The following is a 59441-nucleotide window of genomic DNA, read 5'->3' on the forward strand; positions in this document are numbered from 1 at the left end:
TCTTTAAATAGCAATCTAAAAAGAAAGATTTCTAGAAATCCATCAAGTTGTAGTCGATCTTACACATAATGTAATTAAGTATTTCTTCTAACACGATCAAACCATCAAACGCATGAAACCATGCAGTACCAGACACGAGATAGATCTTCCAAAGAACAAGGCTCTTTTCGAATAAGCCAATTCATTTGAGATCCTCTGAATCCATTATTTTTCTTATTCAAAGATCAGCCTGTGTTTTCACATAAAAAATTCTTTGCAGATGAAAAGATGTCAAGAGAACTTCTTACTTCCCAAACGGATATCCCTAAATCTATGTATAAACGCTAAGAGAATCAAACAATCAAACGCATGATTACTTAACAATCATGTTACCATCAGACTAACAGTTAAACCGAACACAATGGCTAATTAACTACCGGATACCGTTCTCCAACTTTTTTCGTTTTGTTTAGATTCTTTGTTGGCTTGTTTTGGCATGAGAGTGTATAATCCCATATCAGTCGGTTTCTGGGATCCCGTTAAGTACTAATTAAGTGCATAAACAACAAGTTGTTAATTGGAAACGTTAAAGTTAATTTGAAAAGGACAATCACAACCTTGGAGAGGTTAGGTCATCTCAATATATAATATATACACACACACACACTAGTTCAATTGCAGTAGAATAAAAAAATAAAAAAAAGCCTTAAAACAATACTGGGCCGTTTACAAAAAATAAAAAAAAAATAAAAAAAATAAAAAAATTGAGGAATAAAGAAATTTGCAATAAAAGAAACCAAATTTATGGGATGTGCTTTTAAAATGATTGAAAGCGTTTTTAGAGAAAATGTTTTTGGATTCCAAAAGCACTTTAAGTACTTTCTACGAGAAGCACCAGTTATGTGCTTCTTCTAGAAACACTTTAAGTGATTTTCCAGAAATATTTTCACCAAAAACGATTTCAATCATTTTCAAAGCACATCCAAACAAGCTCTTATATTTTCTTCTCACTTTCATCTTCTATTTCCAAAAATATTATCTTATTTTTTCTTTTGTTGAAGATGAGCAATGCTATCGAATTTGTCAATAGCTCAAATGAGTTAGAGTTAGGCATCTAAAACAAACTAAGCTAACTCGCTCAAATGAGTTAAAGTTGCGTGCTTATTCTTTTGAACTCAAATTTGATTGGAACTTTTTGATATAAATGCCTGAGTTTTCAACTCTATAGACTAAACATTTTTCCTACAAATTTGGAGTTTCATCTATCATAACTATCCTTTATTTGTACCAAAATTACAGATCTTACCATTGCCTAAATTCTTCACCTCAGGAAAAAAGTGGAGAGATATTGAAACAAATTTCCTACAATCTAGCTCCTTTGATTTCCTCTAAAGATAATTATACCAAAAAAAAAAATGATTATCTACACTTTATAAAGGAATAAAATACACTGCCGTTTGTTTGTTTGTTTTTTTTTCTTTTTCTTTTTTCCCTTTCAATGAAGAAATAAAATACCATTTAAGATATTTGTAGTAATCCATATATAATTTTTTTAGTAATTCATATAAGAAATAACATCAAGAATAATACAAATGTACCAATAAAAATATGTATGAAAACAAACCTACTAAAACTGGAAATAAACGTACTAGTAAACAACGTTGAAGAACAAAAGTAAATGTACCAATCTACGATATGTATAATATTAATTGTACCCATATGATACCAAATGGTACAATCCATGATGTATACAAAAACAATCGTAACAAAATCATGAAAAAAACCTATCAATCAACGAGAACAAAACTAAATGTACTGGAAGCTAAAACTAAACATACCGAAAGCTAAAACTAAAACTAAACGTACCAATCAACGATATGTACACCTAAAAATTAAAAATAAACGTACTAATCAATACAAAGGCAATATATGATAACCAACAATAAACGTACCATTATCACTAATCAACAATATATATAAATTCAAATGTACACAAAAAAATTATCTAACAAAAAGTATACTAAATAATAAATAAACAAAAAAACTCTAAGCGTCCATCATTTCAATTTTAGGATAAAAAAATGTTTTTAACGAAAACAAAAATTAAAAGAGATAATTGGATAAATATGTTGAGCGAAAAAAATCACATCCCAGCTCGGGCTCTCACCACATCCCGGGCTCGCTTCACCACTGTAGCACGATATTGTCCGCTTTGGACCCCAACTACGCCCTCATGGTTTTGTTTCTGGAAACTCACACAAGAACTTTCTAATGGGTCACCCATCCTGGGATTGCTCTCACGTGAACTCGCTTAACTTCGGAGTTCCGAAGAACTCCGAAGCTAGTGAGCTCCCAAAAATCACCAAAGTTTACATGAATGAAGATCTCAATGAGTAGAGTAAACTTTGGTAATTTTTGAAAATAGTTGGATTTTCCGGGTCAGGGTGTGTCAAAAAAACCAAAATTATCTCCTAAAAAAAGAGTCCACAACTCCTAAAATACATGAATGAAAAAAATGGCCGGGTAAAAAAAAAAAAAAAATCTCTCAACTAATTAAAAGGACAAATTTAGAAATCAATATGTAAAATTTTAATTTAAAAAATACAATTATTATTTTTAATTTAAAAAATAAGAAATACTGATGTGGACTAATATACCAAAACGCCTTGATCTAAATTCTAAAAGGCATGGATATTTAATAAAAAAAAATTTAAATTTGAGCGTTTAAATCTAATTAACTCAATTTGATTATCCCTTCCTATAGTTGTGTGCTTATTCTTTTGAACTCAAATTTGATTATCCCTTCCTATAACTTAATTTAAGTTGAATTATAATATTGTGCGAATCAAAATTGCTAAGCCTTATGGTGAGATTTTTCGAGTTTTCGTTTTCCATTTGATGGATTCATGCTCCCAAGTCAACATAAAAATGTTATTATCAGAAAGAAAAAGTTATACATAAAAGGAATCGTGCAAGCCTAAGAGCAATTTCAACCCTTAGGGAAATAATTGCCCAGGTGATTGGGCAATAGGCAATTATTGTTTTAGTGAATGGTAATGGCCCAAGCATATTTTAACACCGTAAATAAATTGTTCAGGCAATAAAACCCTCTTTTTCTCTCCTCTCCCTCTTTTTTCGCTGTCCCCTGTCCCTCTATCTGCGCCTCCAATCTTCGGGAGCAGCTCGCCCAGCACCGTCGGAAACCCATCTTCGCCCCCGCCGCCTCCCTCAACCACCGTCTCCTGCTACTGCACCCTCGCAAACTCATTTTTTAACACCTGCAAAAAAATTTGGGCATGGCCGACTTTAGCATATGACGTTAAATCACTCAGGTGCTGGGTTGGGTACAAATTACCTGACTGCTTCGTCTGGTAGGCTTGTGCCCACGGTTTTTCCGACTTTTTCAATGGTCTAGAGCTTTTTTTTTTTTTTTTTTTTTTGTAGGAAAACTAACGAAAAGTTAAAAAAAAAATTTAGTTTTAATGAAAAATGACAAATAAAGATGTGTCTGTGTGTGTGAGATGGATCAAACAAATATGTGACGTTCCATCTTCTGCTTATAAAAACACGAAATTTAAACAAAGGTGTGCAGGACGTTCAACTTTCGAATATATAAAGAAACACGAAAGTGAAAGCTACATATATAAAAATGAATCCCTCTTTCTCAAAAGATTTATTTTGCAAAAATAAATAATATGTTACTTGAGACAACGAAACCATATAGTTGGACTGCATTATTAAACTGGACATGTGGCACGCTTTCTTAAGACTCAGATCTCCACATTTGTTATATGACTGATAACATGGTATTCATAATATGTGTAATTATGTGTAAAGATACACTATAATATTGGTGTATTAATATACATATATATATGATTGTAGTGAAATATATTAATTAATAAATAAAGAAAACAATATAATTAATTAATTAATTATTAATGATATGAATAGTTGTATTTCAACGTGAAAAGTTGTAACTTTCCTAAAAAATACAACTCTTCCAAAAAAATTATTTTCATCTCTATATATTTATCAAATCTTTTTTTGTCAAATTCATTCAATACCATTCTTCCCCTCTGATTCATATCCTTCACAAGGGATATCGGTTTGATCTTGTGAACTACCCTATTTCCATCATGTTTCTTCAGAGGCAGCAGATCATATCTCCAGTTTATTTTATATGGAACCCTAGCTGTTGTTCTTATGCTTGACCGACACCCTTGGCCAATAGTGCTTCAAAGTTAACGTTTGATATGAATACTCTCAACTTAACTACAAACATATTTGGTCTTATTAATACAATAAGTATTTGTTAAGAACACTCAGAACAAATTATACCACACGAGTTTGAATAAAAGGTCCTTATTTATTGCAAACAAACTGTAGGCATATATAGCCTTTTACAAAGAGATAAAATCAAAATAACAGCCCACGTTTACAACATCCTAAAACGTGGTAACAGACTAAGAGGGAATCGTCAAAGCACTAACCACTAATCCCTGAAGAATAGGACTTATTAACAAACTGAAATAGCTAAAAGATCGGATCTATCAGTATTAACGTAAGAACATTGCTTAACTCCTTATAGTTATGTTGTTAGTCATCTTTATCTTTAAATGACAATCTAACACGTATTTTGAAATGATTTTTTTTTTTTTTAAACACAAAAAGAGAGATTTCTATAGACCCGTCAAGTGGTAGTCGATCTTACACATAATGCAATTACATATTTCTCCTAACTGAATCAAACAATCAAAGGCATGGAACCATGCAGACTGGACACGAAATAGGTCTTCTAAAGAACAAAGGCTTTTCTTGAATAAGCCAATTCATTTGAGACCTTCATGGATCCACTATTTTTCTTATTCAAAGATCAGTTTGCGTTTCCATATCGAGAATTCTTTATAGATGAAGAGATGTCAAACGGATTTCTTACTTCCCAAACGGATATCCCTACATTTATGTATAAACGCTAAGAGAATCAAACAATCAAACACATGATTACATAACAATTATGTTACCATCAGACTAACAGTTAAACCGAACATGACCCCCATATGAACAGTAGGTTTCTAGGATCCCATAAAGTACTAATTAAGTACATAAACAACAACATGTTAAGCTTGGCAACGTTAAAGTTAATTTGAAAAGGACAATCACAACCCTTGGAGAGGTTAGGTCATCTCAATATATATAATACACCTACTAGTTCAATTATATGCATAGAAATAGAAATAACATCTATATATAAGGTGGATCTGTAGCACCACTTTTTTACATACGTTTTTGTGGACTCGTTCTGTAGTGTATTTCAAAGATTAGAACTGTTTATCTTTTAGAACATCATTCATAGATCATTAATTACAAGAAACTAGAAAATCCAAAACCATCAAGATATTCATTTATAGTGAAGAAAATGGACAAATATGGTTCTACAAAGAAACCCTAAACCCTTAATCTAACGGTTATGTAGTTTTGGATTTTGGTATTTTTTGTAGAAAGATCTTTAAAGAAAAACCTAAAAATAGACATTTTAGATCATGGAAACACATTACACAATAAGCCCCACGAAAACATGTGTTCAAAATTATTTTAAAAAAAATAATCCCACGAATTCGACCCCATAGATGATAGTGGCATAGTGGGGTGCCCTAAGCAGCAGGGTAGTTTGTGACTTGTAGTGTAGAATGAGGTTAACAACTTAAGATATAGTGGGAGCAGACCTAAAAAAGAACCTTAATAAACGATAAATGAGATTCGCATCCACTCCACTGCATAGGCACACCCGATAATATTCCTTCCTAAAGTAACTTTCCCCCTTGTCTTTGGGCTTTCATTTCTTTATCTAGCTTTTCAACCATATTCCTCGCCAAATGCATGTTAACAAAATCAAATAACAAAAACAAAACCACCCATAGAAAAAGCCAATCCATATACATATACATATACATATATGTATCATTGTGTGTTTCTACTGACTTTTTCATTCAAGCCTTGTGGATCATATGACCGTGAAGCAGGGTGTTTTAAAAGGCCTTGTTTAGATGCTAGACGGCTGACTATTGTCACGATTAATTCTAAGCGTTTAAAAAAAAAAATGCTTAGACCTGACTAGGCTCATGCTTAGGTTGCAACTCTCACTTAGGTGTAAAATAAATTACTTTAATTTTTTTAATAAATTATAAGAGATTTGTTAGATGCTTGGATGAACACTCATTATATGCTTGTTCTCCATGTTTTTAATATGTTCTATTACTTTATATGTCATTCTATTTTACAATTTATATATCCAAATACAATTATGTATTTTCTTGAAGTATACGTAGATATTTATTTATATGTGATATAATAAATTTAACTAAAATTTAAAAAACCATATAGGCTCCCGCCTAGACGCCTAGGCTAGACACTGCGCCCGACTAGCACCTAGCGCATTTTAGAATCTTACTGTGACGTGATAGGCAAATGCATACAGAACAAGTGGTGCTCCAGCATGCAGAGAAAAAAAGCCCGAAAATATGCAAGAATGAGGATTGGAAGTTTCCAACCTAAAATTTCTTAAACTAAAGTTTATAAAACCATGCATGTTTGATAATTTCTCTATCCTAAAATCTTAAACTGATAAAAAAAAAGGAGCCAATAATGTATACCAAGTTAACACCTATCAGATGATTGTTAACCATGCATGTTTGATAATTTCTCTATCCTAAAATCTTAAACTGATAAAAAAATAGGAGCCAATAATGTATACCAAGTTAACACTTATCAGATGATTGTTAATTGGAAATACTAATCAATCATCACCAATCTATTAATGATATTTATACAGTTGGTTAAATTTGATGGCACAAATGGAGTTGGACATGTGAGAACAAATCTTTCAATAAATTTAAAGACATTTAAAGGGTATGAGAAGAACAACATGAACACGTGTTCGTGCCTGCATACATTAACTTTAGGTATGAAGGAGTCCAATTGAGGGGACCATTGTGTCTTTTTACCTTTTTTTTTCTTTTATAAATTCTTTGTTCTTTTCCTTTTTGGTGGCCAAGAATTGTAAAAGAACAAACGTCAACAACAAAATATTTGCTTTTAAATAATACTTAGCTACTCAAAGAATAATTATGAGTTCATACTTAAAATTGTTCATTGCTGATTAATAAAATATCGTGTTTATAATCAAAATTGTTCATATTATAAATAACTTTATAAAGATCGGTGATGCAAAAAATCAATTAAAACTAAAGTCGTTTCGTCATGGAACTATATAAAAATAGATGAACGTAATTAGTAGAAAGCATTAAGAATTGTCTATGTAACAATAAATTGACCAAACGGTGTTAGTTTTAATTCATTTTTTGCAGATGATCTTTACAGAATGATTCGTAATATGAAACATTTCTGATCATAAGTAAAAAGCTTTTTCATTCGAACACGAAAAATTTGTAAGAATTTATACTCATCTATAAGTAGTTAATCATTGTTCTTAGCTTTTTGTTTGAGACGTAAAACTTGACTAATCTATATAATATAAAAATATAATTCAAGAATTCTCCAACTCGTGAATCCCTTAGTCCAACACAAATTAAAATTTCGGTAATAATACTAAATGCCCGGTCTAACTGAATTTTTTACTAATCCAACACAAAATACTAAATTTGACATAATATAAGGTTGAAATGGCCTGTCTGGCTAATTTTTTGACAAATTTTATATCTGCGATCCATTTTTTGTAAGTTCTTGTATTTCACCATATAAACCACGTATCAAATATTTGTTCAATTTTGTTTGTTATTTTCTGTTTTTATTGGGTTTGATTGCTAAAAATAAAAATATATGAGTTTGAAAAGAAAAAGAATGTGTAATATCATGTTTTTTCAAGCTTATTTTTAGCTATGTCCTCTAAACTTGATTTTAATCTCACCTTACCCCTTTTAACTTAAAAGTTTTCATTTTATTTTTCGAAACTCAACATTCGTTTCACTTTTGCAGCTTGGAACTCAATTTTGATGCCAGCTTGCCCCCTTAAATTTGAAAGTCATCTCTATAAAACTCAAAATTCACTCCACATTGCCTTAGATCTGTTAGTTTCTTATGTGGGTTTAAATTGGGGAGCTAGGCTAATCAATTTCTTTTTTATCTCATCAATTTCTTTTAAACTTATTATTATCTGATTGTTTAATGTTCATGCATAATGAAAATTTATAATCAAACTATTGCACATGATCTTATTAAATATTGGGTCTCATATATGTATTAGGAGGCAACCTATCAGTTTTAAGGAGAAAAAAAAAGTCCACAAATTAAAGTGGAACGAATTTTGATTTTCAGAAAGTAAAATAATGACTTTTAAATTATAGGAGACAAAATAAAATTAAAATAGAATTCCAAATGGCGTAGCTAAAAATAAGCCTTTTTCACCATATCTCTTTTTATGTTTTTAATTTTTTTTTTCCTGAGTTTTATAGATGTCTTTGTCAATTTGGATAAAATGCATTCTCATCCACATATCAAATATCTATATTTCCCTACACATACCATGAGTTCGATGGCTGTCACTGCAGGATCTAAACGATTGCAGTATCATATGTAATTGTTACTAGACGGAAAAAAAAAAACATTATATATGTAACCAATTTTGTTCAATCCATAACAACGTTGATTAGGCATTCTTTTCCCATTTTTGTTTTTACCAACAATCACCATAACAACGTTGTTTTAAGGTTCGCAATTGTATTCAAAATTGTTTTAATCGCAAAACTAGTTTACCTTATTAGCATTTTAGAAATAATATAAATAGAAATATTATAGGTGTTCTCCATTTGAAACATAGACAAATAATCAACTATTTATATGTTGTACCATCTTTTTATATGTTGTACCATCTTCAAAGGAGATGTCAAAAATGCCACATAGACACATAACGGTAACAAATGATGTACCATTTACTCCAACCGAGATGTCAAAGATGACATGGAAAAGAAGGCTAAGCTAACATGGACAAAGAGATGTCAAATTTGAAGCTGTCTTCAAATTTGATTTTTGTTATTTTCAAAGACATTCCACTTGCCTTACCTTAAATGTTAGCATATTTAAGTATTATTTTATTATTTTTAAACCAACAACAACTCAAATTTTATTATTTTTGTTTAAAAAAATATAAATGAAGCAATAAATTTTGGCATACCAGATGGAAGGAGGATATGGACAATATGCCAAATTGGCAAGTCAGCCATCAAAATTAAGTTTGATGTTTTGAATTTGACGTCTCCATTCTCCAAAGGTGAAGTCAAATCCTAGGTGGAGATATAAATATGCATATTTGGCATATAAAATCCTTCCAATCGAATTGTTATTTGCTGATTAGATTTGAAGCCTTTGTATTTAGGAGTAAATTTGACATTAATGTCAAATTTATTTTTTATTAGTTCAATGGTTGGGTCCCTTATTCCACTAACATTTCAACTAATAAAATTTTGTTTCTACAATTTTTTTTTAATAAACACAACTATTTAAAGGTCTAAATTAATAGAAAAAAATATTTGATAACTCGGTTGGAGAAACATAAATTTGACATAAGATTTCAGATTGCCACATCAACCATCACTTGTAATTTGACTCTAATAATTTGACATTTACATTCAATATGGTCTTAGAATATAAATGTACAAAAATATTTACCTACACCATATTGGATATAGGTGTGATATTGTAAAGAAAAGATGTATATGATTATTTTGAATATAGCACATTTATGTACCTACTATTATATTATAGTAAATTACGAACAAAATATGAGAGTATTATTTGTATATATTGTTGGTAAATATTGAAATATTATTTGTATAGGTAAATTAATGTGCACGTTTTACAAATATATGTTGTGCAAGATAATTACCTTAACAAATAATGTCAATATAATACATGACAATGCGTTAGATTGTTGGAAAAATAAAAAACAATACTAAAAAAAACGTTATCACTTAGTACTATGGTCTGATAGTATTCATTTTCACTTGTGAGTGAGAAGTTTTTTGTTCGAATCTCGTAAATGGCTAATTCAATACCAAATTAGGTTGCCAATTGTGTGGCTGAGCTGAGCTCTCCCTCATTTTATTGTAAAATATATTATTATACTTTAAAAAAACGTTATAAGGGTTAATCAAACTTTATTGCCTTTGATAGAAGCTAAAATTCAATTGTGGTGAGAAATGATGAAAATGTGAAGAGGCATAAGTTGTAAATAATTTATAATTAATCGATTATTTATATTTTTACGTGGCATTTTATTTGCAGATTTTGAGTTTTTGATAGACGTTTAAATTAACTTAAAATTCGATTTGGATAAATTGGATTGGCGAAAATATAGGTTGAATGAAGTCCCATCAGAAGCTGATGTGGTGCAGCACATTGCCACATCATATCCTTTTGTCCTCTTTTGTTCATGATAGAAATATAATTGGACGCCGTGACGTGCTACGGTATAGTACGGACCGTACCCTTCTTTTTGAGAAGGAGACAGCCGTCGCGTGGGTCCCCATTTATTGCGTTTTGCTGTTTAGATTTTTGGCCAAACGAGCACGTGTCTTGTCGGCGCGGGCCTCACCTCTGTCAGCCACGCATTCGACCCAAAAACAAAACCTATTCACAAAAAAAAAAAAAAAAAGAAACAAACAAACCCTAATAATATTTGTATAGTTTTGTTTTGTTTTTTTTTTTTTTTAAATTTAAAAAAAATATATGGTAAAAGTAGCATTTTTATTGAAGAAGTGATTGGAAGGAAAGAGAGAATTATTTGGGATGACTAGGCACTCTTGCTATAAGGATTCCTTTTTTTAGGGGATGAGGGTGGACCAAGCCTCACAATAGGCTAACAATAATTTAATTCAAATTTGCCTTTAGCGAGAATTGAACCTAAGACTTTTCACTTACAAATGAAAAAGGATACTACTAGACCGTAATATTAAGTTGCTTGTCTAGGAAAGACTTAAGCACACATTTCAAATGTGACAATAGTCTCTCGAACTGATATATATCACAAAGTCGTGTTTTTGAACTTTTTCATATGACACTACACAATTGGTTTATGAAGCCACAATGGCATCTTGAGGAGCACACACGTATGTTTCTCTTCTAGTCGGTGATTCATTATTTGCTCAAACTCTGTGTTCAGAGCTTAAAATTATAAGCGATATGTTCAGAGCTTAAAATTATAAATGATATTCTATACTAATTTATACTAAGGAGGAGGATAAAGGTATGAACTCCCATCGCAGTAGATTAAAGAGGAATGCCTCAACTACAAAAACTATTTACCACTTGTGTAGCATTGCTTCTTTAATTTGTAAAGTTAATCTTAGAAAAGAATCATTGAGGTACTTGAAACGAACAAGATTAGAGCAGAATAACCTAATTATTTTGACTTTAATCTATAACTTTTCCTTAAATCTGTCCAAATGCAAATGGAATTGTACGTAAAGATATCAACAAATTCAATCAAAGATTCAAAACCCTAATAATCCATAATCAATAAGCTTTTACTTTTCCTTTGCCCCCATCTTGTTATTGTCATGGGCCAACAAGGCCTATCCAATCACGTGGACATATATGGCTGATTCTCATGCAGAGCAAACAAATGCCATTGGTGGAGATCTTGTCAAATTTACAAGTTCTGTGACAAATTGCTTACTTTCCCTAATCAATTGTGTTTAATTAATCGTCCGAATCTTTAAGTTAATCTTGAGATCTTCCTTCTTAACGATGATTTGTTTGTGCTAACCACTTCTTCCTCGTATTAATATGTCAAAATCGTGAAACAAAAGGGTATGGTTGTAGCAAATTATAATTAATCTTCTTTGGTTCCAATACAAAAGAAAGTATCATACTCCACTCGTCTCTTCTTGTGACCAACCAACTCCCCGCCAGAAAAAGAAGCAAGAAAAGTAATTGGAAAAAGGAAAAAAAGGAAAAAGTAGTAGTGAAAAAAATAGTGAATTAAAGGAAGAATGTTATCCGTGTTTTGGTTTTTTAGCTAAAATGATCATTGAAATTGGCATAACTTTTCATTTTAATCATTGAGATTTAAAATCGATATAAGTTGTCTTTGATATTGTCCACGTACTGTCAATCATTTTGGTCATTCTGTGAAAAATCTCGGTTAAATTGAGGGTATCTTTGTCAAATTAACCTCTGCACTTGAATTAGTGGTTTTCACAAAATGACCAAAATGATTGATGGTGGACAATTTCAAGAGCCACTTTTATCTATTTTAAATCTTAAATACCAAAGTGAGAAGTTATGACAATCTTAGAAACCATTTTAGCTAAAAATCCTTTCTGTTTTTTAAGTATTCTTCTTGTTACATTGTTTTCATCTCGAATATAAGAGTAAAACTAACGTTGAATATCTATTTGAGCTCATGCATGAATAAACTCAATTATATGTTGCTTTCTACTCGGTTTAGTCACGATTCAAATGGATGCATTAAGACGGTCGTTGTTACATATCTTCATCAAATAATGATCATGCTTATAAATTATATTGCATGCATACTTAATGTATTAATCATAATTATTCATTATATGTAGTGGCGGAGCTACAATTTTGTAACAATAGGGGTCATAATTTTAGACAAAAAAAAAAAAAAAAACTTTATTGGATCATTTCATCGGGCTTCTGGTGAGTACCTGCTGAGTTGTGCTGCATTATGGCGATTTTTGTTGAGGCCTATCGAATGAAGATTTTTATTTAACACAAGAAATAGGAGAAGAAAGACAAAGGAAAGAAGGAAAGAATGAAATCTACAAATTACTATATATGGGGTTGCACAAAAGAAACAATAGTTTATAATTCAATGTTTTTGACTCATTCTTTCAGTTTGCCGTAATTTTGTATGGAGGCCATACACAAATATACATATAAACATACATCGAACTTGTGAAGCTATTGAGGCCATGAGCAGCCAATGACCCCCTATTGGCCATGCCATTACATGTCAATTTCTCACATGTGATAATAGCTCAATACCAGCTAGTTAGTATCCAAATATATAATGTTCGTGCATCTTTCTTACTTCTTTTTGTCTTTTTATGTACTGCGTTTTGATTTACTAATCATTTTATCAATTAAATAAAACTAAATGGGAGCTATTATTAAAACTCTAAAATTAGCATTTGCAATCACTCATGCTTATTTTTGTTTTTGTATATGTTTTTATAAGGGAGGAGTGTTTAATGAACTTCTTTGAGTTCTAATCCTCACTAATTAAACCAATTACTGAAGATTTGAGAAATCAGCCAAGTCAATTTTAATATGTATAAGTTAGTAACCTAAACCCTTGAGGTTTGGTATATATGTGTGAAGGGGCCGGTAATTTCCTACCTAAAATGGGTGCCAAATTGTGTGACATCCTTCATTTTTATTATTATAAAACTTAAAAGTCAATAATTTTTAGGTTATAGTAGCTGCAGCTGCTCTACAAAATTTTGTATCTAATTTATTTACAGAAAAAGTTTACTGTTAACCTACTTGTTTGCTCCAAATATCCACCATTGTAAATGAATTGAGAGTAATTACTAATTATCAACAGGCGAAATTATACATGAAGTCAAATGTAAGACTAAATTTTAAAATGAATCTTGCAAAATTAGTTTTTACGGGAATTTTGAAACTGATCTTGCAGAAGTACAATTTTTTTTGTACAATTGCATAAATTGTAAAATTGATCTTGCAGAAATTAGTTTTTACAAATCTAAAATTTGTTTGAAGTTTTTATGGATGGTGTAGTTTTGGACAAGTTTATTAAGGGACATGGCTGAAATTTTAACATTTTGGTTTGCATGTTTTGGGGTTAGGTTTGTTGGGGTTTGAACTCGTCTCTCCTTAAAATGGCTCAAAACTAGTGAAATTCTATGAAATATATTTTGTGTTTTTGTCTTGTAAGTAGAGCTCCCTTATCAACACGAGAATAAGTTGATAGAAACTAAAATGGAAGTGAGTAACATGTTTTGGTACAAGTGCCAGTTTACGCTAAATTCGTCTAAATTAATAAGGAAGAAGATTTAAACTATGGTGTAGAGTGCAGATTGCAAAGAAGATAACACATTACTTTAACCAATTTGATTAAACTGTTTGCTGGTGTGAGATTGAGTAATATGTTGGCAAAAAAGAATGTGGATAAAATTAGGGTTTGCATATTTTTAAAATTTACAAATTACAAGATAGAAGTATGATTAGGAAAAAGTTGAGGAGCAACAAAGAATTAAGCATATAGAAGTATAATACTAAAAGTTTTGAGTCTCGATTTTTATTCAAACTTTGGGCATCCAAAGGGTCATGAGAGTCACTTTACTTTCCATCTTCTCACCTACTTTTGCGTCACCATTCCGTCTTCTTGTCGACTTTTCATTGTTTGTGATTTCTTTGTTTTCTTCTCTTTTTCATTTATTTTTCTCTATATTATTTTCTAACACAAAATTTCGAAGAGTATCTCAATACCCGAAAGATGACTCTTTGAGATATACATGTCAAAGAAACTGTGGTAACACTCTCTTTAGGTATACATGTATTACTAGTGGTAATACCAAACATTTGGATAACACTTCTAGGAAGCAACAAAAACGCCTACAAGCCAATTTTATGTAAATTTTGGATAAATTTGTCCTCACCGTTTATCAATGAACCTACATTTAATAATCAAATTCTTACCTTCATGTCATCTTTATCTTATGCTCTATTTTGATAAAACCTTAGAATACCGTAACATAAGAAAAACAAGCTCTAGGGATGACTGAATGATGATTCTGAAGTTTACTACCCATCAATTATCAATAAACATACATCTAATAATCAAATCCTTACCATCACACAATCTTTATCTTACGCTCTGATAAAATCCTAAGACACTATCATATCAGTAAAACAAGCTCTTTTTAATGACTGAATGATGATTTTGAAAATTTGGACTGAAAACACTTACCACCCCCATATAAAAGCACTCTTTATTTTTTTGAACCACCACGTTTCTGGTAAAATAAAATCTATTGAACCAGATAATTCCTTTCATTAAATCTATCACGATCGTTCACTTCACCCTTTGATTAGACAGAGCAAAATGCAACGAAACTTTCCTATGCCGTTGCCATTCTCTTCTCTTTCGACATTACATTTTGTTTTTTTATTTTTTAGTTGGGTATAAAGATAAATTTAAATATTGGATTTGTGAGAATTATTTACGTAGCAAATTTGGATTTAAAGAGATATTAATAATTTAATTAAAAAAAAATATAGGTTAGATAATAAGTTAAGTGTAAAATAAATTGTATAGATTCAAATAGAATTTTTCTTTTATCCTTCTATCTTTCGTATAGGTTTAAAGATTTCCTAAATGGTTAGATACGGATAATACACATCCAATAGATAATTAAACCACATAGTATCCGCCAGTGAGGGTTTACTCAGTTGGTAATGTCTCTGTTTTGTGTGTCGTTCTACTAAGATTCAAGTCTTGCTTTCAAAATCTTCGTTGATGTGTGATTTATAAATTACTACGTAAATTCATACTAATGGCAACTAACAATTAGAAAGCACGCGTAAAAATTTTACACTCAAAATTGTGAGTATGTCGTGATGCTAGAGTCAGAGCAACCACCCTCCCCTAAACTTTTCAACAACGAAAAAACCCGCATTCTATCTATTCCATTTTACTCACCGGTGAGTCAACGAATCAAAAGGTCAAAGTTACCTTTTTAACACTTTTCCACTGCTTGAACGCAAGTTAATTTTGGTATGGCTTTTTAGCTAAAAATTACGTTTGAGATTTGCATAACACATAACTTTGGTTCATGAGATTGGAAACCAATAGAAGTGGTCCTGAGATTGTCCAGTATCCATTATTTTGGTAATTTCATTTAAAAACTCCGTTAAGTGGTCCCTGGGTTTTTTAACGGAATGACCAAAATAATGAATGGTGGATAATCAGGGACCAAAGTTATGTGTTATGCAAATCCCAATGACCATTTTGGCTAAAAATACCCTCAACTTAACAGAGTTTTTTAACGGGATGACCAAAATAATAGATGGTAGACAATCTCAGGGATCACTTCTATTGATTTTTAATCTCAAAGACGAAAGTTATGTATTATGCAAGTCTCATATACTATTTTGACTAAAAAGCCTTTTGGTAAATACCATCTTTTGATTGTTTTTTTTAGTTTTTTGAACAAACGATATTACCTATACTAAAAATGAGAGGGTGAGTTTAGCCTCTAGCAATAAAGTGGTTTAAATTTGCCTTTTGCGAGAATTGAACCTAAAATCTTTCACTTACAAGTAAAAAAAATACTAATAAACCGTAGTATCAAGTGACTTTTAGACTCGTGAGGTTCTTTTGATTCTTTTATGAAATAAAACTCTTAAAAGTAAAAAATTAAAAACAAGAAAATTAAAAAGTAACATGGTGGGCCTCCCATCTTTGGGCACTAGTGCATGTGGAATTCATTATTCAAATTATTCAACGGCTTTGGACTTTGGTGGGTAGCCTCATCTATAAATTTTTATTTTATGAAGATGGAAATAAAATATTTCTCACCATTATTTAAAGTTGCAATGTCTTTTTTAACGAAGATGAACAAGATTTTAGCATTTGAAGTTGAAAAGCATGATGTGGATTGAAATTCTCAACAAGATTTTTTGATCATGATGTCAGTTAGCAGACTCTATTTCTTTATGTGAATTTTTTAAAACAAAAATTGTGTGGCGATAGACTGTATGGTTATATGTCGTATTTGAGAAGAGGTTTTTTAATGTGTCTAAAATACGAATGATATGTCATATGTTACTATATAAATAGAAAAAAAATTTTATTTCAAATATCCCTCAACTTGTATAATAACGAATAACGTATGTACTCGGAACGGCACATCGAACAATCTCTTGCGTTCGAGAGTCTTTTAATTTTAATTTTTTTTTTTTTTTTTTTTTTTGGTTTAAGAGAGTGTAGGTTTTAGGTAAAAGAAAAGGATTTTTCTGGGGCTTTAAACGTTTTTAACGTAATAAAGAGAAAGTAGAAAAGGGTATGACTGTTACTGAAAGCCACTCTTACACCCTCTATTTTAGCGGTTCATGTTCTTAGTCCCTGCCTGCGTGTTTGGTGGCCAGAGGGAGGGTCCTTCTCATTTGCGGTTTCCCTACCATAATTCTAATCCACACCAAGTTCTTGCAACTGGGTATTTGCTTAATTTTTCTGAACTTTTTCCACCTTTCAAGATTCATTTCACTCTTTTGAGGCCAATAAAGCTCATATTTTTTCTGAGGCAGGAGAAAAACGGTTGCTTTTTACTTGTGGGTTTTCAATGTTGTCTGATCTCTGAGTGTTTTTGCAGATATATAAGGTAAAAAGTGAGGCAGTTTTGGAGAGGAAGGGAAAGATGGGGGAGAAGCCTGAAGTATTGGATGCTGTGTTGAAGGAAACTGTGGATTTGGTAAGTAGATCTAAAGAGATTTGAAGCCTTTTATTGGTTTATTCATCTGGTTTTTTGGTTTTGTTTACTCGGTTTTTAACTTTCTTATGAACTTTGTGAGTGCAGGAAAATATACCCATTGAAGAGGTGTTTGAGAATCTGAGATGTAGCAAAGAGGGTCTCAGCAGTGAGGCTGCTGAGGAAAGACTCACCATTTTTGGGCACAACAAGCTTGAAGAAAAGCAGGTTAAATTTTCATGCTTGCTGCCTTTTTTTTCCTTTTTTTTTTTTTGTATTTTGAAGCTTACCCTTTTGTGCTCACAATTCCATGTTCTGGGTTTGTTTCAAACTTTCAGGAGAGCAAATTTTTGAAGTTTTTGGGGTTTATGTGGAATCCTCTCTCATGGGTTATGGAAGCTGCTGCTATAATGGCCATTGCTCTTGCAAATGGAGGGGTAAGCGCTTGGCTCTTTTGGTTGCTGTTATTTCTTTAAGACTGCTTGTGCTTTTGTGTCTATCATTTTGTTGATTTGTACCATGATTATCTGTATGCAGGGTAAGCCACCGGATTGGCAAGATTTTGTGGGTATTATTACTCTGCTTGTCATCAATTCAACCATCAGTTTCATTGAGGAAAACAATGCTGGTAATGCTGCAGCAGCACTCATGGCTCGTCTAGCTCCAAAAGCTAAGGTATCGGATTGGAAACTTGTTGTCTTTAGTTTTTATAAAGTGCTGGTAGGAGTCAAATACTGGATGCAGTCGAATCATATGTGATTTTGTGCGCACAAGTAGTAGTTTTATGTTGTGGTATTTTTTAAAATTTTGAATTTCTTTGCTTGTGTCGTTGCTGACAAGAAGTAATGTTTGAAAGGTCCTTCGAGATGGAAGGTGGAACGAGCAAGATGCTGCTGTTCTTGTACCTGGTGACATAATCAGTATTAAGCTAGGTGATATTGTTCCAGCTGATGCTCGTCTACTTGAAGGGGATCCTTTGAAAATTGACCAGGTTGATATGCAATTATAATTGTCTTGTTTATCATGTTGAAGTTGACAATAATATGTAATGGCGAGTCTTGGGAAAATTTTGGGCTTGCAGTCTGCACTTACAGGTGAATCCCTTCCCGTGACGAAAAGCCCTGGGGATGGTGTGTATTCTGGTTCTACTTGCAAACAAGGAGAGATTGATGCAGTGGTCATTGCCACCGGTGTCCATACCTTCTTTGGGAAAGCTGCTCACCTTGTTGATAGCACGAATCAAGTGGGCCACTTCCAAAAGGCAGGGAAACAAGTTTTTTTTTTTATTTATTTTTATTTTTTGCTTTCTGTTAGTTTGTGCTTTGTGGGCTGTGACTTTATTGATTCTGATTTTGTTTCATTGTTTAGGTCTTGACTGCAATTGGGAATTTCTGCATATGTTCGATTGCTGTGGGGATGGTAATAGAGATAATTGTCATGTACCCGATACAAGACCGACAATACCGTCCTGGAATTGATAACCTTCTTGTGCTTCTCATTGGTGGAATTCCAATTGCAATGCCCACTGTTTTGTCTGTGACAATGGCTATTGGGTCTCATAGATTAGCACAGCAGGTTGGTTTGATTCCTTGTAATGCTACAGCACTATGTGGTATAAGGTGTTTTGAAACATGATTAATTGAGTTAATAATGGATGCAGGGAGCTATTACAAAGAGAATGACAGCAATTGAAGAGATGGCGGGCATGGATGTCCTTTGCAGTGACAAGACCGGAACTCTGACATTGAATAAGCTTACCGTTGACAAAAATCTTATTGAGGTTGTTTAGGAGATATGTTGCTTCTTTGTTATAGAATTTTTTTTCTTTTCTTTATGGAAAAAAATCCTTGTTTACATGCGTGATTGACTTTTAAACTTGTAGGTTTTTGCAAAAGGAGTGGATCCGGATACTGTTGTGTTGATGGCAGCTCGAGCCTCCAGACTGGAGAATCAAGATGCAATAGATACTGCTATAGTTGGGATGCTTGCTGATCCAAAGGAGGTGATTACATCTTTATATTGGATTGTGCCTCCAAACATAGCTGTGAAGTTTGAGTAGTTTTTGAAATATATTTGCTATACATGCGATATTTTTTTTTTTTAAAAGATCCCATTTCTTTTGATTTTTGTGAAAAGGCACGTGCTGGCATTCAAGAAATACACTTCCTTCCTTTCAATCCTACTGATAAACGAACTGCATTAACTTATCTTGACCGTGATGGTAAAATGCATAGAGTTAGCAAAGGTGCACCAGAGCAGGTAAATTGCCTTCCACTTTATGTCATTGTCCCCCCTCTGTTTTCAATATTAAAGACTAATTCCTAGCTGCATTGTTTTTAGATTTTAAATCTTGCACACAATAAGTCAGACATCGAGCGCAGAGTTCATGCTGTTATTGATAAGTTTGCTGAGCGAGGTTTACGATCTCTTGCTGTAGCATACCAGGTAACTGAATCTCTAATTTTATTCTGGGCTCCTGTAGTAGTTTAGAAGTTTATTCTTTATTTAAAGTCATTTCATTTGTTTTAATGCAGGAAGTTCCAGAAGGAAGGAAAGAGAGTGCTGGAGCCCCGTGGCAATTTGTTGGTGTAATGCCACTGTTTGACCCACCTAGGCATGACAGTGCAGAGACAATAAGGAGGGCATTAAATCTTGGAGTGAATGTAAAGATGATTACCGGTATGTTGCTTTATAGTAGGTTAAATTAGTACAGTTTCTGCTTGTTGGATATCTAAAGAAGCATTAATAATTCTTTGCTGAATCTATAACAAATCACGAGTAATCCAAGTGGGTGTTTTCAGTTAACATACTTTTGTCAATATATCTTTATGTTCTGCGTAATGTTGGACCATCCTTGGGGTGATATGTCAGTAATCCTTGGGGTGATTACTGATGAAGCTAGTGTATTAATATGTTAATGTGTTTGTAACTTTGTATTGTTTTAAGAGACAAAGAGGGATGTGTTTGACCTTTAATAAATAAATGTCATGTAACTTGGTGTTGAAAGAAATGGGTAGAAGTTTGTTGTGTTATTTTTTCATAATATTGTTATTAATCGGAGTCTATAATACTGCAAGCACATAATTAGTTGTGTTTCCTGCCACCCAACCTCCAAGTTCAGTACAAAAAGTGATGATATTTAGTTCTTTGTTTTTGTTGCCGTCTTGCTCAACATTGTATTTTGTCAGGGGATCAACTGGCAATTGGAAAGGAAACTGGACGTCGCTTGGGGATGGGAACCAATATGTACCCTTCATCTGCTTTGCTAGGACAGGACAAGGATGAGTCAATTGTTGCTTTACCAATTGATGAGCTGATAGAAAAAGCTGACGGCTTTGCTGGGGTTTTCCCAGGTATGCTTCTTCCCTCTTCATTGTTGGGGAAAGCTCAAGCACGTACCCAAGTATATGCTTGAGAAAGAAAAAGTTTTTAGGTTTTACTCTTGGTTGCTAGACCGTGGTTTCAATTATCCAATTTAGATTGACCGGATTAATTTTGTATTGGTACAGAGCACAAATACGAGATTGTGAAACGCTTGCAAGCTAGGAAACATATATGTGGAATGACTGGTGATGGAGTCAATGATGCTCCTGCCCTTAAAAAAGCTGATATTGGTATAGCTGTTGCTGATGCAACAGATGCTGCTCGTAGTGCTTCTGATATTGTGCTTACTGAACCTGGCCTTAGTGTCATCATTAGTGCTGTTTTGACCAGTCGGGCAATCTTCCAGAGGATGAAAAATTACACAGTAAGCTTTTGCATCTACGGTGGCATATTATTCTTGTGATTAAGCGTCATTGTCCGCCTTACCAGTGAACTATATAAGTAACAAATTCTTGTTGTTAATGGCTGGCAGATATATGCTGTTTCCATCACAATTCGTATTGTGGTAAGTGGCATCTGTGCATAAAATTTTGAAATAAATTTCTTTTAGAGCGTTCAATAGTATTGCGTTTCTTTTCTGATTCTTTTTTTATGGCAGCTTGGCTTCATGTTGCTGGCTCTCATATGGAAGTTTGACTTTCCACCTTTCATGGTGCTTATTATTGCGATCCTCAATGATGGTTTGTACTTTCTTTTCCCTGTTCACAATCTCTCTCTCTCTCTCTCTCTGTACGCATTTGTGTAATTTTGTTTTAGTAGAGTCATCTGTTTTGTCTCTCATTAGCTCCATCTTTTATTGATGTTTGGTCAATGTTTGCTGAAAACGCGTGCACTTTTCTATAGCCGTAAGTGTATTTTCCACATAATTTACTAACAGAATGACCTTTTAGGTACTATCATGACAATATCAAAGGACAGGGTTAAACCGTCTCCTCTGCCAGATAGCTGGAAGCTGGCCGAGATTTTTGCAACTGGAATAGTGCTTGGAAGTTACTTGGCAATAATGACTGTGATATTCTTTTGGGCAGCATACAAAACAGACTTCTTCCCAGTAAGATTCTCCGTCTTGTTCGATCATAAAATGTTCTGATCGTTGCAGATGTATCACTTGCTGTCATAAAATATGCCTTCTTGGAGCTAATTTGCTTATTTTGTGGCTGCTTGTCATCTCTTTGTAACGATTAATTAATATCTAGCCACTGATTGTTTCAGAGAACATTTGGGGTGTCAACCCTTGAGAAAACAGCTAATGATGACTTTCGGAAGCTTGCCTCTGCTATATATCTACAAGTGAGCATTATTAGCCAGGCTCTGATATTTGTTACACGGTCTCGAAGTTGGTCGTTTATTGAGCGTCCTGGACTGTTGCTTGTGGTGGCTTTTGTAATAGCTCAGCTGGTTAGCCAATTTTCTCAATCATCCCGTTTTATATTCATTTTGATTGATCTTGAAGGGAAGCTGAATTTCTTACCTTCTATTTTGAGCAGATTGCGACCTTGATTGCGGTCTATGCAAACTGGAGTTTTGCTGCCATTGAGGGGATCGGATGGGGTTGGGCCGGGGTGATCTGGCTTTATAATATAGTCACATATATCCCTCTGGATATCATAAAATTCATGATACGCTACGCTCTGAGTGGGAAGGCTTGGGATCTTCTGATTGAACAGAGGGTACGATTGTTGAAACTCTGATTGCTTACCCGGTTTTACTTGATCGGGGAATTTCTTGTTAACCGTTCACTGAGGGGTTCTTGTTTTTGTTTTTCTAGGTTGCTTTCACAAGGCAAAAGGACTTTGGAAAGGAACAACGAGAGCTTCAATGGGCACACGCACAAAGGACATTGCACGGGTTGCAACCACCGGACACCAAGATGTTTACTGAACGAACACATTTCACAGAACTCAATCAGATCGCCGAAGAAGCCAAAAGAAGAGCTGAGATTGCAAGGTGAGCACCAGTTTTTCTTTTCAGCTTGAGAGTTCAGTTTCTTCGTGTTGTTTGATCTTCTTCACTAATCTCCAACCGCGACTCCATCTTCTTGTAGGTTGAGGGAACTCACTACGCTGAAAGGCCACGTAGAATCCGTGGTGAGATTGAAGGGGCTGGACATTGACACGATTCAGCAATCATACACAGTTTAAACCGGATAGAATGTATTTATTTGTTATATACTGTATAAGATGATGAATCCTCTCCCTCCTAGTGTGCTGAGAGTAAAGACGCACTCAGCATGTTGTGAGCGACGTCGTCGTAGACAGTCGTTTTAAATTTGCTACTCTGCTTTTTGGTTTTCGGCGTGTAAAATGAGTGCTTCAATCAGCTGTTGTCTACGTTTTTCTTCCCTCTACCCCTCTTCCTTGTGATTAAGAGTCGACGGAAATAAACTTCTCTCCATTAATCGAAACTGTTCGTTCGATTTATCTGTAGCCCCACAAGTTGCCATCCTTTGTTTTGTTTTGTTTGATATGATTAAACACAAATCTGAGTCTTGAAACGTGTCAAGAGCTTGTTTACGTACTTGGAATAGGAAAAAAGTCGAGAATAGTAGAGAAAATTATCGACTATCATATCAATTCTTGGTATAATCAATCTAAGTCCTAGTTATTCATGTACTAGATGAAAGATTGCACAGTGGGACTCACATGTATTAGAAAATGTCAGAAAGTTGGGGCTTAGAATATCGTCTCTTCTTATACTCATTCCAGGTAAGTAAACATGCTATTATTGACAATGGTTTTATTTTTCAAATGTAGTTTAGAGATCTAGCATGAATATTCATCCCCATCTAGGTTACAATCACTCAGCTTTAGCATGTAAACCCTAATAATACTGCATCAAATCTCATGTTGATCATGTGATTTCTGCACTACCTCAACTTCAAGGGCATTGTTGTCCCCACCCCCTTTGTACGTGTACCACTTTGAACACAATAAAAAGTATCCCAAATTAATGACTCCTAGAGCAGCAATAAGATAATAGTAGTAATCCAGCCTCCCCTTGTTGAGATCTTCCGGCAGCCAGTTTCCGGTCTTAGCCCCCTCAGTAGTCCGGTGAACTATGGCGATTAACGCACTACTCAAGTAACTAGAACCTGCCATTCCACAAAAGAAGAGAGACCCTGCAATGCTTCTCATGTTTTCCGGGAACTGCTTGTAGTAGAATTCAATTTGGCCAATGGCAGCGAACGCTTCAGCAAGCCCGGCTAGTGTGAGCTGAGGGACCAGCCAAAAGCCAGACATGGAAGAAATGTCACCCCTTGTTCGGATTCCTGGAATTGGTTTTGTTAGCGCTATAGTCCTTCGGTGTTCTTCTACGAATGCAGATACTAGCATCGTGATCACAGAGAGAAAAATGCCAATTCCTATTCTTTGCAACAATGTGATGCCACCTTCTTTTCCCGTAAGCCTTTGGAGGAACGGGACAAGAAGGCGGTCGTAGATTGGTATCCATATGGTCATGCCCAGCATCAGGAAGATTGAGTAGGATGCAGCCGGGATTTGGAAGCTTGTTTTTCCAAGGCGTCGATTGGATTGAAGGGCTTGGAAGACAACGTACGTATTCTGCTGGACTATGGCAATATGGTATATGAGGGCTGCTCCCCATATTGGCAAAACTCTCAGCAAGCATTTCACTTCTTCCACTTGTTGCATGCTGCAAAGTTTCCAAGGATCAGCAGCTGAACCATCCGGATTGATTTTGTCGTCCGGCGTAAGAATTGCTGCTTTGTCAAGGCATCTGAGAAGTGACAACAACATTTTTAAGAACTTACCTACACCACCGCATGGATTTCACATCTCAAACTCCCTTGAGTCAAACTCAAAGACTTCAGTTTCATCCGTAAATTTGAATATATATGGACCGTCACACTGAATCTTCTTTGGTTTGATTCAAAGAGTTTCTAATTTGAAATCAAAGAACGTGTTCAAAACCGAAACTCCTAGAAGACAATTAAAGAACATGTATATGCAGTAATTCTTTGTGCATGTTCATGGCGTCCGTTCTTTAATATGTTCCATACATGTGCATCAGCTTAATCTTTTGTAATTTAATCCAATCACCAATCGCCATGACAGTGCGTGATTGACTTAGAATAACTCCAGAATGATTCTAGGCGTAGATAAATTTCTTTCTTTCACAGCCAAGGCATATAAAGTGCATGAAGTTATAGCTAATTTACCTGAATTGATTTGTATAAGGAAGGTTGGAGTTGATAGAATCGGGAGGCATATAAACAAACATGGAGAGCCATGGCCGCTCTGGCTCTTTAAGCTTCAAATGCCTTTTCGCAATGGAAACTACCACGACCTGTGCTACACTATTCATCGGACTACCACAGGCTTTCACTTTCACGTACATTTTTGATCCCATGAAGAAGAGAACACATGATATCAACATCAAAATGGCTGGAATGCCAAATCCTAGACCCCAACTTACATTTGACTGGATGTAGACGATGAGGGTCAATGCTATCATCTGTGCGAAAGTGTAGGTGAACATATACCAGTTGAAGAAGCTGTTGACTCCTCGTTTTCCCGACTCCGTTTTCTGGTCGAATTGGTCTGCCCCAAATGCCAAGTTACATGGCCTGATGCCTGCAGCTCCTACTATTAGCATCCCAAAACCAGTTAGTAAAAATGCCATTTGACCAGCTGTTGGCCCTTTACATGTTCCTTGCTCTTCTGGTTTGCAGTGAGGAGGATGCAAGTTCTTGAATACCGCAGTAAAATCTATCAGCAGCAGTCCCTAGATAAAGGAACAAATTAATCATAGGATTAAGATATATACATTTGGAGCTAATGAGTCAACAGGGTTCATGATGAGGTAAGAAACTTTGGAAGTGAAAATGAATCAAAGCTTAATTTTCGAGGAAATATGCAGAAACAAAATGAGTTACAAACTTTCAATCAAATATATAACCGGATGGACGTTAAACAGACAATAAAAAGACACTAAAAGGTGGTTTACAAACAGCTTATTGCTTATTTGTGTGCATGTTTCCGGAATTTTCTTATGTTGGACATTGAAAATGAATCAAAGTAGCACATGGCAGTTTTGTAAGTACCATAAAGGAAGCAATATCCGAATATGTCAGCCTTTGATAACGATCAAGATAATTAAGTGTTGGAAATGAAAGTTCTGAGCAAGCTTAAGATACATTTGGAGCTAATTAGTCAAAAGGGTTCTTGAAGTAAGAAATTAACCTTGAAAGAGAAATGAATCAAAGCTTAATTTTTGAGGAAATATATATGCACTAGATGGGCCGCTACGAAAATTGAACCAGATGGATGCCAAATAGACAATAAAGAGGTAGTCAACGTTATTTTATATACGATTTATTGTCTACTAGTGCATATTTCCCTAATTTTTATATGCTGGACACTGAAAATGAATCTAAGTAGAAAATGTTAGTTTTGTAAGTACCATAAAAGAAGCGATTGACGAAAATCCCAACGTCTTGTAACGACCGAAATAAGTGTCTGAAGCGAAAGCTCCGAGCAAGGTTGCAAAGTTGGTGGTGCCATTGAAGATGGTAACAAGAGTCGCAGCTGTAATTCTCTTCATGTTGAATACACTAGTGAGATAGACCAAGAGGTTGGCCAAGGTCCCAATGGCTCCCAGCTTCTCAAACGTTTCATTTCCTGAAATTTTATGCAGATGCTCAAAAATAAGCGAACAAAATTAAGATAAATTCATGATTAAACAGAAGAGAAAAGGATATTAATCTGATGAGAAGAACATGAAGCAATAAAAATGCAAAATATTGCGCTCACCTATGACAAATGGCATTACTTTCCATCCTCGGTATATAACTGGTTCTTCATCCGTAGAACCTCTCTCATTCTTCTCCATGCTATCTCTCTCTTTCTTCTCCATGATTGCTTTCATGTTTTAGGAAAAAAGGAGAAACCACAAGGAACTATATAATCCGAGAAGAAAATTCGACCATGCAATTCACAAAGCACTTTTGACAAAATAAACGGATCCGGTGTATTTCATTAGAGCCAGATTTACAATAATCAAGCAGCTGTATCTCCTGTAGCCCAGCTACCTGTCACGACTATTGTCCTTTTTACCTAGATGAATCGATTGAGACACCGTTTCTTTGTGTTTGCCAGTTGTCCCGATTTGAGTAGTATTTTCATATGTTTACTGAGATTTGTTGGACCAACAAGTCGTCGTGGTTGACTATGAGTCCACTGGCTAGACTATACATGTAGCAGAGCTACCAGTCACGACCGTTTTGCTTGAATTATTAGTCGACATTTCCCACTTGTGGTATATGTGCATTGGATGATCAGCATCGAGCTTTCATTAATTTTCTTCATAAATGGAGTCCTCTCTTGGCTTGTGTTTTCGACTTGGAGATGGAGAGCTTATCATTTGATCTTCGTAAATCTGACCAATCAGAAAACACGTGTTGCAATTATAATCGTTTCTGTTGGTGTGGCGTATAAGAAATTCTTGCATACAACATTTGTATACATACATCTTAGAGTAACCGCACATAAGAGGGAAAAAGTAAAATTGTAACAGGGAAATTCTACACACCCGTTTCATGTACGAATTTATCCTAATCGGGACCACGATTTTGTGGCTAGCTAGCTACGTTTTATCTTTAGTCTATCAAACAAGATGTTTCTCAGATTGCATATTCTCCGTCCAAACTTCAGAGGCACTTTCACAACTTCGTTTGTACTCAAACCATTCAGGCATTCAATACAGCAACCGCATAATAAATAAAGTAATCGAATCTCGGTGTTAAGATCTTCAGGCAGCCAATCACTGGTATGGTGAACCATTGACAAATAACGTAATTGGACATTGCCATCCCTACAAACAAAAATGAACCCCCAATGCTTCTCATGCTTTCTGGGAATTGCTTGGTAAAACTCCAGTTGGGTGATCACTGTAAAAGCCTCCAAAAGTCCGATTAGTGCCAATTTTGGGAATTGAGTCTGTCATAAATTGGCATCTAAATTGTGAGGGCAAGCATGGTGAATATTGTGTAAGACGGGGATCTTAAAGCCGGTGTTGCCAAAGTGCCTGTCGGATTGCACCAAGGCAACGTAGTATATAACTTCTGAGATACAAATTGGAACCACTCTCTCCAAGCACTTAATTTCCTCCACTTCCTGCATGCTGCGAAGTCCCCATGGATTTGATGTTGTTCTCCATCTGGGTTGATATGTCTTCACTGGTCATGATTGCCGCTTTGTCAAATATTCTGAAATTTAATAAAGTGCAACTTTTTGGTTAGTGAACTACACATATCAATTACTGTACTATATTAATTGACTTTATGATGATATGATTCAATGATTGACTAAAACAGTACTGAGGGATTGTTGATATTAATATTATCAAAATATATCGAGTGAATATCAATGATGCATGCACCAAGTCTTGTAAATTGATAGCTAAAATCATTTAGTCTTTTCATGTGTTAAAGTCCACAAACTCACTCAAATTTCCAGGGAATTTTCACGTAATTATTGAAGGGGAACACGACATTCTAATCAAGAGGAAATCTGAGCCAATTAATTAGCCGTTATCTTCTTTTCTTTCCAAAGTGCCCTAGAATTTTCCCTTTTGATATTGGCATCTTTGAAACTCAATTTTTGTCATCAAGTGCTATATGTATGCTTTTGAATTCCAAACTCTAGTGTTTATGTAAGGCATTATTGAATTATGAATTATATTTGTAATTAATGAAATTTTCATCTGGGAAGTTGTGAGAAATTTTTCAAGAAGAATAGTCTAGTACATCCTGTCATGATACAATTAGTTGGATATTTAAAAAAAATTTCAATCACTTGTATTATAACACTTTGTGTATTTGGCCATATTCACGCCACACTAACAAATTTCTTGTCAACCCAGATGTTGAAATCATTTCTCTCTACGCCACCTAACTCCAGCTAATAAAGTTGAAATGACGATCCGAAAAATTTAGTAAAAAAAAAAAAAGAATTTCAATTTCTGTCTCCCTTCGTATTTTGGGTTGTAAGCACGTCACATGCAAAAGTTGGGTCCCTTCATTAGAAGTAATGTATGTTTTTCGTTCATGACTGGTAAGTCTGCCATAATAATGGACTTGGTGTCCAGCTCTTCTTTTCTGTAGTTTGGATATCATCAAAGCAATTTTTCCTTTTGAGTTATTTTATTTGACACACTGGTCGGACGAATTCCCTCCGTATTCTAAACACTATACTACACACCAAATTTTAATTTGTATCCTCGTTTTTTTCTAAGAACCCCAGCCCAATCCTTATCAACCCAAATTGATAAAAATTGAATTAAAAGAAAAAATCTTGCATGGATTTTTATGGGGACTGCACGAGCCACAAGTGTGTGGTTTGTTACACCACGTAAGACTTTTAGTTTAAATACAAACTCTCAAGTTTGTTATCAGAGTCCTATTTATTCAAGATAAAGTTTGTTAGTTGTATTTTATTCAAATATTGTTGTTGTTTTGAATTTTATAGACCACTCCCAACCCATAAATAGGTTTTTTGAAAACCTGGTGTAATTATCTGTACGTTATAAATACATAGCACCCATCAGACTGATGGTATTTAATTCATCACGTTGATGGTATGCAAATTCACTCAAACATTTTCCAGTATTCTACGTTTTTATGGTTTCCATTACATCATTGCAACTGGGACATGAGCTAGACACATGTGGTGTTCACTATAAACACAATAAACAAATGATTTGCATGTTTAAATACGTAAAAAATTTGAGTGTGATGATCTCTTTATCACGTGATGTTATTAATTTACGTGTTATAATATAGATGGACAACATAATCGATATTTTATGAATTATACAGTTTTAATAAATAAGTACATGTGTTGTAACATTAGAGTATTGATAACACCACGATCCACTACTACGGTTGATTGCATCGAAGAAAAAGGAATAGGCAACACACGGCCAAGTGAGTATTGTCATGTGTTTCCACTGTCCACCCCTCTCTAGTCGGCTTTTTCTAGTACTGCCTAACTTCATATAGATACTTTCAAACTAACAGAATAGCATTAATAAATTGTCCATTTCCAGGTACGTTATTCTTAACAAACAAAATAGCATAAATAACATAAAAGCACAAATAACATAATTATGTCCATCTCCATCTACGCATGAGTTCCCAACCCTTTCTCCTCATCCTTCGATTCACGTTCCACTCGGTCTCTTGAACCATGCACACTCGGATTCTCCAGCTGCATCTCCCTTATCCCTTTTCCAGACCTTCCAACCGTTACGTAATGTCGAGCAAAGAAATTGAAATACACAAGGTTAACAACTCCGATGCCAGCAATGATGTAGTAGTAGTAGTCCAGCTTATTCTTGTTAAGGTCATGACCGCCGAGCCACGGAGTTTTCCCCTTCATTTGGGTTGCCTTGTGGACTATATTGACTATCAAAGAGCCTAGATAACTCGAAACCGATAAGCTGAGGAAGAAGACTGCCCCGGAAACAGTCCTCAGGCTCTCCGGCATTTGCATGGTGAAAAACTCCATTATGGAAACAGCGGCAAAGGCCTCAGTCAACCCTGATAAGACAAACTGTGGCAAGAGTAGCGCAAAGCTCACGGGCGAAATAAATGATCTGTGTTTCAAAGCAGTTTTCCGACGATGCTCTTCAACTATTCCAGATACCAACATTGACACAATGGACAGCACAATGCCAGTGTTGATCCTCTGTTGCATTGTCAGTCTTTTGTTCCTCCTGCTCCTTCTTCGGGCCAGCGGGAGGTAAATTTGCTCGTAGATGAATATCCACGTTGCAAGTGCAAGCATGGCTATGATATTCATCCATCCAGGTGCGAATTTGAAATGCAGTCCCATGGATCTGTCCGTTTGCAATATTTGTAAGACCCCGAATGTGCTATGTTGGTCCATGCACATGAAAGTCCCAATTGCCGTAACCCAAACTGGAAGAATTGCCACTAAGCACTTCAGTTGCTCAACTTGTTGGAGGCTGCACAGCCTCCAACTGCTCCTAGGCTTGCCTTGATTGTCCAATTCATTTGGGTTCGTTATTATTGCAGCTCTGTCAAGGAACCTGAAGCGATTAGTGTGAGAGAGCTTCAAGATCATATGTTGCTGATCAGATGCATTGTTCAGTGGAGGATCATAAAATGAGTGTTCGGAAGCCGGTGCAACCCTAACTCTTGATTTTCGACACGCAGCCGTGATGACCTTGGCTATGTCCGAAAAAATGCTCCCTTGAGGCTTCAAGTAAATGTAAGTGTGGCGGCCGAACAAGAAAATGGTGATAGAGGAAGCAAGGCAGGCAGTGGGAATGGCAAACCCTATGACCCAACTGATATTGGTCTGGATGTACACAACTCCAGTGAGGGCCACAACTAGGGCAACTGTGAAAGAGAAATACCACCAATTGAAGAAGCTTTCTAGTTGCGCCCTTCCTTTCGCTGTTCTGGTGTCAAATTGATCAGCACCAAAGGCAATGTTGCAGGGTCTGATGAACCCTGCTCCTACGGAGAGCAGTCCAAGAGCAATGTAGAGGAAGACCAGCTGCCAAGTGTGGGGCTGAGGGCAATGGTCTGGCTCTTTGCAGGTGGAGGGTCTTAAGCTATCTATAGATGCCGTAAGGGTTATGGCTCCCATACCCTGAAATAAAATGAAAAAGTGTGAAGAAAAATTTGCAACTTCACGTACAAAGTCACCATTTTCCTGGATTCAGTGTTGAATAAAATAGAAATGGGACACACTAAACAGATGATAAGCCATGTATAAACACCAGTTTGGTGCTAATTTGTTGTCTGTTTAATGTCTTTATAGTTTTATTTTTGTTCTAAGCATATAGAATATCAGTTAATTATTTCACTTCAACGTGGAATATCAGTTAAATATTTCACTTCAACGTGAGTTTTGTAAGACTGAAATTCCAAATAATGGGTTAAATTGATTAATCAAGAGTGAGATAGAACTTCTGATTAGAAGAGAGACAGATAAATCGTAATTATTACCAGGAAAGATGATATGGATCCAAGGAGAAGAGCACGAAATCTGCCCAGATAAGCATCAGACAAAAAGGCACCTGCCAGTGTTACAGCATTGGATGTACCATTCCATATATTAATCACATTTACCACAAATATTCCACTTAAGTTGTATCTTGTACTCAAGTACACTGTGATGTTGGCTATCAAACTCATCGAAGCCAGCTTCTCGAACGATTCATTCCCTTCATATAAATCAACAAACGAAACAAAATTAACGAAAAGGCAAGCCAAAACCCCATCATAAATCACATGAAAAAAAAAAATGAATACAAGATAATATGATATTGTGTACCAAGAATGTATTTGATAGCTCTCCATCCTCCTTTTCTAGGGTTTGAAGGAAGCGCTTGCTCTAATGGTGAAGAATCATTGTCATTCTCCATCTCTTTCTTTCTCTCTCTCTCTCTCTCTCTCTCTCTCTCTCTCTCTCTCTCTCTCTCTCTCTCTTTCTCTCTTCCTCTCTTCCTCTCTTCCTCTCTTCCTCTCTATGTTTTCCGCATTTGCTGGTCACCAACCTCTCTTAAACCACATTGCGTCTTTTTGTTTTATAGTGATGTTATTCCCACCCAATATCTTATCTTCCCACTCATCTTTTTTTAATTACAAATTTATCCATTTACAAAAAGATTGATAAGAACATTAATTATCTTGTTTTGCTTAATTTAAAAAAAAAAAAAAAAAAAAAACAGGTTGGGCATGGGAGACAACTTGTCTACCTTAAACCCTAACTCATATTTTCATCTCCTTTCATTTAGAGAAAGTAAAAAAATAGCAATAGACTTAGACGATGACTTTTTCATTGAACATGTAGAAGATGACGCTTCTACGGAAGAGGTAGAAGATTATGTTTTCATTGAAAAGGTAGAAGAATAATTTGTGTGTTGGTCATTTGAATTTGTCCATCATATTTTTAAATTTGTCATTGTTGAATTCTTTTGAATTTGGATACCCATGTTGTTTCCATTTGAATTTGCAAACCTTAGTAGTTTTCATTTACATATTATTTGTTATATTTTTTAAGAGACAATTTTATAATTTCATATGTACGTATATATTAAAGGTTATTTTGGGAATAATAATGGGTGGGAAAATAGCATTTTAATTTTTTAACTTTTTAAGGTGGGTGGGATTATAGGAAAATAAGATAATGGGTGAGTCTAGTAGCTCTCTTGTTTTATTATATATAAGAGCTTAGTTTATCTTAATTAGTTTTTCTTTTTTTGTTGAATAGTTTATCTTAATTAGTTAGTGTAATCAAAATTAGGATAGATAATTATCTCAGATTTGATTCTACCGGCTTACCCGGATAATTATCTAAGGTATGAAATCGGAAACGGTTAGAGTCTAATTAAGTAGAAAGTTTGAAAGTTTAGCAGTGTTGACATAGTTATGATTGGCATGCATGATTGGTGCGAGAAATGCGAAGCAGCTTGTTATGGGTGTGATGACTTGTGAGTTATGACCACTGACTTGGATTCTAAGTTTACCTGCACTACGTACCTTAACAAACCAGTACAAACTACAAACAAAATATTTCTTCTTATCCCAAGCCTTGAGTTTCTCCCAATCTTTAACTGTATATTCAAAACCAAACTTATGTGTTGCCTAACAAGAACTTATCTGATCACTTTGGTTGTAAATTAGGCTTTTTGTTGATTGTTAACAGAATTTATTGAAAAATAAATAATAATAAATGTTTAATACAAAGTTCTGCGTTTGTTAACATTGTACTAGTATCTTGGCATGCCCGTACTAATTTTTTTTTTCTTAATTATTTTTCTTATACTTGATACATGTTTTTCCTTAAATGTTAATTTTTTCTAGAGTGTACATTTACACGGGAGTATTTTGTTTTTTACCATTTTAATTAATTGGCTCATTTGCAAATAATGTCTTGCTACAATGGCAGAAAGCAATGTTATCTATGCACCCTGGTACGGATTCGATCCTATCGATCCCCTCTCCCCATCAACTGACAATTTATGGAAAATTATGATGAAACTTGTAACACCAAAGAGAAATGCTTGCAATTATTATTTTTTTTATAAGAAAGATTTGGCATTATAATAATAGAGATAGATAAATTAAGTTTATTTACTTTTATTCTGTTATACTTTGAAAGTAAGTGTAGACATATTTTCATTGCACTACCTTCTACCATATAATGTTTGTTTATTTATTTTGTAAGCATCTTCTATCATTCTCTGTATTTTATAGCAAAGTTTTAACTAAAACTTTCAAAAGTTATTCTAGGAGTTCTATAAAAAAATTGTACTCCAATCATACTCCTTAGAGAGTCACAATTACTATGAATTAATAATTAGCCAATATGAATTAATTATTTATTTAAAATGATATTAAAACAATTAACATTAATTATAGAGAGCGTGTTAATTATAGCGAGCCAGAATGAGCTTCTTTCTCCCTCTCTATATTTAGGAGTTGTTAGATGAATCTCTATATTAAGAGGTGGATAGAAAGCATGATTGGAGTTGAAGCAGCCATTACCAACCCCTGATCATCCCGAATGATCACCCCAATACCTCGGACTCCCCCCCTCCCTCTGCACAGAACCATCCACGTTAACTTTCACCACTCTTAACGTCGGTGGCTGCCAGGAAACATGAGTTGCAGCCCTATTGTTGTGGTTGCAATCCGATCCATACACCAGACGAAACTCTTCCAACAATTGCCTTGCACGTGCAGCAACCTCCCAAGAATGACATTGATTGTTTTAAAAAACGTTTCCATTTCTTTGAATGCAAATTGCCCAACAAACCATTGCAAACAAATCGAGTTCCTCCCTCGTCGAGACCAACACCATGGCTCACCAATTCTTGAAGAACGACTGAACCTTCCATTCCCTGCTCGCCTCCCACCAACTAAATTCCTTCCAAATCTCAATCACCTTCCCACAACCCCATAACGCACGAAGAGTCTTCTCCACTTTCTCTTCACATCGTCCACACCACGGTGAAGGATTAATCTTTTTTTGGTAAAGATTACTGCCACAATGGATAATTTCCTTCAAAAATCTCCAGACAAAATGCTTAACTTTGTCAGGTATAGACACAGCCCACACACATTTCCGTAGAGAACCACCAGCCGTACTCGACGAGCCCTCCATTCCACTTGATAGAGTTTTGATCATTCGGGCCAATCGATATCCACTACGCACCCTATACTTCCCATTCATCTCATAATGCCAAATTTGGATATCTTGCACCTCACCGTGAGTCAACGGAATCCGCAATATAGCTTCCACATCCCTCTCCCAAAAACCGGCATTAAGCATCTCCCTATAATTATTCCATTCTCTATCAGCAGTAATAAGATCACAAACTCTCAAACTCAAACATAGGCAGCAGTAATAAGATCACACAACTCTCAAACTCTAGGTGGCTTAGTGACTGTGAACCCCATTTCATTAGGCACCCATTTATCATCATATACCAACACGTGCATTATGTCCATTATCTATGCGCCATTGCAATCCAGCTTTCAGAAGCTCTCTCCCCCACACCAGTGATCGCCAAACGTATGATGGCCTTGTTCCAATTCCCGCATTCAAAAAAGAATCATAATTCGGAAAGTATCTCGCTGACAGCATGCGACTCACCAAGGATGTCGGATTAATGAATCGATTGGATATGAATTTGACCAACTCATCCAAATACGATCTGCTTACATGTCGGCACAAAACTCACACATTTACAATATTGTCATTTAAAATCATATAGTATAGAGACAGAAGTAATAATAAAGACAATACAGCTGCAGTTTAATACTCATTATTTAATTAAGGAATCAAAATCATATAGTAAGACGTGACATGAAACATTTTCAGTGGGGTTGGTATTCTCTTATCTATTTGCTCAACTTTGTAAGACGAATAATCAACTCGGAATCAACCAGAACTATATAGCCAAATGTGGCACTGGCATTAGCTAGGACAAGAGCCAGGGAGGATCGATTTACATATTCTGTAGCTAGACAGGATCAAGGCACATACATGGATATCTCTATGGGAGTGGGGGTGGCCTTGGTTCTCGGAATTGCCACTTTTGGGGTTGCTTTTGTGGTGGTGGAATGAGCTTTGGTATGTGCTTCTTCTCAAACTACAACATTCGTCTACCGGTGCTAAGTTGCCGCCCGGCCACATGGGACTTCCACTTGTGGGTGAATTACTCACATTCTTGTGGTACTTCAAAGTTCTTCGTTGTCCAGATGATTTTATCAATACTAAACGAGCAAAGTATGTTTTATTTCCTTCCCTTTTTTCGTACTTCTACTATGTTTTTGTTTGGAGGAAGTATAATAATTTGTTTTAGGTTTGAAACTTGTAATGTTATAGTTTTTGTTATAAAATAAAAAAATAAAAAAATAAATTAAGTATGCTGAATTTTTGCTTCAAGGCATATATATTGATTAGGCTATTTTTCAAACTTTATTCGCATCCACAACAGTGTTCAAATGAGATTTGAATAAGCTTTGTAGATATAATGAATTCTAGTCTTACACTTATTGTTTGTCAAAGATCTGCACATTGTAAGATAAATCCCAAACTAGCCTTATTATTGTTTTTTTTTTCAAGCTACTTATGTTATGCTGTGAGAATAAACAGTTGTGAAAGAAAGCAAGTGTTTGGTAAACTATAGCGCTAAAAATGCTCTTAACACAAAAAGATGAGGGTAGGATTGTTAATATGAAAGTTTTGTTAATTGGTACTGTTCACAAGCCTCCAATAAAAAAATGGCTTTTTAAGAAGCATGTGTAGAATTACTTATGTTTTCTGCTGTTTCGGATCCATAATTTTAAAGATTTTTTTTTTTTCTCATTTACCAAACATAATTAAGGCCCTAACATTTTTAAGAAGCTGTTTTTTTTTTTTTTTTTTTTTTTTTTTTTAATTTAAGCAAATCCTGAGCTCACAGAAATCTATACCTTTAAAAGAGGTACGAAAAAATCGAGTTCAAAGAAGTGTTGATAGGTGATGAATTAGGAGGATAAATAATCTAAAATTTAGTCCCCACAAAAAACAGTCATAAATAACTTGCTTATTAAGATTTAGTGTGAATCCACATTTACATCTCCATGGACTATGAATGTTAGTAACTATTCGGTGTTTAATCAAGGGAACTTAAACGAAAAGCTTCGAGTACTGTTCACTTTAACGAAAAATCATATTTTTACACTAAAAAATCAATCCTGATACTATTCACTTTACCCTTTATTTTGTTTTTATCGTTAAAACTTAAAGTTTTCAAACTTTTTTCATTAGTTTTCCTTTTAATCAATTCTTGTTTTGTGGTAAAAGTCGTCTATGGATCACCGTCCATCATAGCATGTTTCCCAACAGTCAACAAATTTGTATTCCAATCAGACGACACCTTCATCCTAGAATGGCCTTGCGTTGATATTATGGGTCACACTTCTCCGGTGGCAGTTCATGGGAAGTCCCAGGCCGGGCTCAGAGGTTACGTCACAAAGGCTATTAATCAGCCGGACGCTCTCCGGCGGATTGCCCAGCTAGTCCAACCACGCATCATAGCTGCACTCGATTCATGGGCTCAGAAGGGCAAACCGGCAAAGTCAAAGCTTTTGACGAAACTAAGAAGGTGACGTTTGAAAATATTGGAAAACTATTGGGAAGTTTGGAGCCCTGGACCTCTCCTGGATACCATTGATAACTTGTTCGAAGGATTGATGAAAGGATATAGAGCTTAGCCATGAAACATTCCTGGAACTGCCTTTCACCATGCTCGTCAGTTCCTCAATCTTAACTGATTTCACCGCAAAAATCAATTGAAAGCGTTTAAATTCCCAACCTACAAGAAAAAAAATCAAGCATCAACGATCAGATATATCCGCTAGACACGATGATGTGTCTAAAAAGACCATATGTGTCCATTGAGTTATTAGGCACATATAGTTTCCTATAGATACGTCATCATGTTTCATGGAATATATATGAATGTTGAGTTATTAGACACGTCATTTTGTTTGATGCATATATATGGTTGTTGATATTTTTCTCTTGTACTGCACGCATTTGGTATGATTGATTCCATCAAGTTTCATTAATGAATTTGATATATGTATATATGCATGTGGATGAATTTCTGCAGTGTAGGAAGAAGCTTGAGGCCATTTTCAGGCTGGAGCTGGAGAAGAAGAGCCAAAAACTAGTGACAAATGATCTCATGGATGGGCTTATGCAAATTAAGGATGAGGAAGGTAATAAACTAAGTGACCAAGAGGTGGTAGATAACATCGCCAGCCTTGTTGTAGGTGGATATGCATCTACTTCCATTGCGTCAATGTGGGCTATATATTATTTAGCCAAGCACCCTACTGTCCTAAAAAAGCTTCAGGTACGATTATTATCACCCCGTATTCTAGTTGATAACATACTAATAATAATCAAAACAAAGAAAGTTAGTTTGGTATTCTTCTAAGACTCAATTTTTGTATTTGAAATTAAGAAATTGGTTTAAAAAAAGATACCAAACAGACTCTAAGTTATTTTGATAATCTTGGAGTTCTAATTTGGACTTACATACAGGAGGAGAATATGGCTATAAAGAAGAACAAGAAAGGGGATTTTATTACAAGTGAAGATGTTTCAAAAATGAAATACACAAACAAGGTACATATTGTCTATAATCAAGTTGAGGTTCCATCATAAAATTAATTAACAATGTAAGGAATAGTCAAACCTCTTATAAGCCCTTGCAAGGGTTTTTTTTTCACTGATGTGGAACTTTTTACCTTCATATCATCACACGCCTCCTTACGTGTGGCAAGTTTTCAAGCCAAACACGTGAACAACACGAATTGGGTGATGTGGAGTACGTGTGGCCATTGAGCTTTGCACGTGGGTCAACTTGCTTTGATATGATGAAGGAACTTGAGGTTCTATACCATAAAACCAATTAGTAATATGGGGAGTAATCCAACCTCTTATAAGCCCCTGCAAGATTTTTCATTTCATCAATGTCAATTTTTTTTTACCTTCACATCCTCACATATAAATGAAGTGTAAACATTTTTGGGAAGAAAAGGAGGCCATATTATTAAAGGAAAACTAACAAAAAGTCCAAAAAACAAAAACTTTAGTTTTAATGAAAAATGACAAATAAAGGTGTAATGAATAGTACCAGAAAAAGGTAAAAATGTGGTTTTTTGTTAAAAGTGAATAGTACCGGAAGTGTTTCGTTAAAAACCCCTATTATTGATCGTTACAAAATTAACTCAAGCCAAACATTATGCACCTTGCATTCAGGTGGTCGAAGAAACAATAAGAATGGCCAACGTTTCAGCTTTTATTTTCCGAATGGCTGTCAGGGAAGCTGAGTATAAAGGTACGTATAGGATACATGCACCATGTGTGTTGGCATGTTGCTGCAAATTTAGGGTTTAGGAGTTCAAATCAAATGCATGGTTGGTGTACTTGGAACTATTTCTAATATTGGCTGTGCTAGTTTGCAGTCCCATAATTGTAGCTAATCAAGTTAGTAAATCCATGCAGGATATAAAATACCCAAGGGTTGGAAAGTGATTCTTTGGCTTCGATATCTCCACACAAATCCAGAGAATTTTGATGATCCTATGTGCTTTAATCCAGACGGATGGAATGTGAGCCTATATTTCTGTATGACATAATGAATAGGTCTGTTTGGAGGTACTTCTTTAAAAAAACACTTATATTAAACACTTCTAAGAAGCATATAAATAAATTTGAACAAAAATGCAAGTATTTCTCGAAAAACTTCTTCCAAAAATAGCTTCAAGAGTTTTTATTAACACTTATAACTTTTTATGTCAAACATTGTTAGAAGTGTTTTTGGTGATTTGAAATTGTTTTTAGCTATTTTATAAGTACTTTCAAACATACCCTTTTTCTAAAATTATTATTTATCTATTGAATCAATATATTTTTACTGCTCAGGAACCAGCTAAGCCCGGAACATATGGAGCTTTTGGTGGTGGATCAAGAATATGTGCTGGAAACATTCTTGTTAGAACCCAACTAGCAATCTTGTTATATTATTTGTCAACAGGATACAAGTGTTGATCCTAAAAACTACCAAGCCTACATGGTATGTAGGTCAAGTAATTAATAAGCTAACTATGTCCTTCGATTATGTGCGGGGTGTGCCAACTCGTCGGCCGAGCTCGCCCGAAGAGTAAAATATGTTGATGTGGTGTTGGGCGCGCTGCTGACTTCTTGATCTTATGACTGCGACCAAGGAAGGAACACGTCTCAGCGTTCGGGTTCTAGAGCCTGAAGACAAGGCTGCTAGTTCTGCAAAGTTCAATATCAAATTTGGACTTTCAGTGTGCCGAATGTAGTAATATGTAACACCTCACTTCACCGAAAATGCTAATGAGATGACCTCTGCCAATAAGGATTCGAAAATCCTTCTCGACCGAGACTTGGATAGATAACCAATCGGCCCCGACGCAGTGCTGTTTATCCAAACTGAAGATGCTCCACGGTCGGCTAATTCTACGGCAACAATGTTGTTTATCCAAACTTAAGATGTCACCGGTTGCCTTTACAGTGCTGTTTATCCAAACTGAAGATGTGTTGGCGGAAAAAGAAAATAAAAATCCCAAGGTTCTTGAGAGGTTTTGCGTAGAGCAAGAGTTTGCGCATGGCAGTTTGTGTGTTGAATTGGAGAGGCCTTAACATGTTGCACATCGTCTTACATTTATAGTAGTGAGGTCTCCTTCATGCTTTTTAGCTGCGACCTGCCAATACATTTTCCAGATTGCACCCGTCTCTCTGTGATGCTATCGGACTATTCTTGATATACCACCAGTGACCAAACCAAATCCCTTTTGATCTCCATGTGAACCTAAATTTCTTGATAGAAATTCAACCATATGTCGAGCCCAATAACGTGGCCTTCCATTAATATTAAAACAACTCATCCAGCCATGATATCTAATTCCACACGCTTCAACATGCAAAGCTAATTGCAAGCAGATTGCAATATCACCTCACTTGTGATTATCACATCACATTATTTTTACCTCATCATTATCCCATGCATGCATGAAGATCATGCATCTTAACAATTCTGATCAAACCCATGCTGCTCCAATACGATGACAAGAGTTACAATCCCATTTGAACTACACTGCTTGCTTGGGGATATAATCTGCATCCTATCTATCCTGTTTAAAAATATGACAAGATAATTCATATTAAAAGATAATTATTATGATAAAAATCATAATATTATCCTTTAAAAATAACAAAATTATCTTCACTTTCTATCCAACGGTTGTGAGTTATGCTTACTCAACGGCCTTGATTACACGGGCCGATGGTGTAAATTTGGGTCCAAATAACAAGTAAGGAGGAAACCATCTCAACTCTTATGATTATTAAATATGTATCAATATGCATTTACTAATGAACATTACGTACTTGAATTTTTCAGATGGGAATTGGTCAATCCAGATGCAGAGATGAGTTATCTGGCACATCCAAAACCCGTTGATGGGGTTGATATCACCATTAAAAAATTTTAGAAATCCATTTTTCTGCTCTTTCTTGGTCTGGGTTTTCGATTCGACTGATGGAGTTCTCAGGTTCTGTTTTAATTTTCTTCATCAGATATGTTTGATTAAATGTGGCAGTGAACATCTTTCTGCAGCTTTCTTGCTTTAAGGCCGAAGCCATTACTAAATGTTTGTTTTGAAGGATTCAATGACCAGTGTCATTCCTTCTAATTGTATTGAATGATTGATTGTGAATTGTTGTTTCATTTCTACACTGTTAAGGCCGATGCGGTGGATTCTTTTGGGTTGCTTGATAAAATTGTGAAGGATAGTTTCTTGAAGGTTGTTAGTAGTTGATTTCTTGCTTGCAAAGATTAAGTTGTTTGATTGATTAACATTCAAAGTTGTTCGGTTGATTTCTGGTTGATTGTTATGGCGTCTAATACTGTCAAAATTGAAAGTTTACTGGGGATGATCACTATAAAACTCCAAGACGGCAACTTTTTCAAATGGAGTTACCATTTGCAATCTGTTCTAAGATTATCCCCAATTTTTGGGTTAAAACCTAAAATTTTTAACAGAAGGAATTTAGGATTTAACCTAGAAATAATTTTTCTCCTTCAACCCTTCTAACTTAAATTTTTAGCCCGAGAGTATTAAAGAGCGAATTGAGGATAATTTCAAATAACTTTTTAAAAAATAATAATTATGTAGACCATCCTACTTTAATTTTATGAACATTTTAATTTTAAAATATTTAGATTTCGATAAATATTGAAAAATCTCTAAACAGACATCATGAAACTCGTGAAATACTATGAAAAAATATGAAACACATAAAATAATTTTTTTTAATTACTTTAGTCGTTGGATTTAAATTTGGACCGTTAGATTTTTTTTATTTTTATTTTTACCGTTAGATTTGATCATATTAGATATTCACCGTTATATTTAATGAATTTATAAATATAAAACTAAAAGAATTTACATATATACGATGGACCAGCTCCACTAACCTATGGGGAATCTTGGGCTAAATTTGCCCCAGAAATGAGTTTTGGGTTAAAACTCATATTTGCCTCAAGGGTTGGAGCAAGTTATGATAGGTTTAAAACCTAAAATTTGAGTTTTACTCGAGGGTTGGAGTAGGTCTAAGGGGCTATGATCTTTTTAAGTTCTTTAATGGTGAGTCACAAGCAAGTGATCATTTACCACAGTTATAGAAATGTGTTGAGTCCTTGCATTACAGCGTGAATTCCAACCCCGTCGACTTCTAATCTAATATAGAATCTAACCAAATCTATCATTTAACCCAAAAAAAAAAAAATGGTGAGTCACAATGTCCACCTAAATACTATATTAGTCTTGATGCTGGTATAACTAAAGAGATTACCATTGCTTACAAGGAATCGGTTAAGAAGGATTTAGCTTTGTTAAGTCTGCTAATTCACTCTCTGATGAGGCAATGGATCATGTGATTGGCTACAAGACCTCTCAAGAGGCTTGGGACTGTCTTCAAGAAAGATTTGCTTACGTGTATGTGATTAGAGTAAATCAACTTGAGTTTCACACTGTTAAAAAATTACTGAAAATGATTATATGATTGTTACTTTATCTGGTTTACCTCCAGAATTTGAAGTAATCAAAACAGTTATTTTAGCAAAAGACAGACCTACCTCTCTGAAGGATTTTTGAGCACAGCTTCTTGGTGCATAAAGACACACGGTTTTCACTTTGATCCTTAATTATTATTATTGTTTTCATCTAAAATTGTTCTTGAACTTTTGAAAGTATGTCTAACGATAACTATTATTAACGCCCGTTACAAAATTAGCAAAAGTAGGTGACTTGTGGGTTTGCCATTGGAAAAACAAAGTAAGAAACCGCCAAGTTCAAGTCGACCATTTAGGTACAATTGCACGTCTGAAATTTATGATTCGTTTGAAAGTTAAAAAACAAATGAATCATGAAAAAAAATACTTTATTGCTTCATACAATAAGCATATAACTGATGTTTCTTTTATGAAGCATTTTAACTACTTTTAGAATAAAAAATATTTAATCAAAAAATGTTTTCAATAATTTTAAAAACAAGTCCAAAAAAACACACAGACATTGTCACTTTAAGTTGAAAATCAATTCTTAAAATAATTGACACGCTGCATAAAAACCAACCAATCCATCCATGTCCCGCATCCGTTTCTATCTCTTCATCTTTTCTTCCTACTAATGAAGAAATTTTTTACTGTGACCGGCACATAAAGTTGTATATCACGTATTATTATACAAATGGTGAGATATATGTGTTAAAAAGTTAATAGCTTAAAAAATAAAATTTCCCACCACTTACATAAAAACACGTGGTGTACCACTCATATTCCCGTTATAATAAAAAATTTCTCCTACTTATGAAGATGGGCTTCATCTTAGCTTGGTGTTTTACACCATCATTATCAAACAAAAATGTCTATGCATTGTGCAATTTTCACCCAAAATCCAAGGCGAATGTCACAGCACCTAGGTCTAGTATGTGCAGGACATGACTAATTCTATTGATTTTAAAAAGTTTAGGAATGGGACGGAAGAAGAATTTAGGGACCAAATGAAAGAACACCATAATTTTAGAGGCAAAATAAATATAATTAACTTCTGTCCATTTAATCCAATTTTCTTCATGCAATTTTCAACACTAAGGAGACTCGTTGCCACTGTAGGGTCAGCTTGTGCTACTGCTGCACTGCAACGTTGAGTCTTGACCACTGTACGGCAACTTTGTTCAACCGCTGGGAAGCATTCAATACAATTGCCGTCCGGAATCAGACATGATACGTGGCCACCATCTGTAGCGAGTTGTTATGAATCTGCAGACGAAGCTGTGAAGGCTTATGGTCAATTTTTTGAATTCGTGGACAACGGCCATTGTTTCTGCACAACTTTCCAGACTCATTTTCGAAAGTCTGTCCTTCACTCTGCTCATGAATTATAGAAAAAAGCAATCTCTCTCTCTCTCTCTCTCTCTCTCTCTCTCTCTCTTTTCGTGCTTCAAAAATGTAATTAGTTTATTGGTAATGGGTGGTACCCCACCTTTCCCCCCAGCTTGCTTCTCACTCTACACTCTACCCACTGTTGCCAACTTGCCATCATAGTTTGAAACTTTTGAAACTCTCCCACTACTTTCTCTCTACTTCTCAAACCCTGGAACTTTGAGTACTGTGAGTAAAGTGGCTGAGCTCAGAAACAAGAAGATGAAGAAGGGTTTCTTGGTTTGGGTTTTCTCAGTAATTTCATCTGCAATCTTCTCCTCCCATTGCTCTCTTGCTCTCAGCCCAGATGGTAAGAAAAACCTTCCACTTTTCTGTTTTGCTGGGTGTTTTTTTTTTAATCTAATTTTTTTCTGGTCTAATATCTTTAATTTTTTGGCTTTTCTGAACTTTTTCTTGATGAAAAATGGAGGCATTTGGTTAAAGTTTTTTTTTTTTTGTTTATGATAGAAATTTACTTAACTAGTCAATTAGTTGAATTTTCCTTGTTTACGATTTTCTTTGGTCATTAATGACAGATATATAAAAATCAAATCTTTAATGGCTAACTTACATTCTTTCTGCATTTCCTCAATATTATATTAAGGTTTTATATTAATCTTGTTTTTAATATTTTTTGGTAATAATTTTGCTTCAGGTTTGGCATTGTTGGAAATCAAAAGCACTTTGAACGACAGCAGAAATGTTCTCAGTGACTGGCAGGATTCTGATGAATCACCCTGTAAATGGACTGGCATTACTTGCCATCCTCAGGACCTTAGAGTCATCTCTATGTAAGTCAAAATTTCAAACCAATTTTTCAATTTCCTCAAAGTGCTTTTGATTTAATCTGCTTATTTTCAAAGTGCTTTTCATATATATTGAATTGGGTTTTGCAGTAACTTGCCTTACATGCAACTAGGAGGCACCATATCTCCCAGCATTGGTAAACTCAGCAGATTACAAAGATTGTGAGTCCAATACTGAACTAGTAAAAACTCAGCTGAGAAGTTCTCCAACTTTGATTCTCTTCTGATTGTGCTTTTTCAATGTGAACCAGGGCACTTCACCAAAACAGCTTACATGGAAACATTCCTAATGAAATTACCAATTGTGCTGAGCTTAGGGCTCTGTAAGTGGAAACCTGAAGTGATTTTGCTCTTTTCTGTTTCTTCTTTGGGTTGTAAAATATATTTTAGTTGTCACTTTGCCATCTATTTATGTTATGTGACTCTTGAATTTGGGCATTGCATACTTTGTCTTCTATCTGTTAGGTACTTGAGGGCTAACTATCTCCAAGGTGGCATTCCATCAGATATCGGAAACCTTTCTTATCTCACCATACTGTAAGATTTTTTTTGCCTTTGTTCTTATATTTTTCGGTACGGAGTCTATAGGGCGCTTAATTATCATCTTAGTAATTGCAACTGACTGATTTTAATATTTACTCATGTTTTGATGAACTTTCCAATGAAATTTTAGGGATTTATCAAGCAATTTATTAAAGGGTACTATACCTTCATCTATCGGCCGCCTCTCAAAATTACACTCTTTGTAAGCTCCAATTATAACTAAGTACCAAATGGTATTCTATGTCACAGTTTTTTAGTTGGATTGGGGTCTCAATGGTATAATTGCCTCTATATGTAATAGGAACTTGTCCACCAACTTCTTCAGCGGTGAAATCCCAGACGTTGGAGTTCTAAGCACTTTTGGTAACAATTCGTAAGTACTCATACCCTCATCACATCATTCATTCCAAAATTGTCTTGTCTCTGTCGACACATGCATGTTGATTGAAAGTGGCCTAATCCAATCGAACACACACTCACTCTTGTTTCCCAAGTGACCGAGTCTTGTGTGTGTGTGGCACGCGCACGTGTGCGTGCACTCAAAGACTGATTTGGCTGTAAAGTTTTGAGTTGGTTGATAAATTAATTCACAAATAAAGATGTTTCCACTAACTTTTCAGTAATTATATGGCACCAATTGTGCACTATGTGCAGTACAGATAGAACTGTCAATATATTCTCTCTTCTTCCCGTGTTAAGCATTTGTGTAATGTGTCTTGTTCTGAAATTTCCTTGAACATTCATAGGTTTATTGGCAATCTAGATCTTTGTGGCCAACAAGTGCGCAAGCCCTGTCGGACCTCACTGGGATTTCCTGCAGTGCTACCACATACTGCTACAAGTGATGAAGCAGCAGGCAAGTTCTCGATCCCTTTTCATCAGCTTATAGGCGAACGACAAGTTTTATAAAATGCGGTTCTGTAACTTTGTAACTCACATTTAACCAAGTTCTTATATAAAAAGCAGCAATCTGCTTATGCTAATTTGTTGCATTCACTGTGGATATTCCAGTGCCTTCTAAACGATCTTCTCATTATATCAAAGGAGTTCTCATTGGTGCAATGTCTGCGTTGGGCATTGCATTTTTCATTCTCCTTACCTTCCTTTGGGTTCGGTTACCATCGAAAAAGGAAAGAGTGGCAAAAAAATACACTGAAGTTAAAAAGCAAGTAAATCAAGAAGCAAGTAAGCTCAATGTTTTCTGGACTTCATACAGTTATAAACTCAAACTTTATTATGGTTGCTGACAAAAATTTGAACATTTGACAGGTACAAAACTCATTACTTTCCATGGTGATATGCCCTACCCTTCAAGTGAAATCATTGAAAAGCTAGAGTCACTCGATGAAGAGGATGTTGTAGGATCGGGAGGATTTGGCACCGTATACAGAATGGTTATGAATGATTGTGGTACTTTTGCTGTTAAAAGGATTGATAGAAGTCGGGAAGGATGTGATCAAGTTTTTGAGAGGGAGTTAGAGATCTTGGGTAGTATTAAGCACATAAATCTAGTTAACCTGCGAGGCTACTGCAGGCTCCCTGTTTCAAAGCTTCTCATATATGATTATCTAGCTATGGGCAGTTTAGATGATTTCTTACATGGTAAGTATCACCGCTCAGAATGTGCGATAACTGAATGCTTGTTTGGGGACAGACTAGCTAGATAGATGTGAATGCTTATTTGATTCTCATTTTTTTCTTTTCTTATTGTCTTTATCTCCTTTAGAGCATGGGATGGAAGAGCAGCCTTTGAACTGGAATGCTCGTTTAAAAATAGCCCTCGGTTCTGCTCGAGGCATAGCATACCTGCACCATGACTGCTCTCCGAAGATAGTACACCGTGACATAAAATCGAGCAACATTCTTCTAAATGAAAACTTGGATCCCCATGTCTCTGACTTTGGTCTTGCAAAGCTTTTGGTCGATGAGGATGCCCATGTTACGACAGTGGTGGCTGGCACCTTTGGCTATCTGGCTCCAGGTTTGTGTTTTCCCATATTATGGTCTTGTATGCATTTTGTAACCACCCTGTTTCCTTCTGTAAGTATATATGGTAGAGCTAGATTATGGTGATTGCACAGTTCAATCATTACAGATTTCGATATAGTCACTTATGTCGGACATCCTGACCATGATTTACTATTTGGTGAATGTTACTGTCCTCCAAATAAGAGCATCTGATAATCACACAACTAAATGAGTGCTGGATGAATTATCCCTGCCCTAAAAGTTAAAAATCTGCTTGATCAAAATACGAGACGACTAACCAACCGCTTGATAATATTGAAATATGAAATTTATGGAGATGCTAATCAATTGGTTTTTGGTTATTGCAGAGTATCTGCAAAGTGGGAGAGCCACCCAGAAGTCAGATGTATATAGCTTCGGAGTTCTATTGCTAGAGCTTGTGACCGGAAAAAGACCAACTGATCCAACGTTTGTAAAACGAGGCTTAAATGTTGTTGGTTGGGTAAGCTCCTTTCCTTCATAAAATTACGAAGACAGATACATGCATTCATATTTTTCATGTAAGACAATGGTTTGTCTCATACATGCATTCATTAATCTGCAGATGAACACCCAATTGAAAGAAAACAGGTTGCATGAAGTAGTAGACAAAAGGTGCAAAGATGCGGATGCTGAAACCGTGGAAGCAATTCTTGAAATTGCGGCAAGGTGCACCGATGCAAACCCTGATGACCGGCCATCAATGAACCAGGTATTGCAGTTGCTAGAGCAAGAGGTCATGTCACCATGCCCGAGCGATTTCTACGAGTCTCATTCGGATCATTGCTGATCACCAGGCTAAAAGGCCTAATGACTGCAGGATTACAGACTGCTCATTCATGATTCTATTGAGTTTGGTTGTTGTCCCTGCCCCTCCCTAGGGGGCAAGAATGTAAATTACCTATGTATCAGACAAACCATGGTTTCCAATTTCTACATGTACATTGTTTTCTTTTATTTGTAATTTGTTTTTGGTCACTGGATGCTTCGTTAGAAATCCCAAAAGGAAACAAACAATAGAGAAAGCCAAAATCTGCAGGGAAGAAAATGAAAACAGTGAAAGCTGATGCAAATGTTAGGCAAACGACAACAAATGAGACAACATTGTGACCGTTCGTTTGTTTTTAACTTTTTGTATAAGCATATTGGGAACGGAAGACTTCAAATACGAGAAATTTTTCTTTGTGACCGGAAAGGTGAATTTTTAACTGTAGAGCTAGTGATTTTTTATACCAGAGATTAAGTCATCTCAGTAAAAGACCAACGAAACTGGAGATTTTAGTGGCTATGGTGATACAACAAATTGACGGTTTTGGGAACAAGGTAAGATACACATGATGAATCGTTCATTTCTTAATACAACACGGTTTTTGAAATCCAAAGTCTTTTATTAAACAGTTTGATAAGCAAGACACAGTGAGTACTTAGATTGAAGTGGAAAATAAATACCCATGAATCAAACCATCAACTAAATTATTTAATCATCCTACAGGTTTTTGGGCTCATGGGAGAGAGATGTTCAGCAATGAGGAAAGAAGAAAAAAATGGCGGACTGATTTTGAGCACAGTGCCAAAAAAATGGACGATCCAAATTTACATTGGTTTGTCGGACAATATTGAAATTACACAATTAAAATAGGGGCATTTTCGAAAGTACATTGTGCTTCTGAACAATGAATCAGTTCAATTTCAGTTTTAATTTATATTGAATTTCATGATTTTCGAGGAGTGTTGTATTGTGCCTACGCCACACATCCTTGTGTGACTGTTTATTTAATATTTTTTTTTTAAACAAACGATATTATCTACATTAAGATGGAGGATATGATCTTAGCCTCACAATGGGCTAACAGTAATGTGGTTCAAATTCATTTTTGGAAAGAATCAAACTAAGACCTCTTATTTACAAGTGAAGATGAATATCATTAGACCGTAGTACTAAGTAGTTAGTTAAACAGTGTTTTAACATCAACATTTGGCTATTTCGTTTGGAAATAGGCATCCTTCCATCCCTACTAGTTACAGATTTACATGTGCACATAAATTCGTTGTGTGTGTGTGTTTAATAACAGCTTATATTTTGTAATTTTTCACAGAACTCGATTTCAAGCATCAATAAAAAATAAACAATGTGCTACCATGAAGCATGGCAAAATATTAGCCATGAATATACATTTTTTCGCATATGTACAAACATGTGATGTAGAAAGATGACTCGATTCGAAAGAAGCCAAAGCCCATTTCCTTTTTCCAATGCATAATTGAGGCCACTTTTCTGAAGGAGGATTGTCTGCATTTCCATTTTGATACTTTTTTTATATTTTTTTATTTGTATGGTTACAGTTAAATTACGTTAATATTTTATATTTTTATTAATTTATATTTTATTATTTTTATAAAATAATTAATATAAAATATTAACGTGACTTAACCGTGATCATACATCACAAAAAAACATAAAAAGAATGAAAATGGAATTGTAGACAATCCACCTCCCACTTTTCTACGTTCCTGATACATCATGTGGCAGAATCTTCTTCCAAAAGAACAAAAATTAAAGAAAACTTCCGATTAGTTGACAAAAGAAATGGGACCCAACCCATCGTTCATCGAATCACTAACACGACATTGCAATTTTGATTAGTTGACACGATATTGCAATTTTAGACAGAGATCTGAATGGATCTCAATGTCCGAACCAAAAATTAGATAAATCATATCACTTAAATAGAATCTGAAAGTTCCTATTAATTCGTTGACCCAACTTTTATTAATTAAGGATTTCAGTTTTTCTTTCACACAAACGAATTTACTGGTCCTTAAGTTCTTGATACTTAGGTCCGAAGAGGATCTAAATTCGTAATTTTCATCCTATACTAAACAACGCTTATATTGTCTTGCTGTAGTTGAACAAACCATACTAACTTTAATATGAGCACAGTGCGCAACAAATTACAAGGCAGAGTAGCAATAATCACCGGCGGAGCAAGCGGCATCGGTGAGGCGACGGCACGCCTGTTTGCCGATCATGGTGCCATCATGGTGATGATTGCCGACATCCAAGATGAGCTAGGCCGTCAAGTAGCCGAATCTATTGGTACACATAGATGCAGCTATGTGCACTGTGACGTATCCGATGAAGAACAAGTGAAGACCATGGTGGAAGCTACAGTGCACAAATATGGGCAGCTAGATATCATGTTCAGCAACGCTGGTATTGTTAGTAGATCAGATCAGACCGTTCTTGACCTTGATTTTTCAGCTTTTGACCGTTTGTTCGATGTGAACGTACGTGGTATGGCTTTGTGTGTTAAACACGCAGCTCGTGTCATGGTAGAACGGAGCGTGAGGGGGAGCATAGTGTGCACGGCAAGTGTGGCGGCGAACCACGGCATGGAGATTAGGACGGACTACTGCATGTCGAAGCACGCGGTACTGGGGTTGGTTCGGTCGGCCAGCCGGCAGCTTGGGGTGCACGGCATCAGGGTGAACTGCGTCTCGCCGAACGCATTGGCCACCCAGTTAACGTGCCGTGCGCGTGGGATGGAAATGGGAGAAGTTCAGAAGTCGTATGAGAAGTTCGCATGCTTGAAAGGGGTTGTGCTGACGCCGAGGCACGTGGCGGATGCGGTGCTGTTTCTAGCTTGTGATGATTCTGAGTTTGTCACCGGACATGACATGGTGGTGGACGGTGGCTTTGTTCGCCAATGAGTTGGCGATTCTTGGTTTGTTCTCTTTTTCTTACTATTTTTAAGTGTTTGGTCTTTTGTTAAACGAAAAAAGACGCGGTGTTTTTAGGTAAATCATGTACTGTTTTTATGTTTAATTCATCCCCAAATAAGATCTATTGACAGTTATTTAAGTTTGATAGGGAATCTAAATCAACAAACCAAAGAAGAAAAGCTTATTCACCTGCAAGTTGTAGTTATGGTGAACTAGTGGATGATCGTATGGGATGGGGAAATTCGAACACCAAAGGGCATAAACACGCTCGAATTGTTATACAAGCGCTAGTATCAATTTTATTTGTGTTCATACTACGTATCGGTGCATGTCTGATTGTTTAATATTGTTACATTATGAGACTTGTTAGTATTATTCATAATTTTGTATCGTCTAATTCTCTAATGTATACACATAATGTCTTTTGAGTTTTGGATCTTCTACCAAAGAACAAAAGATATAGCTAGATAGTAGACTTTTGGTTGCTTGACAAAGGAAATGAGACCCGACTTCCAATTATCACCTATATGACTCTGCAAATTTATAATTTGCATCCTTTCCTAAAGAAATATATTGCAAATTTGTAATTTACGTTTATTTTTAGTGCACGGTGAATTGAAGGACGTGGTCGGGGGTGCCGGATTAAGAACAAACTACTACTGCCTGTACCGAGGAAAAAACAAAATCATTTCCGGCCGCATGAGGAACAATACGATATTGAACACAATTATGTGAAAACTTGGCCCTAGATTAGCTAAAGCATCAGCGAGGAAATTTGCTTCTCAAAAAACAATATGATAGGAGAAGGGTAGTGATACTCACACACTCTTTTTAATCTCTATTGGAGATGGAAACTAAGTAGATTGGCAATATCTCGTTAAAGTGTACTGCAACGAAATGTCCATCCATTACTATTTATTCTCTATTGAGTTGATTCAAACAAGGTCTTCACATTGGGGATTGCTTCAAACAAGATCTTGACAATGGGAATTGCTTCAAACAAGGTCTGGACAATGGGAATTCCTTCGGATGCTTGCCTTGGATGCTATTGAGTCAAATAATAAACAATCTGAGTAGAATAATAGCACAGGGAAATTCAAAATTCACATCGACACTAAAAAGCTTAAACTTGTAGTTGGATGACAACGGAAACAGGAACCAACTCCCATTAACGAGCTGTTTTGGTAAGAATAACATTTCTTATATGAGTAATGGAAGGAAGACTTTCTTTCTTTTACTGATATGATGAATTATGCAAAAGTTATATAATATATATACACACTTTTATATTTCCATTGACATAGAAGTAGGGCAGCGTTGCTTTGCACAAGCCCATATTATATGTGTGTTTTTGTATATAATATTGTATTATTGACACTAAAAGTCACTGAAGTAACATGTCCATGCCAAGTTGTTCTCGTAAAAATGATAAGTATATCGATCCCACGCAATCTTACAAGTCACACCTCACCAACCAAGAAAACTTAGAAAGCTCTATAATACAACTAATTATTTGAATGACCATATATAACATGAACCATGATGAAGGAAAGGAGGTTAGTGAGAATATTTTCAATGTGCTCAGATACACCATATGTTATTATATAATTAAGTGGAGGGAAGTTTTATGTGAGTAATGTTTGTAGACCAAATTTATATACCAAATTTGCAAACCTAATGATGTGTCACCAATAAAAAAATAAACACGATAATCAATGCTTAATTAATAATCCAAGGATAATGCTAGGAAGACCAAATTTTCAAAACCAAATTTTCAAATCAAATGATGTGGTGGCTAATGATTGAATTATTACTTAAATATTGATTAACATGCTTATTTTCTGTTGTGACACATCGTTTGGTTTACAAATTTGGTCTCTCTGCATATTACCCATAATTCAATCATTAAATTTCATGTCATTTTGTTTAAAATTTGGTTTTGAAAACCACATGATAAGATAATGTCAATGAGACCAAATTTTAAAATAAATTTACAAATGAAATAATATGATTGTTGATAATTGAATTATTAATTAACAGTTGATTAATGTGTTTATTTCCTATTGGTGAGTAGATAACACATCATATTGTGTATCCTTGTGTTCTGTGCACGTTGAAAACTCTACCCTGAGTAGGAGGTCCTTTCTTACAAAGCCATGATGTTGCCAACTCCCGTTTAGGTTTAAAAGAAGTAGCTGAGTTAGCAGCTTAACCATATTATTTGCTTAACCTTGCCCAAAGAAAATGGCGGACCCAGTCGACACTGTCTCGGTCATCCAAACCATCCAAAAGCTTCAAGGAAAGGTCGCAGTCGTCACTGGTGGAGCCAGTGGCATCGGTGAAGCAACAGCACGGAAATTTGCCTTGCATGGCGCACGTGCCGTGGTTATCGCCGATGTCCAGGACGACAAAGGCCAAAACGTAGCCGCATCGATCGGTCCTGACCGCTCCACTTACATCCACTGCGACGTGACCGACGAGGACCAGGTCAAAATCTTGATAGAATCTACTGTCAAGATCTACGGCCGCCTCGATGTGATGTTCAGCAACGCTGGCATTGGCAGTGCGTCAAAGCAGACCGTGATGGACTTCGACCTCTCCAACTACGACAAGCTCATGGCGGTCAACGTCCGCGGGATGGCGGCGTGTGTGAAGCATGCGGCGAAGGTCATGGTGGAGGGGGGCGTCAGAGGGAGCATCGTGTGCACGGCGAGCGTGGCAGCGAGTGTTGGGGGGGCGTTCTTCACGGACTACACGATGTCGAAGCATGCGGTGTTGGGGTTGATGAGGTCGGCGAGTCTGCAGCTGGGCGCGTACGGGATACGCGTAAACTGTGTTTCACCGGGACCAGTGGTGACGCCGTTGCTATGCTCGCTTTTCAAGGTGCAGGCTGAGGATGCTGCGAAGATGTTCGAGTCGCACTTTGGGTTGAAAGCTGAGGGGAAGATGCTGTCGGCGGAGAGTGTGGCGGACGCCGCCCTTTTTTTGGCTTCGGATGACTCTGAATTTATCACTGGCCATAGTTTGGTTGTAGATGGTGGAGTTGAGATAAAAAACTGAAGATTCATCTCCAAAAAATAAAGGGTAATGCTAAGGATATTAATTAGACCAAATTTTATAAGGCATGTGATATGGTTTTTTTTTTTTTTATTGAATTATTATTTATATGTTAATTATCGTGCTTATTTGCTATTAATAATACATCATTTAATTCGCAAAATTGATCTATAAGGTTGGTTTATATACAGTAGACTTTTGGTTGCTTGATCTTGATAAGGAAATGAGACCCGACTTCCAATTATCACCTAGATATGATGTTTTACAATTGTAATTTGCATCCTGTCCTAAAGAAATATATTGCAAATTTATAAGTTACATTTATTTGTAGTGCGTTCCAAGGTTAATTGGGAGACATGGAATACGGGGGTGCCGGACTAAGAACAAGCTACTACTGCTTGTACTGAGAAAAAAAAAGGCGCATTTCTGACCTCATAAGGAATAGTACGATTTTGAACACAAGTACGTAAAAAACTTGGCCTTAGATTAGCTAAAGCATTGGTGAGGAAATTTGCTTCTTAGAATACAATATGGTATAAGAATATGAGCTTCTCTTGGAGATGACCATACGTAGACTAACAATATCGAAAGTGTACGGGGAGAGACAATATCGTAAGTGTACCTTAACAAAAAGTTCATTACTACTTATTTTCTGTTGAATTGATTCAAAGGTCTGACAAAGGGAGTTGCACCGGATGCTTGCCCTGGATGCTATTGAGTCAAATAATACCCAATCTGAGATAAATAATATAGCACAAGGAAATTCAAAGTTCACATGGACACTAAGACAGTCTAATAGCATTGCATATAATCACATGTTTAGAAGGTTTAATACTGCCAATGTATACTATTGATACCAGAAGTCACTGTCGCATTCGTGCCAAGTTGTTCTCGAAAAAAAATGACAAATGTGACGAGTCACATCCTCACCAACCTAGAAAACTTAGAAAAGTTCTATAATACTAGCTACTACTTATTTGACCAACCATATATAGTTAATGATAGGTAAACTAAATTTACTAAATTTGCAAACTAAAATATGTGTCACCAATAAAAAATAAGTATAGTACCAACCCCTTACATAATAATCAAATCATCAACTTTTATATCATTTAGTCTTCCTATCATTACTCTATATATATAATATGAATCAGGATGCGTGAAGATAGAAAAGGTGGTAATGGAGGTTTTTCAGTGTGTCTGGAACAAGGAGCGCAACACTACATATCCTTAGGCATACAATGTCCACCATGTAATAGTGCACCTACACACCTTCATCGACGTTACTTTTAGGTGATGTGGCTCTTTCTTGACATCATCACACCCCGGATCTGCTTAAAAAACAAGAGGTATTTGTTGATTTGCCCCATAAACTTGTATAGAGGTGCCAATTTCCCCCCTAAACTTTAATTTTAGCTGACTATCCTCTTGAAATTTTATCATTAGCTTTTCTCCCCTGAACTTTAACATTAGCTTATTACATCCCCCCCCGCCCCCCTTTTAAAATTTTATAAATAGCCAATTTACCCCCTTAGCGTTAGATTTTAACTTTTTCATCCAAATTTCATCCATCCAAATTTCCATTCTTTTTGCTTCTATACAGTTGTCATGTGTTGTCCGCATGATTAAAATGGATAAAAAATTAGATGAAATTTTTAAAAATCTAGCGTTATGAGGAAAATTGGCTATTTATAAAAGTTCAGGAGGATAATCAGCTAAAATTAAAGTTCAAGAAGGAAATTGGCTAATTATAAAAGTTTTGGGAGTAATTGGCTAAAATTAGAGTTCAAAGGGAAATTGACACCTCTATACAAGTTGAGATTTCAACTGCTTTTTCAAGACTATCGAAGGCTTTCCATTTTGCAAGGTAATTTCGAAAAGACACTTTAAAATAATTTTACCAAATGTTTAATGACATCCAATGTTAGGAACACACTAAAAAATGTGTCGTGGTTTGGAGGTATTTTTAACAAAGCTATATTAATCATGCTGCCAACTCCCGTTTAGGTTTAATTGAAGGAGCTGAGTTAGCAGCTTAACCTAATTATTAGCTTAACCTGCCAAAAGAAAATGGCGGACCACAAAGTCGACAGAGTCTCAGTCAGCCAAACCATCAAAAAGCTTCAAGGAAAGGTCGCAGTCGTTACTGATGGCGCCAGTGGCATCGGTGAAGCCATCGTACGGAAATTTGCCTTGCATGGCGCACGTGCCGTGGTTACCGCCGATGTCCAGTACGACAAAGGCCAAAACGTAGCAGCATCGATCGGTCATGACCGCTCCACTTACATCCAGTGCGACGTGGCCGACGAGGACCACAGTCAAGAACTACGGCCGCCTCGATGTGATGTTCATCAACGCCGGCATTTGCTGCACGTCACAGCAGACCTTAATGGACTTTGACCTCTCCGATCATCAATTTTTACGTCATTTTATTTAAAATTTGGTTTTGAAAATCAAATGATAAGATAATATTATGGAGATCAAAATTTTAAACCAAATAATGTGATTGTTGATAATTGAATTATTAATTAACCGTTGAATAATGTGTTTATTTCATCACATCATATTTTGTACCTTGTGTTCTGTGCACACGTTGAAAAATCTCTCATGATTAGGAGGTCTTTTCTTACGAAGCCAACTCCCGTTTAGGTTTAAGGGAAGTAGCTGAGTTAGCAGCTTAACCTAATTATTTGCTTAACCTTGCCCAAAGAAAATGGCGGACTCAATCGACACTGTCTCAGTCAGCCAAACCATGCAAAAGCTTCAAGGAAAGGTCGCAGTCGTCACTGGTGGAGCCAGTGGCATCGGTGAAGCGACCGCACGGAAATTTGCCTTGCATGGCGCACGTGCCGTGGTTATCGCCGATGTCCAGGACGACAAAGGCCAAAACGTAGCCGCATCGATCGGTCCAGACCGCTCCACTTACATCCACTGTGACGTGGCCGACGAGGACCAGGTCAAAATCTTGATAGAATCCACAGTCAAGATCTACGGCCGCCTCGATGTGATGTTCAGCAACGCCGGCATTGGCAGCGCTTCAAAGCAGACCGTGATGGACTTCGACCTCTCCAACTACGACAAGCTCATGGCGGTCAACGTCCGCGGGATGGCGGCGTGTGTGAAGCATGCGGCGAAGGCCATGGTGGAGGGCAACGTGAGAGGGAGCATCGTGTGCACGGCGAGCGTGGCAGCGAGTGTTGGGAGGCCGTTCTTCACGGACTACACGATGTCGAAGCATGCGGTGTTGGGATTGATGAGGTCGGCGAGTCTGCAGCTGGGCGCGTACGGGATACGCGTCAACTGTGTCTCACCGGGACCGGTGGTGACGCCGTTACTATGCTCGTTTTACAAGGTGGAGGCTGAGGATGCTGGAAAGTTGTTCGAGCCGAGCTTTGGGTTGAAAGCCGCGGGGAAGATGCTGTCGGCGGAGAGTGTGGCGGACACCGCCCTTTTTTTAGCTTCGGATGACTCTGAATTTGTCACTGGCCATAATTTGGCTGTAGATGGTGGAGTTAAGACATAAAACTCAAGATTCATCTCCAAAAGAATAAAATGTTATGGAATTATGTTCATGTACTTTGCATTTGGTTGGTCATTATGTGATCTCTAACCAAAGGGACTAATAGTCCTGTCCAGAATAATAGCCATGCGAGTAAGTATTTTTAAACAAAGAATGTTATACCATATTCATATATCATCTTCAACTGAAAGAGCTAAACATAGTCTCTCAATCATTTATTATTTTTAAGTTTATTCTTAACTTTATTGGTTAATTAAATTAAACTACTACATTAAAATAAAGTTATCCGGACATGATTTTAAGTGCCATAACAACATTTTAAGTTTGTAATGTTTTTTGAACTTTTCAAATTTATTTGGTATTGTGACATATTTTATTAAATATTCTCGAAGTTAAGATATATTTACCCAATTTAATTTGAACGGACAAAGTAGATCGGAAACCTTGATTTGAAACTTTGCTTGAGATTAATTTGTTCTTCATATGGAATCATACTCAATTACTCAGAAAGTGGGTTCTTGAGATAATAATACCCATTAACCCATTGATTAAGCAGCAACCAGAGTCTTAAGATGGTAAATTAATAATTGGGATTATTTGATGAAGGTCCTGGTGATATGAAGATATTAAGAAAGACACACGTAGCTAATTAATCACGAATTTGTGCTTTTGTGTTGCTTTCAGTTTAGCTAATTGAAGACTTGCTTGCAGTTTAGCTTAATTGGATGTTTTGAAATCCGGAGGTAGATTCTCTGCCCTCCTATTTTCCGTGCCCTTCTGTTTGTGTAGTCATAGTTAAGTCACGTCAACATTTTATATTAATATTCCTTTTTGTCTTATTATCTTTATAAAAAAATAATATAAACTATTGACATGACTTAACCTTGATCGCACAAAACATGAAAGCACGAAAAATAGGAGGGCAGAGAATCTGCCTCTGAAAAATCCAACCTTCGGATTTGAAACATTAACAAAACCTGGCAGCTGGGCCCATGAAACGGGCTGGAGGGGTGGCTGGAGTTAGCCAGCCGGATGGACTTTTGGTTGTTAGTCGCCAGGTGGGCTCCAATATTTATAGCCTAGCTTTTTACTGGAGACGAGTTTTTTGAGTAAATCGAATTATTTTTTTACTTTTAGACCTTTAGCTATTTTTATTGGAGATGGCGTTACTCTCTTTGTTTGATTGCTTGCAACAAGGTTTTGTACTCCTATAAAATTAACCCATAGATTGATTACTCAATATTTCTTTTTAATTTTTATGTGTAATTTATCAAGGTCTTGGAAGTTATTTAAGTTAGATACCCAATCTAAAGTTGGCAAACCAAAGAAAATAAACCTTATGTATTATATTATGGGTAATGCTAGGAA

The 59441-nt window shown here is 35.7% G+C and overlaps 7 protein-coding genes and 1 pseudogene across 7 annotated transcripts; 6 read left to right on the plus strand and 2 right to left on the minus strand.

Moving 5' to 3' along the window:
- The first annotated feature begins 17048 nt into the window (after nucleotides 1-17048).
- Nucleotides 17049-23269, plus strand: LOC103958768 (ATPase 11, plasma membrane-type). The gene is made up of 22 exons (XM_009371090.3): nucleotides 17049-17207; nucleotides 17364-17462; nucleotides 17568-17687; nucleotides 17798-17896; nucleotides 17997-18134; nucleotides 18316-18450; nucleotides 18541-18720; nucleotides 18828-19034; nucleotides 19120-19239; nucleotides 19342-19461; nucleotides 19596-19718; nucleotides 19800-19904; nucleotides 19994-20138; nucleotides 20648-20812; nucleotides 20969-21207; nucleotides 21316-21348; nucleotides 21442-21523; nucleotides 21734-21894; nucleotides 22056-22241; nucleotides 22331-22513; nucleotides 22612-22790; nucleotides 22888-23269. The coding sequence occupies exons 2-22, from the start codon at nucleotides 17409-17411 to the stop codon at nucleotides 22982-22984; spliced, it is 2871 nt and encodes a 956-aa protein (XP_009369365.1). The 5' UTR covers nucleotides 17049-17207; nucleotides 17364-17408; the 3' UTR covers nucleotides 22985-23269.
- Nucleotides 23270-23549: 280 nt separating this feature from the next.
- LOC103958766 (protein NRT1/ PTR FAMILY 2.9) lies at nucleotides 23550-26759 on the minus strand. Its single transcript, XM_009371086.3, has 4 exons — nucleotides 26615-26759; nucleotides 26265-26482; nucleotides 25021-25586; nucleotides 23550-24578 (listed from the first exon to the last, which is right to left on the minus strand). Exons 1-4 carry the CDS (start codon nucleotides 26727-26729, stop codon nucleotides 23678-23680), a joined length of 1800 nt encoding a protein of 599 aa, XP_009369361.2. The 5' UTR covers nucleotides 26730-26759; the 3' UTR covers nucleotides 23550-23677.
- Nucleotides 26760-29831: 3072 nt separating this feature from the next.
- On the minus strand, nucleotides 29832-32341 carry LOC103958767 (protein NRT1/ PTR FAMILY 2.8-like). The gene is made up of 3 exons (XM_009371089.2): nucleotides 32171-32341; nucleotides 31843-32060; nucleotides 29832-31483 (listed from the first exon to the last, which is right to left on the minus strand). The coding sequence occupies exons 1-3, from the start codon at nucleotides 32259-32261 to the stop codon at nucleotides 29984-29986; spliced, it is 1809 nt and encodes a 602-aa protein (XP_009369364.2). The 5' UTR covers nucleotides 32262-32341; the 3' UTR covers nucleotides 29832-29983.
- Nucleotides 32342-35890: 3549 nt separating this feature from the next.
- LOC103958823 lies at nucleotides 35891-41424 on the plus strand (annotated as a pseudogene).
- A 2733-nt stretch (nucleotides 41425-44157) lies between these two features.
- LOC103958765 (LRR receptor-like serine/threonine-protein kinase FEI 2) lies at nucleotides 44158-48730 on the plus strand. Its single transcript, XM_009371085.3, has 13 exons — nucleotides 44158-44727; nucleotides 45073-45208; nucleotides 45314-45385; nucleotides 45475-45546; nucleotides 45689-45760; nucleotides 45897-45968; nucleotides 46068-46139; nucleotides 46513-46622; nucleotides 46778-46951; nucleotides 47036-47368; nucleotides 47493-47747; nucleotides 48103-48236; nucleotides 48339-48730. The coding sequence occupies exons 1-13, from the start codon at nucleotides 44640-44642 to the stop codon at nucleotides 48561-48563; spliced, it is 1815 nt and encodes a 604-aa protein (XP_009369360.2). The 5' UTR covers nucleotides 44158-44639; the 3' UTR covers nucleotides 48564-48730.
- A 1681-nt stretch (nucleotides 48731-50411) lies between these two features.
- Nucleotides 50412-51635, plus strand: LOC103958764 ((+)-cis,trans-nepetalactol synthase NEPS1-like). Its single transcript, XM_009371084.3, has one exon. It carries the CDS (start codon nucleotides 50705-50707, stop codon nucleotides 51482-51484), a length of 780 nt encoding a protein of 259 aa, XP_009369359.2. The 5' UTR covers nucleotides 50412-50704; the 3' UTR covers nucleotides 51485-51635.
- A 1778-nt stretch (nucleotides 51636-53413) lies between these two features.
- Nucleotides 53414-54669, plus strand: LOC103958762 ((+)-cis,trans-nepetalactol synthase NEPS1-like). The gene has a single exon (XM_048589788.1). The coding sequence runs from the start codon at nucleotides 53741-53743 to the stop codon at nucleotides 54554-54556; it is 816 nt and encodes a 271-aa protein (XP_048445745.1). The 5' UTR covers nucleotides 53414-53740; the 3' UTR covers nucleotides 54557-54669.
- A 2464-nt stretch (nucleotides 54670-57133) lies between these two features.
- On the plus strand, nucleotides 57134-58250 carry LOC103958763 ((+)-cis,trans-nepetalactol synthase NEPS1-like). The gene has a single exon (XM_018650251.2). The coding sequence runs from the start codon at nucleotides 57267-57269 to the stop codon at nucleotides 58074-58076; it is 810 nt and encodes a 269-aa protein (XP_018505767.1). The 5' UTR covers nucleotides 57134-57266; the 3' UTR covers nucleotides 58077-58250.
- The last annotated feature ends 1191 nt before the right edge of the window (nucleotides 58251-59441 follow it).

This window comes from the organism of the source record quoted next, unplaced genomic scaffold (genome assembly GCF_019419815.1).
Source record: "Pyrus x bretschneideri cultivar Hongxiangsu unplaced genomic scaffold, Pyrus_bretschneideri_v1 Contig3, whole genome shotgun sequence".
Taxonomy (NCBI): domain Eukaryota; kingdom Viridiplantae; phylum Streptophyta; class Magnoliopsida; order Rosales; family Rosaceae; genus Pyrus; species Pyrus x bretschneideri.

What these genes read in the sequence shown, in the direction of transcription:
- LOC103958762 (XM_048589788.1), top strand. Translation starts at nt 53,741, where the DNA reads ATGGCGGACCCAGTCGACACTGTCTCGGTCATCCAAACCATCCAAAAG.
- LOC103958763 (XM_018650251.2), top strand. Translation starts at nt 57,267, where the DNA reads ATGGCGGACTCAATCGACACTGTCTCAGTCAGCCAAACCATGCAAAAG.
- LOC103958765 (XM_009371085.3), top strand. Translation starts at nt 44,640, where the DNA reads ATGAAGAAGGGTTTCTTGGTTTGGGTTTTCTCAGTAATTTCATCTGCA. An exon ending in TCTTGCTCTCAGCCCAGATG is followed by an intron (nt 44,728 to 45,072) that starts GTAAGAAAAACC and finishes ATTTTGCTTCAG; the next exon opens with GTTTGGCATTGTTGGAAATC. An exon ending in CTTTCTTATCTCACCATACT is followed by an intron (nt 45,761 to 45,896) that starts GTAAGATTTTTT and finishes ATGAAATTTTAG; the next exon opens with GGATTTATCAAGCAATTTAT.
- LOC103958764 (XM_009371084.3), top strand. Translation starts at nt 50,705, where the DNA reads ATGAGCACAGTGCGCAACAAATTACAAGGCAGAGTAGCAATAATCACC.
- LOC103958768 (XM_009371090.3), top strand. Translation starts at nt 17,409, where the DNA reads ATGGGGGAGAAGCCTGAAGTATTGGATGCTGTGTTGAAGGAAACTGTG. An exon ending in TGCTTGCTGATCCAAAGGAG is followed by an intron (nt 19,462 to 19,595) that starts GTGATTACATCT and finishes TTTTGTGAAAAG; the next exon opens with GCACGTGCTGGCATTCAAGA. An exon ending in TATTGCGATCCTCAATGATG is followed by an intron (nt 21,524 to 21,733) that starts GTTTGTACTTTC and finishes ATGACCTTTTAG; the next exon opens with GTACTATCATGACAATATCA.
- LOC103958766 (XM_009371086.3), bottom strand. Translation starts at nt 26,729, where the DNA reads ATGAAAGCAATCATGGAGAAGAAAGAGAGAGATAGCATGGAGAAGAAT. An exon ending in AGTAATGCCATTTGTCATAG is followed by an intron (nt 26,483 to 26,614) that starts GTGAGCGCAATA and finishes ATAAAATTTCAG; the next exon opens with GAAATGAAACGTTTGAGAAG. An exon ending in CCTTATACAAATCAATTCAG is followed by an intron (nt 24,579 to 25,020) that starts GTAAATTAGCTA and finishes GTCACTTCTCAG; the next exon opens with ATGCCTTGACAAAGCAGCAA.
- LOC103958767 (XM_009371089.2), bottom strand. Translation starts at nt 32,261, where the DNA reads ATGGAGAATGACAATGATTCTTCACCATTAGAGCAAGCGCTTCCTTCA. An exon ending in AGCTATCAAATACATTCTTG is followed by an intron (nt 32,061 to 32,170) that starts GTACACAATATC and finishes ATTTATATGAAG; the next exon opens with GGAATGAATCGTTCGAGAAG. An exon ending in GATCCATATCATCTTTCCTG is followed by an intron (nt 31,484 to 31,842) that starts GTAATAATTACG and finishes ATTTTATTTCAG; the next exon opens with GGTATGGGAGCCATAACCCT.